Source organism: Botryllus schlosseri, chromosome 3, assembly GCF_051294905.1.
Source record: "Botryllus schlosseri isolate E-star chromosome 3, Bs_hap1, whole genome shotgun sequence".
Classification (NCBI taxonomy): Eukaryota; Metazoa; Chordata; class Ascidiacea; order Stolidobranchia; family Styelidae; genus Botryllus; species Botryllus schlosseri.
In genome coordinates this window covers 15,797,204-15,858,151 of record NC_137238.1, presented here as the reverse complement: position 1 = coordinate 15,858,151, position 60,948 = coordinate 15,797,204, and the positions used below count along the sequence as shown (strand labels likewise).

The 60,948-nt window shown below is 40.3% G+C and overlaps 3 protein-coding genes and 1 long non-coding RNA gene across 4 annotated transcripts; 3 read left to right on the top strand and 1 right to left on the bottom strand.

Moving 5' to 3' along the window:
• The first annotated feature begins 219 nt into the window (after positions 1-219).
• On the top strand, positions 220-13,360 carry LOC145435878 (uncharacterized). Its single transcript, XM_080313140.1, has 2 exons — positions 220-570; positions 10,975-13,360. The coding sequence occupies exons 1-2, from the start codon at positions 253-255 to the stop codon at positions 11,209-11,211; spliced, it is 555 nt and encodes a 184-aa protein (XP_080169266.1). The 5' UTR covers positions 220-252; the 3' UTR covers positions 11,212-13,360.
• A 2,938-nt stretch (positions 13,361-16,298) lies between these two features.
• LOC145435877 (coadhesin-like) lies at positions 16,299-41,202 on the top strand. The gene is made up of 8 exons (XM_080313139.1): positions 16,299-16,482; positions 23,430-23,631; positions 23,697-23,809; positions 34,737-34,910; positions 35,656-35,841; positions 37,396-37,566; positions 39,260-39,390; positions 40,653-41,202. Exons 1-8 carry the CDS (start codon positions 16,428-16,430, stop codon positions 40,731-40,733), a joined length of 1,113 nt encoding a protein of 370 aa, XP_080169265.1. The 5' UTR covers positions 16,299-16,427; the 3' UTR covers positions 40,734-41,202.
• Positions 41,203-43,117: 1,915 nt separating this feature from the next.
• On the top strand, positions 43,118-46,039 carry LOC145435874 (uncharacterized). Its single transcript, XM_080313138.1, has 2 exons — positions 43,118-45,092; positions 45,134-46,039. The coding sequence occupies exons 1-2, from the start codon at positions 43,686-43,688 to the stop codon at positions 45,191-45,193; spliced, it is 1,467 nt and encodes a 488-aa protein (XP_080169264.1). The 5' UTR covers positions 43,118-43,685; the 3' UTR covers positions 45,194-46,039.
• Positions 46,040-46,708: 669 nt separating this feature from the next.
• Positions 46,709-51,625, bottom strand: LOC145435876 (uncharacterized). Its single transcript, XR_013914086.1, has 3 exons — positions 50,600-51,625; positions 49,228-49,388; positions 46,709-47,144 (listed from the first exon to the last, which is right to left on the bottom strand). It is a non-coding gene; the product is annotated as an uncharacterized LOC145435876 (long non-coding RNA).
• Positions 51,626-60,948: the final 9,323 nt, after the last annotated feature.

Sequence of the window (60,948 nt, the reverse complement as noted above, 5' to 3'; positions counted from 1 at the left end):
GGATTATAATCTCCACACTATAGCCAGCAGCATGTTTTCTTATATTCTGTAATGCGTCTCCTTTCCGTAAATCCGTTGCCCGGATTATACGCATGTAAAGAAACGCATCAGCAAGAATATGTCACGGATCAACTCGGATTAAAATTGTTGTCATCCCAACATCCGTGATACAGAATACTACACAGTTAAAAACTCCTGTGGCATATGTCTGACGTTACAAGTACGCGGCCGCACGCGGGCTAAAGAGCGATAATGCGCAAGCACGTTATAGCAGCGACAATACTTTTTATTTTGGTCAAACCATCAACATCATCGGATACGATAAAATTGATGTGCAAACCGAGAAATGGCTGTGAAATGCCAAGATGCGATCAGGCTGTATCACAAAAATTACTGCTAACTGCATTAGCGCTAGGCATTGACTTGGAGGGCTTTATTGAAAGAAATCGCGAGTATTCGATGACTTGCCATCCTAACTCTGTGCTCGATCTTTTCACGGGAATATCCTCAATGAAGGGTAAAACTGGCCCTGAAGGTCCCAAAGGAGAGAATGGTGCCGGAGGTATCCAGGTAAGCTGCATGAGGTTTTTTATCGGAGAGCATTAAGCTCCCCTGCTCGTGTTATTGCCCGTTTTGTTGCTAAATCGACTTATATCAAGTTCAGACTATAGCAGTGTTTCTTGACTTTTGTTTCTGGTGCATACCCCAAATGTGTTTCGTGGTTGCATTAACGCATCAAATGCGAAATTTTAGAACACATCACTTTCTCATCATAGCCCCACACTGCCATCTCGGCCATATTAACGGTGTCCCGTCCAACCTGCGGCGTCGAAAATTTATTCGGCCGTTAACTAGTTAATTAAGCATGCGCAATTCTAATTCATGGATTGTCGCGCAAGCCGGAATGACGAATTAATAGCTAGATACTGAGTGTTGCTTATTATATTGTTCCTTGAGTGTTTCTTCGTACAGTTTGTGCTGACGTAAATTCAACTTCACATTTGTCATGAATTGGTCTACGTTATGTTGCCATTTCGAAATATTCTAAATGTGTAGGTTTTAGTTGCTGACCAAGTTTTTACAGAATTCAATGAAGTCCGCATTATCCGAAGTGCCGATCAGGAATATGTTTATGGATAGGAAAGCACGTGATTTATTTCAGTCCTTGATGTTTTTGCGGCATATGCACCGGCTCATGATATATATACAAACGATATGGACAATGAAGGTACAGATATATTGCAAAGCTTTCGAAGTCTTGCACCCTTCTACCATGCTATGCCGATAATGCTGAGCGCCAAGCGGATAAATCATGGATAGCCTACCTTGTGTAACTAATTTGGTCTTTAGTCTGACCCAGCCGGCATTGAATCCACGGCCTACCTCACATCAAGCTGCCGGACGCTTTGCCATTGCGCTATCTTGTCGGTAGAATAGTAGTCGCATGGGATGCTCACATATGACGACATGATAGGTGGGGAATGTAATAACTTGATGTCGCGTATGATTTCATTAACACGATATTGATTGTATAAAGAACTTGTATTTAGCTCTCAATACAATCGCAATTATTTTCACTTCGAACCATTTCGCCCGAGGTTTCCGACGGTTTGTTAGCGTAGGCGACAACGACTTTACGATACAATTATCGCTCTCACAATGCTCTCACGATTTTGCAATTGCAATTTTACCGTTGTAAAAGTGGGTTTGCAGATTCATAGCTCATTTATTCTGAAAAGGGATTCAGGACAATAAAATTTGCATTGAAACCGAAATTCCTATTCAGAAGTATACTCACCGTAGATGATTTTGCACTACCTGATAAAATTTTACAGTATCGTTCTGATGTTTATCCGAGCCACAGAACAATTGAACAAATGTATCTGGGACTTCAGTAATCAGTAATTAGTAACCAAACAAAGCCGCACAAGAGGATATAAACGCGACTTGATAAGAGACGTCGTCTTCTAAATGCACGCATGATTGGACGAAACAATATGCGTTCAACTTCTACAAATTGAACAGTATTTAGCGCTAAAAGCCACGTCATTCCCAGGCATGACCGTTACTCATCTAATTAGTCTATTACGGCGTTGCTAACGTTGATCGGGTAATGGATCCTGAACTGAAACCATGTTACAATAAAGAAACAATTGCAGCGATGCGAGCACTATATTCGACATCAGAACCTCGTAGTGTTGGATGCACCAAACGCATTACTCATTAGACGCCCACTTTCCTAAATACCTCGTTTTTAATCATCCGTTTCGTGTATTTAATTCTTTTCGGGAGATTAAAATGTGGACAGGGCAATGGCAACATTCTCAAATAACTATTGAAGCCGATTGTTCCGAACAATCGGCCGCCGAAACACAATAACTTTCCCAATGGCCAATTAAGTCGATCCATCGCTCTGAACAATGCCGATTTTCAGACGTTGACAGCTGTTTGAGGGTGGTTCCATTTTGATAACACGATTTTAATTTATATTTGCGGAACCAGTGCGACGCTAGTAATCGATTAAGACTAGTTTTATTTGGGGAAGCGCAGTGTGCTAAGCCACACCGTCACGACACCAATGGTTGCTGGTTCGAGTCTCGGCTCTACCCTGTTTCTATATGTTGGAGGTTTATCTGAACTCCTCATCGCCGGTCCCGCTGCTAACGCAGCACCTTGATAAAATGCCCAGAGAAAGAGTGAGTCGAGCTCCAAAGCAGGCGGCTGAGACCAGAAGTGGACGCAAGAAAATCGTCGACGGATAGAAAGCCATTACGCACAGAGTTGGATGGAAAAAGTACAAATTTCGTTAAAAACGTAAAAAGGAATTTTTACAAGTCTAATAATTTACGGTCCCCGTGGATACATATTGGTTGCTTAAAGTCAGGGCCGTAACAGCACTTCGTCAGCCCCCCCCAAAAAAACTTTGGTCTTGGGCCCCCCATAGGGTTATAGGCCGAGCCCCAAACCCCCTCCGGCGATACCCTGTTTACCGCTATTTATCATATTGTTGGGAGTTTGTTTAGCGAACCAGCTTTTGTCGCCTAAGCGCGCGAAGCGCGCAAAATTTCTAGAATTTATGATTGAATCGGTCAGTATGATCGGGAATTGCATATATATTGTTATCAATTTTTATCTTCTCTCTGCTCACGTAATCAGATTTGCCGGTAGAGCTGAGTGAGGTGTGTTTGAAAAGGTAGGACGACTCAATAATAATTAAATATCTTCGGGCGTATACCCATTGGCAGGAACGAAACAGTACCTCGTCAGGCCCCAAAAAACGTGGGTCTTGGGCTCCCATAGGGTGTAAAACGACCCCCCCATCACGTTGTTCGCGTTTGTCACGAAATAATCTGTACTGTATTGTGAGGCAGCGCGAGGCGCGAAAATTTTCGATTATTTATGATAAAATCGGTCAATCAGATCGGCGATTGCATATATATTATGCTATCAATTTATTGTCCTCTCTACTCACGTGATTAGATTCACCGGTAGAGCCGAGTGAAGTGTCTTGAAAACGGGAGGGCCCCTAAATAATAATTAAACATCTTCGGCGGGTGGACCCGTTGATATGACTTCGTTACATGATGTTATTTCGTGACTTCTAGTCTGCTATAACAAAAAATATAGAATCGCCCAAACGTGAGCTTCTAATTTATGAGACGCACACGATTTCAAATTGGTATCTCTTCACTGGCATAAAATTTTTCCCAGCTGAATGGTATTTGTGAGGTTCAGATTGCAAAGACAGCAACATTCGGCGCCAGTCATTTATGCGCCTATGGACACAGTAGGGCTGTTCAAAAATAACCTTTATTCCTGAATCTTGCTGGTTACGTGATTAAATCGTTAGGTTGCCTTAAAAAACGACACACATCAAATTTGAATTCATGCCAACCAATATTCGCGGATTTCGTACAGTTTGAAAATTTTTAATTTGCCTAAAGATGAAAATTTTTTTTTTTTTCTAATTTTACTTCCAACCTCATGAAATTGTTGCGCTGTCTTCAAAAATGATGGAAAACAAATTTGACTCAATTCCAAGCATTAGAAGCGGAGTTATTCAAGTTTTTTGATGATAATTCTGGGATAATCCACCGATCAAGGATAATCAAAGAATTATCAAAGAAAAACTGAAATAACTCCACTTCTACGGCTTCAAATTGAGTCAAATTTGTCTTGCATCGTTTTTGAAGACAGCGCAACAATTTCATATGGTTGGCAGAAAAATTTGAATTTTTTTTTTTTGCAATTTTAGGCAAATTCAAAATTTTCAAACTGTATGAAATCCGCGAATATTGGTTGGAAAGAATTCAAATTTGGTGTGCGTCGTTTTTTAAGGCAACCTAACGATTTAATCACGTAACCAGCAAGATTCAGGAAAAAAGTTTATTTTTGAACAGCCCTAATGGACAGTTAAACCTATATGTATTTTGTATATATAACGAAGTCTTCGGTCACCATAAGGGCATATACCTTTTCAGCCAAGGTTTTCTCGCTGCCGATCGTTCTGGCACACTTCGCATGTTATATGGCCCAAAACTTGACTGTATGTCTTGGTGGGTCGGGTTTGCGTGCGGCAGTTACGGTGCTGCTTAAAGTAATCGATGGTTCGAATCCTCAGATACATTTTATGTTCCTGACGGGCGTACTTGTCTTGAATTGCCCCTCCCGTAACAGGTTTAGCATTTGCGGGCTGCTCGTCCAAGACTATCTCGAAGGAGATGCGCAAAATATAGTCCAGGAGTCGAGAATGAAAAACCTTCAAGCAGTATTTCCTATTCCAATTAAATGAAAATTGGTATTAAGTCAATAATTCAAAATAATTGAGTCCTGCTATATTAGTACTGCACATTCACTACTTACACGCGATATTCACTAACAGCATGCGTCAAAATCAACTCCCGTATGTAGCCAAGTCATTTGTTTGATCGTTGATGATATGTATTATATGAAATCATACTTGAATAGGCTTTTCGAAGTACAGAACTTCAATGTTGCAGCAAACAATACGTTCATATTGTTAAATTTATTCCACGGGAAGCTTTTCGATGTAACAATGTAGGATCAGTGAAATGTACAATCAGTGATTGCCTGCTTGCTCTCACAAGTGACAACGGCGTATCGTGAATAATCCGAACGTGCACAAAATACAATACATTGATTTAGTCGTCACCGTTTACTTGATGACTTGAAATTGACTCGTAAATTTTGCTCCGAGTCACGAGTCAATCAACATTTTTGAAGCGCCGAGTCAAGTCAAGTCAAGTCATTTTTGCAAAGTGACTCGAGTCAAGTCAAGTCATTCGAAAAAGTTGATTCGAGTCTGACACGAGTCAAGTCATGACTCGAGTCATCCCAACGCTGGTTACAAGGGTATGAGTACACACCTTTTTCGCTAAGAGTGTGCGATTGGGAAACAAGTGGCAAGGAGGAAAATATCTCAAAAACTATTCTGTACTACTTCCGTTAGGTGTCGGTAAAGGAACACATTTAATCATAGTGTCCTATATGGTGTCGACACAAGCAAATCTCACGCCTCAGTGAAATTGTATCACGTCACAATTTCCATTGGGCTACAGGCAATTTGACGGTCATTTTTGACCGGCTTGCCGAGTATTAAATTTGGTAAATAGGGTATCAATCGAAAGCTGACTCTGCACTGATTACGAAAATATAAATTTTATTCCGCTCGTGGCCCTGGAACTCCCACAATCAGCCTCGAATTTTTCATTGTTATGGAGGTTGGCATTGGGACGCAACAATGCTAAACAATGCTGTCTGGCTCTTTTTCACTTGAGCTATTCTCTCGTTTAGCCAGACAGCATTGTTGCGTCCCAATGCCAATCTCCATAACAATGAAAAATTCGAGGCTGATTGTAGGAGTTCCAGGGCCACGAGCGGAATAAAATATATATTTCCGTAATCAGTGCGGAGTCAGCTTTCGATTGATACCTGTTTTACCAAATTTAATGCTCGGCAAGCCGGTCAAAAATGACCGTCAAATTGCCTGTAGCCAAATGGAAATTTTGACGTGATACAATTTCACTGAGGCGTGAGATTTGCTTGTGTCGACACCATATAGGACACTGTGATTTATTGGTGTCGTATTTTGAAGGCTTTCAGAATAGTGTCCTATATGGTGTCGACACAAGCAAATCTCACGGTTCAATGAAATTGTATCACGTCACAATTTCCATTTGGCTACAGGCAATTTGACGGTTATTTTTGACCGGCTTGCCGAGCAATAAATTTAATGAATCGGGTATCAATCGAAAGCTAACTCTGCACTGATTACGAAAATATAAATTTTATTCCACTCATGACCCTGGAACCCCCACAATCAGCCCCAAATTATTCATTGTTGAATAGATTGGCAGTGTGACGCAACAATGCTGTCTGGCGAAACGAGAGAGAGACTCAAGAGCAAGGATGCGGCCGAGCGGCGAGAGTGGGATCAGCTGACGTCGCGGCAATAGCTATGTGCAGTTATGGATAACTAACCTAGCTATACTTAGACGGAAGGATCTCTATAAGTTGAAGGATATTGCAGGAAAATTCGTAGGTCCCAAATACATTCTGTGGACCCAGTTCTACCTTTACAAATCAAGGTGAGGCTGGTAATGTGTGCTCGCTTTTAGCGAAGCGCCTATAGAAAGTATCAACAGCGCCACGCATCTCTGGAGCCCTACGCAACAAGCGGGCTAAGGTAATCGATATCATAATAATCTGACATATTCAATGTAGACTACTTGGACGTAGCCTACATATCTCTATCAGCTGAAGGATATTGCGCGAAAATTGGTAGGGACCAAATGCATTCTGTGGACCCAGTTCTACCTTTACGAATCAAGGAAAGGCTGGTAATGTGTGCTCGCTTTTAGCGAAGCGCCTATAGAAAGTATCAACAGCGCCACGCATCTCTGGGGCCCTACGCAACTAGCGGGCTAAGGCAATCGATATCATAATAATGTGACATATCCAATGTAGACAATTTAGACGTAGCCTAAATATCTCTATCAGTTCAAGGATAATGCGCGAAAATTGATAGGGCCCTGTGTCCATTCTGTGGACCCAGTTCTACCCTTAAAAGTCAAGGAAAGGCTGATAAGGCGTGCTCGCTTGTACCGAAGCAAATAGAAAAAGTATCAACAGCGCAGCGTTTCTCTGCGACGCGATTGCACATAGCTATTGCCGCGACGTCAGCTGATCCCACTCTCGCCGCTCGGCCGCATCCTTGCTCTTGAGTCTCTCTCTCGTTTCGCCAGACAGCATTGTTGCGTCACACTGCCAATCTACTCAACAATGAATAATTTGGGGCTGATTGTGGGGGTTCCAGGGCCATGAGTGGAATAAAATTTATATTTTCGTAATCAGTGCAGAGTTAGCTTTCGATTGATACCCGATTCATTAAATTTATTGCTCGGCAAGCCGGTCAAAAATAACCGTCAAATTGCCTTTAGCCAAATGGAAATTGTGACGTGATACAATTTCATTGAACCGTGAGATTTGCTTGTGTCGACACCATATAGGACACTATGCTTTCAGTACGAAGCACATACGCATGACAGCCACGATAATTCTCAGCATTACTCTTGAAGGCGTGGAAAATGTATCGGATATAGTTGCAAATGAATATCATATTTTGCCCACCGAGAATATGCATGGCCATGATGGACATTCCCGTTCAAAATATGTTGATACATTTACAGGTCAGAACCTGTTCCCAGTCGATCCACGTTGTAGCCTGCAGCGCGTTTCCTTAGATTCACTCATCCGTTGCACTTCCGTAACCCGTTTCCCGGATTAACACGCACGTAAAGAATCGCATCAGCAGTAAATATGTTTCACATCAAATCCGATTAAAACCGTTGTCATCCGAACATCCATGATATAGTGCACACTTGAAAACTGCAATGGCATATGTCTATCGCTACAGGTTCTCGCACGCGGTTGGCAAGCAATAATGCCCAAGCAAGCGATAGGTGTAGGAATACTTCTTATTCTTGTGATACCACCAGCACCATCAGAAACGATAAAATGGACGTGCAAACCGAGAAAAGGCTGTGAAATGCCAAAATGCGATCCGGCTGTTTCACAAAAACTACTGCTGACTGCATTAGCGGCAGGCATTGACTTGGCGGAATTGATTGAGAGAGATCGCGAGTATTCGATGACTTACGATCATACTTCTGTGATCTGTGCTCGACCTTTTCAAGGGAATGTCCTCATTGAATGGTGAAACTGGTCCCAAAGGCTCCAAAGGCGAAGATGGTGCCAGAGGTGTCCGGGTAAGATGAATAAGGGTAACTTTGAAGAGCATGAGGCTTCCATGTTCGTGATAGTGATCGTATTATAATATTAGGAATTATATGGTTGAATGGACTTATATGAGCTTCAGTCTATTATTATTTGGTATGGCGTTATATTATCAGCACCGCTTGTTCCATAATTCTTGGAGCCGTCCGAAGGTAATTTCCGAATTTCTGCTAATAAGAAATCTGTCCGATAAAAAGTAGGAATTGGAGTTTGGCATCGATAGTAAACTGTTGTGGCACTAGAAGGGAAGCTGCTGAGAGAAGACATAATCGAAGAGCAGGGTGGTCAATTATTTTCACCGCGGGCCAGTGAGTAGCAGAAAATATGTCGGTGGCGCGGAGTCAAAAATTTTAACCATATTCTGTGACGTATTATTAATTTTATTTCCTAATTGAAAGCTGTGAATTACATTGGTAATAAATTCTGCTCAATGGCTGTGTTGATATTAGGTAGTGAGAAAGTGACTGATAATTGAAATAAAATAATATTTTTTGGCCGTCATAACTTGAAACAATGTTAAACATCATACTTGTTAAACTTTCTTTAATTCCATATCCAGACATGAAAATGTATTTGGGATACTGCAAAGTCTAGGAAGCTGCCTTCCGAGCAGTGTGCAGCTTGGTGACATATCGCCTTGTTGTTGAGCGAGGTTTGCAGCTCGTCAGAAATTTGCCCTCCCTTGACCTAGTGTCTGTCTTCGTGTTTCTGTCCGACTTACATTATACTCCTCAAACACGGCGACATGCTCGGCACAAACTAAAAGGACTGATCTACCCTTGACTCCAGTAAACAGATCTATAATCAGGGTTTCCACCGACATGGACCCAAAAATAAGGACAGTCGAAAAATTACATTAGCAAGTAAAAGTAGTTTTGTACATACTTCGTATTTATACGAGCCGTGACATATCACATTTCATACTTTTTGCCAGAAACAATCTGCTTCAGTGCTTCATGGTTCTCACGAAAGCTCGGGTCTAGCCTTATCTTTACTCAGGACCGAATCAGCACTTTGTCACCCCGCCCCAAAAAAGTTACTCTTGATCCCCTACCCCCATAGGGTGTTAAACCAAACTTCTTCACCTCGTTGTGATTAGAGGGGTCGAACAAGATGGGAAAAGGCCGTACAATATGTTTAGACAAAATAATTGTTTGAGCATATGGAGCAAGAGCTCCAGTAACAATGCTTGTATTCTTGGTCCTGGCCGAAGAAAACTTATGTGCGATGTTGGAATCGGGGGATATTGCTTTGAACAATTGCGATGTGCTGTGCAATTGTTGGTGAGGAATGATTGTTGGTGTTGGACAGTATGGAATGCTCAGGTACCCTCTGCAGCAGCTGCCCTGTAGTCTGTGGCCGTTGGTGCTGATCGACTTGCGGAAATAATATTCATCGACTGGTTCAAATTAATCATTATGACACACTTCTTGTATTTTGGGGTATCAATATGAGTTGTAATAACGGTCTTTCGTATGGCCTCCGCGTTAATGTCACAATTGCAGATAATGCAATGTGTGAAACACTCGACCTTTACGCTTCGTTTGACACCTTCGAATTCCCTCTCATAATCGTCACGAAAAACGTTTTTACGACTGCTCAATCAGATTCAGCTTTATTAGTAGCTAAAACTATATGCAGTAGTGCAATATAATTTAATTAAAATTGATCAATGATTTATAGCTTTACTACTTTTTAACCAATGTGTCGACTGCACCGCGCCTTTTTTCACTCCACAATAAATATAGAATATGATGCAACACAGATACGGTACCATAGGAAAACGATAGAGGTTCTGTAGTGGTCGAAAATAAGACAAAATAAGGACGCAAGTTAAAAATAAGGACATTTCTTAGAAATAAGGACAGTTGAGTTTTCTGAGACGTGGCCCCTCAAAATAAGGACAAATCTTAGAAATAAGGAGGGTATGGCAACCCTGTCAATAATGCTTCAAACTTTCTTTGCATTTCAGCCTACGGCTTTCTTGGCATGACTGTTCAACTGTGTACATCCTTAATGGGTGATGAAGACACATAGTAATCGCGAGCACCCATTGACTTGTTTTATTATTTAAGGATTTGGAAACCTATTACGTAACAATTTGAAGCACATATCGTTTAATTCGTAATGTGAGAATGGCAACAGAGAACTAAACTATATAGAAAGAGTGACTTATTGTTACTTTAATAGTTAAGGCATACTTTACGGCATTAACTTTATTTTGAATCTGACATACACATGCGAGGTACGTAGGGTGCGTAATGGCGGCATATTAACCGGCTTCAAGGTAAACGAATTTCCGGTTCAGTTTATACAGCATATGGTTTTAGTTAACGCAGCAACATTCCAAAGTAGGCTTTATGTTTTGATTTCCGGGCAACTTTTCGCGGGCCGCAGTTGGCCCAGGTATGTCGAAGAGGGAGTTGATAAGGCATGAAAATAGGTTTTCAAAGTTTGTTATCAGTTATCGATGGCATGAGAGTTATAGGCTACCAAATGTCATTCGGTTCTCTGTAATAATTCCCAAAAGCAGTGATTCTTAATTAAGTTAGTCTCAATCGACCCTGCTTTTCGGGACTATGAATGACTTGTGATTGCCGCATTTAACAGATTTCTATATCCATCTTTCACACCTTTATCCATATTTATGTATTAAAGGGCCCGTTGGGTGAGAAGGGACAGAAGGGTGAGCAAGGATCCGACATTTGGCTGAAGAAAAGTATCAAAGGAGAGCCGGGAAAGAACATATCAGGCCCCAAAGGCCCTAAGGGAAGTCGTGGTGTTGGCGTGATTGGACCTGTTGGGCCTAAGGGAGCTCAGGGGCCACTGGGACCTATTGGACATCCTGGAGCTCCCGGAATGAGCTGGAAACGATTGTCGTGGGGTGGACCATAAATATAGCCTAATAATTAGTCCATGACAAAATTTAGGTATACATATTGAATATTAGCAATTATGCCGCGGGCGGGCAGCTACTCCGGTCGGCGGGCCGGATATCGGAAAATGAAATACTTAGCGGGCCGGATTACAGAATATATACATTAATCGCGATTTATCCACCTATACAAGAAATAAATCGTATTTAGTGTAAAAAAAACAGTATTCAATAAATTTATTACCAGTAGCTGTTGAAGTCAATCAGACATCTGTGGTCGGTCAAAGTTGTCATCGAGTTATTTGAACTCTGGCTACATGTTGGACGTAGAAGTAGAAACCCTTAATGAAGACTGCACTTGACCGTGACCATCAGTTCTATTGGAACGAAGCCTTGTCTCGTTAATGTTCATGGTCGAAAATATTTGTACACCCGAACAGAGCAAGCAGTTTCATGTTCATCTTTCTAAGATTGGCAAACTTGGATTCATTTTGTGTCAATACTTTCAGAATAGAATTTTACTTTCATGGTAAAAACTCTCTGCGGACCGGTCAAAATCCCTCCGCGGGCCGTATGTTGCCCGTCCCTGAATTAGGCCATTCATTTTACACAAAGTAAGAAAAATACACTTGTGTCTCTTTTTCGTGGATATCTGTCATTGCGATGCCTATACAGTCCTTAATCCAGATACACTCCAGATTTTGTTTCAGTGTATGAATCTGAGCCCCGCTTCAACAGAACAACTTTCTACAATCATACATACTTACATTTCACGCGTCAGAGAATGCTTAGTGAATGATACATTGCAAAAATAGGAGGAAGGGGTGGTTAATTTAGGGTTACCATATTTTAGCGGCTCAAATTCTGGACACTCTTTAGCGCCCACTACTGGGTTTAAGGAGGTACGAACAAATTTAAGTTGTCGGTGAATATGACGTCACTACCAATGCCTTGCCTATCGATTGTATGCAAGAGTGGAATTTTGAACATAGTGTCGTGAATTCATTCGGCTATTGCGCAATCTATGATATGAGCTCTGGTGATCGCTCGGACTAGTGTTCTCATTTGGTCTGCGACAGATTTATTCGCGGCCGGAGGATATCGTATGGCGTTTCACTGCATTTTGATCATAACATCCACAAAAGTGCAGGACTTTTCCGTAGCGACACATGTCTAGTATTTGACGATTCACAAACGAGCCAGAATAAAGGCGATCTCAACATTTATCTATTTTTTATCCGCTTATATATACGCATTTGGTTTCATATTGGTTCATACATATACTACTAACAGAATGGATTACCAAGAAAAGATCGACACCTTTGCCCAAACCTACTCACGGCATATTTTGGAAGCTGATTACGTTCAATATCTTCACGATCCCGGGAAAAGAGCAGTAACCTATCCCAGGTTGAGAACCGCTACTAAACCTTCTAAAGCAGTCATTCCCAGCCGCGGCTCTTAGAGCCACATGTGGGAAATATACACACTATCGTCAAACGCATGGATGAATACCCGTCAGACAAGGATATATCTGCAGTTTTGCTGGTGATAGACTTTTATATATCGTCTCTGTGAAGAGTACACCTCGACACAATTTTACTAACATCAAAATAAAGGCTCACGATCACTGGCCATTACTGCGCTACCCGCCTTTAAGCATGGCCATGAAATGGATCGTGATCGTTATCCTTTGCATAATTTGTACGAAGTCGTTATAGTTACTCCGCCTAACTCGGTCACAAGGGAACGGAGCGAGAGTGTCCGAATTAAGCGGAGTCGAAAGTAATTGAATTCTGTTCTAATGCTACCATACATTCACTAATTTCACACAAGACTCGCTAATAGCATGTGTCGACACCATCACGTCGGTCCGGCACCTCACCAGTAACCATAGTTGGTGATTAACAAAGCAGGTAAGCATCTGACTAGTCAAGGATCCCCGTTTCACCACCATGCCAAGAGCTTCACCAACGTTAGAATATAAGCTTAACATCATTGAGAACACTTTGAGAGACTTTTTGGTCATACGCAGGTGCGCAAGGGATGAGTCACAGAAAATGGGAAACGGTAAACGGACTGAAAACCACGCAGTATTAAGAGTCGACCTATTCTGAACAATCCTTATTTTTATTGTGCAGAGACCGGATGACAGATATTTTCTCCATGTACAATAGGGCTGTTCAAAAATAACTTTTTTTTCCCGATTCAAGCCGGTCACCTCTTAAATCGTCAGGTTGCAGTAGAAAACCTTGCTCACCAAATTTCACCCGATTCCAACCAGTAAAGGCCTCCGCAGATCCAATTAAAATTTTTAATTTATTATGGAAAATTAAAAAAAAAAATTTCAAAATTTTTCTGCCACCCCCATGAAATTGTTGAGCTGTCTTCAAAGACGTTGCAAAACAAATTTGAGTCAATTCCGACCAGTAGAAGCGGAGTTATGTGAGTTTTTCGATGATATTTCTCGGATTATCCTTGATTAGTGGATAATCCTCGATTTATCAACGAAAAACTCACATAACTCCGCTTCTACTGGTCGGAATTGACTCAAATTTGTTTTGCAACGTCTTTGAAGACAGCTCAACAATTTCATGGGGTTGGCAGGAAAATTTGGAAATTTTTTTTTTAATTTTCCATAATAAATTAAAAATTTTAATTGGATCTGCGGAGGCCTTTACTGGTTGGAATCGAGTGAAATTTGGTGAGCAAGGTTTTCTACTGCAACCTGACGATTTAAGAGGTGACCGGCTTGAATCGGGAAAAAAAAGTTATTTTTGAACAGCCCTAATGTACAATTTGAAATGCATACGATTTTTTTTCTGGGGAAATAATGTCAAATCTCTGTTACCGAACGCATTTCCCAAGTGCTATCACCATATTGCACCACGAATTCAATTCTTTAATCGGCAGAGCCATACTCGTGTAAAGGTCTCTTCTTGTCGATGTCCGCTGTACATACTATCGACCCGGAGGAGTGCCACTTGTCAGCAATAAGTCCGATAATAATTCGACATGTACGTCGGTAAGAGAATTCAGTCCGAGGAAGACAGATTTGAAACGAATTTGGAAGCAAATATTCCGCATTGCCTGACTTATGAGCGCCGATTTTTAGGGAAAAGACATACATGAGGTCAGTATAAATTGAATTTCTTCGGTTTTCCTGCGATAACAGGAGATTGTCGGATCTCAATCAAACCTTGAATTGAAAGATGTAATACGACGTATGGGGACCTGCCAATAGTGAATTTCGTTCATGGTGTTGTGTTAACAGGACCGAGTTACAAGCGAGAAGAGCGTGTATGAAAGGCAGGTTTCTTGATCTTGGTCATCCCACCCATTAGGGGTGAAAGCATAGTGTCCTAAATGGCGTGGACACAGCGAGATTGAACGGCTGACTGCATTTGATTCACGACATACTTTCCAGTTGTCCAAAGGCAAATTTACGACCATTTTTGACCGGTTTGTCGAGCGCTAAATTTGAATTAATCGGGTATCAATGGAATGCTCCCGTTGTACTGATTACTAAAATATAAATTGTATTCTGCTCATGGATCTGGAACCTCCAAAATCAACCACGATTTTTGCATTGTGATTGAGTTGAACATTGTGACACAATCTGTCTGGCTCTTTCTGAGCTACAGCCTCGTTTTGCCAGACAGTCTTGTTGCGTCAATGTTCTTAATCAAGCTAACCTTCCCAGGACTATCCCTTGTGAGTTGGTAAAATTAAAGCCATCTGAAGTGACAAAACTCCTCCGAAAATATCGGTAGACTGAAGGAGGTGGGATGGTCGGGCTATAAAATAGAATGTGTTGAGAGACAATATAAGAAACTCCTGAAAAATTATCTGGAAGAAAATTCTTTCCGCGATGAGATCGATGGCACTAGCGAAGTGATCTCTTTTCATGATGCTTGGAAGCCGGTTCAGCCTTGTAAAGATTATGAAGCTTTTGTGGAGGACTGGGAACATTCGTTCCCTCAACGGCTGTTGAAGCCGATATTTCCCAGATTCGTTGGGCGAAAAATGAATTCAGGCGACACTTGAGCCTGAGTTTGGAAGCACTGTTACAGTGGCAACAATTTCAGTCTATTCAACAGCTATAACAATTAGATGTTGAGCGTGTTTGTTATGCTTTTTTTTTTTGCTTATTGGCACCGATTCCGAGTGGATACCACACATTTTGTGGTTTCGTTTGATATTAATAACCTATGAAGTTGCTAAAATTTTTCTAAGTATTGTTTGTTGGCACTGATTATAAGTTGCACATTTCGTGGTTTATTTTGATAAACTGAAACAAAAAAGGCGTTTTTATGACTTATTCGAGTCTGAAACTATCTATTTAGAGGACGATGCCAAAACTGCCAAAAATAAAAACTGAAAAATGCCAAAAATAAGCTATTTTTGGCAGTTTTGGTATATGCCAAAAATAACACGGCCTGCATATATCCCTGCAATAACAAACTAGAGTGAAACTAACTCATTATCCATGTATGAGGAGTAAACGATCTCCATTTTGAAACGTGTGTACTCTCCATGAGGCAAACGTATATTTCGTTGAAGCCAATTTTCATCCGCGAACTACTATGCGTCATATCTCTAAATGGCACATGACTATTCTTTCAATTTGACTTCAGACGCCTACGTATGATTTCGCAACCCGCTTCTGCGTGGCAATGACCTTCATTTGTTGAATTTGAAAATGTTGATAATGGTAGTATTGTTCCAGTTCCGATTGATTGTGGGTTATATGTGGATTTATGCTGTGAAATTATGATTGTTAGGGGATTTTGTAGCAGTAATCGGAGCCTCTGTTGGTCGTTGATGATATGTATCATGTATCATCATCATCACGGAAACGTGTGTCTGAATTACAATGCACCATTGACAGTTAGTATTGGCATTATCACTTGGTCGTGTACTGTCCAGTGTCCAATGTCCAAAGATAAGGTCTCATCATTCAGCGGTTGCCGTTGCACCAGATCATAAATGACGCGCGTGGTCGCTCGGCGCTTAACCGCCAGAAAGGAAAGTGATGTGATCGAATGATAATGTTAATATGATAAGATATTTGTAACTCATGAACACAATCGTGTGATTATGTAAGCATCTAGTATAAACTGTATACAAGCCCGAAGGCATTATTACAGGCTGAAGCTGTCGAAGTACAAATACGATTATCATCGTAGTGCCTGTTTAAGCAGAGGATTAGGTAACTAATGCGTTGATATTCAGCATGGATTTGACTTTGACGATTAGCATTCTCGCAGGGCTTCTAATCTATGTTGAAGGTAAGCCTACGACAGATTTTTAATGAGCGATAAGCTATTGTTGCAGGCACGTTCCACTCGATACCGCCTATATATAATTCATGACATTTGGTTTGATTGTTTGATGTTCATGGTGTTTCAACTGCATTGGCCATGTTACACCAGGCCGATACTCCTAATTTTTTTATCCCGTATTTACCGACTTGTAGTAGTTCCCACTTCTAGGCTTTTTATAAAACACAGCTTACGCGGATCACGTCGCGAGGAGGAGCCTAGATAAACCTACAACACCTATGCAGGAATTCTGGAGTCAAACTCGGTCGGACTCTATATCCCGCAACCAATTGGTGTTGCTGCTGTGGATCATACCACTACTCTATCCCGCCACATTACATTTGGTGATAGCACATCAACAAGCCGAATGTAGTTTCAAAATTTGGTTTTAAAAATTTGGTTGGAAAGTGGGTGCTTGTGTAATTAGGGTAGACTACATAATAGTGTGTGAACGACATCGGATTAATCACGTTTTACCATCACATGCCTAGTGTTCATGTATACGTTTGAAACGCACGTGGAACAGTATTTAGCTTCGTCGATGTGCAAAATATAGGCAATAGGGCTCCGCCTGGCGAGAAAATGGATCTAGACTGTGCATTATAGGCGTAGGGAATAGATCAGCACTGTGCAACATTTATAATAGGCGCGTAGGCTGTAAGGCGGTTTGTAAAAAGGGATTCTAGTACATTTCCAAGGCACACCACAAATAGGTATTGGTGATTAAGACACTTACCAATAACAGACTGTATTGGATTAGCCATACACAGATCGTGAATACCTGAAAGAAGATCATGAATACCACGAACCATTTTCAGGTTATCGAATCAATTTTGTCAAATATTCATATAGAAAGGAACATTAAGAACGTTTTAATGACTTCAGTGCTATTTTCATCCTTTTCTTAATCCACCTAAGCTTCGGTCAAACAAACCAGACTATAAACAAAAATAGAAACGATTCAGAATTGACTTTTCTGCGCGGGCGCGCTAATTTTCACTGCACACTTGGCCCGCAGGCCATTGTGGTTGCATATCAACAATTAGAGCCAATTAGAGCCAATATCAACAATCAACAATTAGAGCCTGACCTATATACACTTTTATGCCGATACCAATAACACCAATAACCAATAAAACTAATAACCAGTACATTCACCCATTAGGCGATTACCCCAATATAAATTATTCCTAAAACATGGCATCAGGCATAACTCGCATTTCCAAATCTTCAGATAATTTTTTATAACAGCATTGCAGCCATTGCTATCATTGGACACGAAATAAATCAGACACGTTGCAATAATTCTAATTTTTCAAGGTATTCAAGTAGGTTTTGCCTGCTTTCACTAATAGCTTAAGTGGCTATGATTTGAGCCAACTGCTACTGTTTAGCTGCTTACAGTTTTCAGACAAAGCTAGGCCTAGAATACTTACGGTTTTAATACTTGGAAACTACTATTGTACGTGTACTTGAGCAGAGGTGGTCAAAGTAGTCACCATCGCTACTCAAGTAGAAGTAGAAGTAACGCCGGAATTTCTACTCAAGTAGAAGTAGGAGTGGTGGTTCACAAGTAAGTAAGTAAGTAGGTATTCTACGCTTATTTTTGCCTACAAAACTGAAAACTGTCAAGTAGAAGTAGAAGTAGTCTAAAATCGTAACTACTTGAGACGTAGTGTGAGTAGGAAAAATCTACTTCAAGTACTTTAAAAAGTAGAAGTACTTCGTTACTGACCACCTCTGTACTTGAGTAAAAATTTACGACCTTACTTCTACTTCTGCTTTGGTTCTTACGATGACTGGACTTTCACTACATCTGCTGGTTCTAAGCCAGGGGCGGCCAACCAGTGGCCCGCGAAGTATTTCTCGAAATTAGTTATAATTCCAAAAAAAATATATTACCCAAGTAATTTATTGTGAACTTGCATGACCAACCAAAGTTTGGTTAGCCTGGCCGCGAAAGATGAGATGTTGACGACTAAAATATCTGTTCTGACGCATTTGCGTAGCCAGGGGTCAGCCAGATTTTTCGTGGATCTTTCTATATGACCCTGACCATAGATTAGAATATTTCGTGGCAGATTTATTTGACTTGATATTATTCTTAGCACTATTATCGTCACTCATATTCTTGCTTTTAGTATTGGTGCCCCCTCCAGAAAATTAAAAATTAAAAACACCCTCAATTTATAGAATTGAGTCGAACTATATTCGCAATTATGAGAGAACTTGCCGATCAGCAAGCGACTACGCGTCTGCACTCACAGAAAGATCGTCGGCAATGAAACATTTGCACAAAATGATAGAAGCATGTCCACCGAGATCATCGATATCGATCTGTCCAAGCTCCGAATAATCCTGGCCTTGCCAAATGTGGCCAGAGGTATACAGATGAGACCCTCAATATTTGCAAGTAACATCGTTGCTGACAGAATTCATTCATTACCTATGAAAAATTTGCGCTCGCACTGCTAGGACATCACTGCACACTGGATTCATGACATAATTGTTAGCGATTTCGATGCATTGTAATACGAATCCGGTTCGCTCCTATCGGAAGACTAAAAAAGGTCATCAACATTCAAGCGACCCGCGCAATGGTTCGTAAATCTCATGTGGCGCGTAGTTAGAAAAGGTTGGCCACGCCTGTTCTAAGCTGTAAAATATATACCAATATTCCCGAACTAGCAGTCACTGTCATATCTCTGCTGTCATACACTGACGTCACGCAAATGTCTTAGAATAGTTTCGTTTTTAATGGCCGATACCGATATTTCTTCTAAAGTATGATATCGACTCGATGTTTTCGTCGAACCGGTAACCAGTCGGGCTCTGATACTAACGAATGCAGTTAATCCTGTTGTCATCTGTAGGTGAAAGCGGCTATGGCCTATCTAGCAAAAGCGTTCAGAGTAATCCATTGTAATTCCCACACATGTATGTATAATACCCGAATATACAAGCATTTAAAAGTGCTTCCGTAATGGAAATTGCAAAAGTCGTATTGTTGTGACGTAATCACAAGTTATTACGGTAGGGCAAGTTTTTGTTGCAGTCAATTCTATGGAAAGTTGCATTTATTTTTCACTAATGTTGCAGTAAAACGTTGCATTTATTTTTCACAAAGTCGCACTAAAAACTTGCATTTAATAGGGCTACCATTCGTCCTCTTTTAAGAGGATTTTTCCTCTTTTTTGACTTTTTTGAAAGTGTCCTCGGAGGACGCCCAAATGTCCTCTTTTTTGAGATTTTATCCTCTTTCTTGAGAATTTCGGTTAAATAGCGGGAAACATCAGACTGACCTTTTGTTTCAGTCAACCGACTGATAATGGGAAAGAAAAACTGTATTTTGGGAGATGAGCGAGGAAGTTTTTTTAGTCAATCGACCACGAAGTGTAAAAAATTTACCATTTTTTGAGGATTTTCATCCGGTATCGCATGTTTGAAAGTTTGAAAGTTTTGAAAAAGTGTCCTCATTTCAGATTTCCAAAATATGGTAACCCCACATTTATGGACAAAGCTCAATGAAATTATTAGGGTATGAAACACTCGAATCAATCCGTATACAAGGCATTGTAGCAAATCTCGGTGTTGGTGACTTCAACAAAATCGACAGCCTGAAAAAATTGACGCAGTGAAAATATAATTTACGGCGGTCTAGCCTGAATGTCCTTAAAATCAGAAAGGATCAAGCGATCTATTGAGATAGAGTGGCAAATATTTCCAGTAAAAAGTTAGATGCATAAAAAAATTGAAAAAACTTTCAAATATTTGCATGAAACATTGAAAGAAGTTGCAAAAAGTTTCATGAAAAATCGAAAAAGTTACAAAAAGTTGCATAACAAAAATGGAGAAAGCTGCAAAAAGTTGCAATATAGGAATCCTACAAACAGCTTAAAACACTATACTACATAACTTCTGAGTATTTAGGAAGCTGCTGGAAGCTGTAAAAAAAGTTATTAGTTATTAGTTATGTGATTAGGAAAGTCTCAAATTCTCAAACCCAGACTTTTGAAAACGGTTCAATTACCTATTTTAATCCAACATGGTGTGTCGTGAATATATTGCTAAATGCCCAGCTTAGCGGTTTCGAAACATGCTGAGCATTTGAAAGTCCGATTTGATTAGTATGAAAGTGTAAACTGTAAACTGTATTCTCCGATTTTACGTATGGACTATTCGTTATACATTTATAAATCACGGAAGCCAGAGCCAATAATATTGAAGGTAGTTTGATTAATATATTCCAAGAAAGCGTGCCTCATATTAAATTAGATTGAAATATTTCGCTTTATAGAGTAATGATACTGTTTGGAACGATAATGACTCCGGTGTCTCGAAGTTTCACCCCTCAACTTTTGGGTTGTAGTTTTGCCGTACAATTTAATATGGCAAATGTCATGTCGGTGATCTTGTCAATACCTACTTCGAGTCTGATCACCTCAACCGCAAGCCGCAATTAGCCTTCGGGTCAAATATGTGGCATGTACAATTTTTATCAATTTATCTAAGGTCAATTAAATACCATTACAGGATTCGAATAATATAGTCAATAGTAAATTCGAAATCATTAAGTCCTACTCTAAAATTTGGGAATGATCTTAATATCAGCATCAATGGGGATATGAACAGTATTTGCTGGTATCATCGTACCCACCCATCAATACTAAACGAGCATGCAACTTGACAATCTCAAAAGTTTTACTTACTTTGTTACAAAAGTTTGCTCGAATATTTAGTGACTATCTGCTGTGAGCTTGATCCGCAATCACACAAATCTAGTGCGAAATACACTATGTGTAGGTATTGATATCGCTGTCTGATGTAAAAAATCTAGCAGGCGTACGTGGTCAATCTTGATTTCATATGCTTATTGTATATTAAAAACCAAATCCGTGCGACTGGGGTGTTGATTACTGCTATATAACTTGTTAATGGGGTAATATCGGTATAGAAACCCGTTATATACTGTACTCAATATCAACGTCGCGTCACTCAGACGCCGAATACATTGTCCGGTCTGGCCTTGACCGAACGCGTACGCTTATATTCTCTTGCAAGTCCTCGTCGAAATTGTTGGTAAAGCGACGAAATATATTGATTTTATGGGATTATTATATCATTTGATTGACTCAGTTTATACATTTGGGGTCTGAGGCGAGATAGCCGGTAGTGGTATAATCCACAGCTACTACACCAATTAGTTGCGGGTTCGAGTCCGACCGAGGTCGATTCCAGAATTCCTACTCAAATGTTGGAGGTTTTTCCAGGCTCCTGCTCGCCTTCTCATTCGTTTACGCAGTACCTTATAGAAGCCTAGAAGTGGGCCGTGCTACAAGTCGACAGCTACGGAATAAAAATCAAGAAAATTGGTCTGTTGTAAATGACCACAGCAGTCAGCAAACACCGTGAATACCTCAAAACAATCAAACATTTGGCGTCGTTTAAAACGTGGCATTATGTGCGAATCGTCGCTAGGTATCGTGTACATTAACATAGGGTTACCATATTTTGTGGAGCAAATTCCGGTCACTCATCAGCGCTCACTATCGGATTTTAAAAGGAGGTGTGACACATCGTCTGTCAATATGACGTCACACTGGAAAAGTTTTGTCTATCGACAAGAGGTGGTCACGATCAGGATCAGGAGCCGCTATAATGTTAGGTCGATGCATTCATGCGGTTGTGCGTTGTAACCATAGGACCGAAGCAACATTTTTCCGAGCCCCCCCCCCCCCACCTGTTCAAATAAACACTGATCTTGAGTCCACCATAAGGTCATCGATGCAACTTCAGGGGTACTACTATATTCATCTGGTTTCTATATGCATCTGATCGTTGAATTTTGTGAATTATATCCGTCTATAAAACTCGTTTTTCCATGTATCAGTATAAAATTTTGATCCTCTCTCTGCCCACACGATCATAGTTAGCGGTAGAGCTGGTGGATGGCGATGATGACTTCGAAAATGCGTGGCATGTAATTATACATCGTAAAGTCATGTCATGTTACAGAGATAAGACTATTTACGAGCCTAAATGCTGGTCTGCCTCAGCATATTACACATGGATGGTTTTCAACCTTTTATGGTCGCAGCTCCATTTGTAATTTGAAAATGTTTCGTGACCCGGCTCAAAATTACTGAATTACTGAAAAACGGCCAGTACCTTTGCCCAGGCTTACTCGCGGTCTATTTTGGATGCTGATTGCGTTCAACATCTTCGCGAACCCCAGAATGAATACAAACGACCCTCGGGTTTAGAGCCACTATCGTTGACTAAATCATCTAAATGGCCTTAATCGACACCAGGAACATACAGTTCTCCTATAATTGCGATTACAATTAGACTTATTTCAGTAAAAGATGGTTATTTTTGATAACTTTTAATTTCATATTTTGTGAGAGCGATGTTTAACATATAAAAATTAACAAATGTGCCAGTAAATAGCGCGCAGCGCGAAGAAAGATTTCAAGTGGCATAAATCTGCTCAAAATTCATATCGTTCATGTTGATTTAGAGATAAAATTTGGTCCTATTTCGAACCTTTTAAATTCCGGACATTTATGCATATTTTAGAATTTCCTTCCAGACGCAGTTTGAACAGTGAAGTTCTGGATATGACCGGGAAATTACGGACGTATGGCAACCCTACATTATTATAGGCTATCACTTGACTGAATTATAGGGTTTCAATTAACAATATGACCTCACGTGACGTCATCACGTTCGCGTTCACACAGAACCTTTCATTCAGGTTTGCGTTCACAAGAACCTGAACATTTCAGAGGTTCACACTATCCCTAATAAATAGCTATATCACGCACGGATCTTTGGCAAAAATGTCCGACTCCCAAAATCCATGACAGCCGAAAATCCATAGACGGAAATTAATCGCATAGCGTTTGTTACAGGATGCACTTCCAACGGTTCCGGTCCCAAGAGAACAATTCCCGGCTGGAACGGTGAGATCGTGACGGATGAGCAGGTCATTTATCAGTTGGAGTTATTTGTCGAGTCATGTGAAGCTGTTCATGATATAGTTGAGGATATCAGACGGCGGTTAAGCGATGTCGTCGTTTGGTATAGAAATATTTACACGACGCCTGCCTGTGGGTTCGTTACAAGTTCTTATTCTGTATGATTCCTGACGATTATCGATGCAAACCATTTTTTTACAGAAGCACGACTTGTTGGATAGCTGGAACAGCTGGACTTCCGGTTGGTCTAACGAAACGAACTGAGCTGGTTTCGTGCATCTTACAGTGGCAATATTTACCAGAATATCGAGACCGTAAGAAAGTTTATATCATTGTAACGCCTATACGATATCTAAACAAGTGTCTGATTTGGCTTTTCACGCGTGATTGTGCCTGGTCGAATTTGGGTGCGCCTTTAATTGTCGAATTTATCCTGACGGTATTTGCCGAGTGTGAGTGACAACGGGTCGGAAGGGATTTTCTCCGATACGCTGGAAAAGGCCGAGGAAACGGGTCAATATCATATCCGAAGTTCCTACCCGTATTTCGGCTTCGAGTATTGATTACACGGAGTTGGAAGCAGTACAAACGCTTAAACCAGGGGTATCAAACATACGTCCCGAGTGCTGCGTCCGGCTCGCCAGACGATTTCATCCGACCCGCGAAGTCATTCTGAGTGCATGTAAATGCTTGTACTATCCAGCACATTTGTTGAACGTTGAAATATTTTTGTATGAAATACTCCCATCCCCCCAGGAAAGGTGGAGCATTATGTTCATATGCCACATTATATCCAATGGATATTGGTGTTGTGGTTTCACTCTAGTTACCATTAGGAACCTGTCGCTAACATTGACGATAGATTTCGAGAAGGTGCACACTGAGTTCGGAGTTTCATGTTATGTTTTAATTGTTCACAGAAGCGAAAACGCCAATGGGGAACCGGTATGTGCAGGTTACATGGAGAATATATTATTCATACAAAATATAATTTAAGTATCGGCGGTCGCACTCCTGTATTACTTCCGAATCAAAATGTCTTTGAACATGACCTTCAGAAAAACTAGAATCGTGATTTCATAAATAAGAAAATTCCAACGTCTGCGATTACAGTTAAATCTCTTGTATTCCTCATAACTTGCAGGGCCACGCTGCATCACGACTAAAAACAAACGAGAATAAAAATGACCCAACTAATCATACCCGTTAGAGCCACTGTTTCAGCGCTCCATAACTGTGTTCACTCAACTGAGCTCAATCTGACAATTACTGTATTTTGCCGATTCCATTGTTCGCGAATAAAAGTGTATAGCTAGAATAGAATCCCTCTGATCCGCGATATAATCTAATATAGTATTATGCATATGCTTGATAATAAAGTAGTCAAGTGAAAAGGTCATGACATGAGCTAAAATATTGGAATCATTTGACTGGTCCGGCCCGCGAGCGATCAAAAGGTTCGAATTAGGCCCGCGAGGCAATTTGAGTTCGACACCCCTGGCTTAAACACCAGAGCAGTGGTTCCTAACCTTTTTTTAAATTGGGAAACCCTTACCCTAATCTGCAAGTCCTCCGCGAATCCCTAACTAACGCTAAACCTAGAGCTTAATCTCTCAGTCACAATAGAAACAATCTTCCGCATTACACTTCTAACTGCACATGTTATAGGCACAAGTGGCGAGATAGCGTAGTGGTATAATCCACAGCAGCAACACCAATGGGTTGTGGGTTCGAGTCCGACCGAGGTCGACTCCAGAATTTCTACATAAGTGTTTGAGTTTTACTTAGCTTTCTCCTCGCCACCTCATCCGCGTAGCTGTGCCTTAAACAGCCTTGAAGTACGCCGTGCTACCATGCGGTCGGCAGCTACGGAATCAAAAATAAGGAATGTAGACCATTAACCATTGTAGTCGACAAACACCACAAACAACAATTGGTGCCAAAATGAACTGCGCATCAGCAGCGTATTGAAAGATCTAATACCAAAAGATGGGTTTCACATAAATCGAACATATTATAAGGAATACTTATAGCAAATCAGAAGCGAAATCGCCAATGCGGAACCGTTATGTGCAGGTTACATGGAGAATATATTATTCATACAAAATATAATTCAAGTATCTGCGGTCGCACTCCTGCATTACTTCCGAATCAAAATGTCTGTGAACATGACCTTCAAGAAAGGCTTTTACCTTTCGGATACCAGTTCAAGAATAGAGGTAACCTGGAAGGTGGTTAACAATGAGTGACGCGCAAGACTCTACCGGGAGGTAGGCTACGCTAGTTAAATTCAATGTATACCAAGGAATCGTTTATTTTTGCTAGTTAATAAATCAGGATTTGTACATACTGTCCAGTCAAAATATAACTATGTGACCAGTGAGAACTAAGGTTCAAAAGCAATTTAGGCCAACGTCATGTCCCCATCAGTTGTTAAAACTCATTCTGGCACATGGCTAATATGTTATAATTCGGTTCACGTCAACTTTTCATGTTGAGTGAGGTCAGTGGCGTAGCAGCCACTCGACGGTTACGGCTCTGCGCCAGGGGCAGCAGGCTCCAAGAGAGCGGTAAAATGAGGCTGCACAGTGCACAGTGTACACACCCGGCTTAAAGCAGCGTATAATTGGTAGTCCTACAGCTGGCGACCCGAGAGATCAAATAACTGGTCTCAATCGAAAGCTAGTGTCGCACTGATTCCGAAAACACAATCTAAAATGTGAGCATGGCAATGGAACAACTCCGAATTAGCCGTCAAGACCGATTATTTAGAACAGGGGTGTCAAACAAACAGCCCGCGGGCCGCATCTGGCCCGCCGGACGATTTCATCCGGCCCGCGAAGCAATTTCGAGTATAGATTGAAAATTTCTTATATTTTACAGCACATTGGTAACAAATGTTCAGATTTATTAAAGGAAATATTTGATTTTTTAAGGAAATACTTCCATGTTCATAGTCCCCATTATAACCACCCGATTACGGCGCTAGGGTTTCACTCTAGTTACCACTAATAGCAAGTCGGTGAAATTGATCCCCAATTTCAAGAAGGCAAAATGTGCACACTGAGATCAGTGTTTTACATCAATATGGACCAAAAATTAGTTATTCAAAGAAGCGAAAACCCCAATTTGGAACCGTGTTGTGACCTGCTACTTAAAAAACCCTACGAACAGTGTATTATCTATGTATATATATGGTTTTAAGTTTTGAGGTATTCAAGTGAAAAGCAATAGCACGAAGTAACATTTTAGCATCAGTTGACTGGCACGGCCCGCGAGCGATTTGAAGGCTTGAATCCGGCCCGCGACGCAATTTGAGTTTGGCACCCCTGATTTAGAACAATCGCAGCGCCGCAACATAATGACCATGATAATGGAAATTGCATCGAGTGAATAATATTTTCAGACTTGGACGGCTATTTCGAGTTGGTTCCGTTGTCCAGAACAGCTTTTAAATTGTATTTCCGGAATCAGGGCGGCAACAATAGTTTTCGATTGAGATCAGTATTGTTGAATTGGAGGTAGCTGCGAAAATTGGCAGATTTAAGAGGCTGGTGCGGAGCAGTGAAACCACGTTTGATCGTAATGCAACAGCGTTCAATGCTTTACAGTGGTTAGTCACACCAACTTAATTCGACACCGTATTTATGCTCGTGTCTGAAACTTTGTCTGACGATTGGTGTTTCAATTGCGAACTGTGAGATGAGCTTCTCAAAGTTCAAACTGATAGTCTTATTTACGATCTACCATGAATCATGAACGGCTATATCTTCTATAGCAAGGGACTACGTTCAAAAAATTTATTTTTAGGATATTGTCGCTGATTTCACTTCGGCAAAAGCCCGAATAGTTCAGTTTGGAGATTGCTATTGATTTTTTATTGGCCTAATACAGGGGGCCAACCTTTGCGGCAAAAGGGCCTCAGTGGATTTGCGAATCGTCGCGCGGACCACTAGGATGTCGAATGCTAATGACCTTTCTTTAGTCGTGTGATAGGAGCGAGACAAAATATACGTAACGAGGAAAACAAGACTTATATTAGAAGAGCTTCTTGGAGGTACAGAACTTCAATATACAATTAAATAGTATATTCATATTGAAATGAACCCGAATATTTTCGGCTGACACTCGTCAGGGGTAATCGTCAGCAACTAGTAGAGAATTGGAAAGAACATTGTATATCAACAATCGTATCACAAAATATCACGTCACCAGCATGAAATTTCGAATGAGAGAGCCATTCAAAATCTTCTCGTGGGCGACGGGTTGGCTGCCCCTGACCTAATACATTCTTTCCCCATTTCTTGTGTTTATTGTTTTAGGCCCTATTAACGCTGAGACGGGGAGGCTTCTTTCTCAAGCAGTATAGAACTTCTGAGACGCGGTATATTATTGGTAGATATTTTTATTGAAAAAGATCACTTGAACATGAAACTATGTCGAAATTTGCTGCGGTGTACTTCGATGGGGACGGCATTTTCAACGAAAGCCATGGGTGGCAGCACATGCTGCTACGCCACTGAGTGAAGAATCACATTTATGATGCACGCCCTCCATATCTCAAAATCAACATCTTATTTTTATTACCGGGTTCATATAAATCATCACAAGAATGTGAATTAGGCAAATGTGAAGTTTTTACAAATCCAAAACTGTCTGTAATTTCCTAGTATCAGCCCGCGGAACAATTGCATCTGAGTTAAATTGAATCTGGCTTGCATCGTTTGTCATAAAATGGCGCAATGTTACTCTCTATATGCGCCATTGTGATACAAGCTAGCGAGGTATACCATTTTAAACATGAAACGTTAATAAATCCTGGTTCACGGTCGTAGCAGAAATTATTATTTGTTGATAAATTTGTCGAACGTGAAGTTCTTTTTGCGCATTGCGGGAAGATTCTCTTGATTGAGGTGGCAGTATATCGGTAATTGTTCACTGTGGCAAGTGTGTACTCTGTGTGTGGACTCTGGGTTGTCCCCATGTCTATTCAATTAACTCAATTTTGGTATCGTTACAAATCGTCTGGAGACCGCAGTCCTAGATGCTTTGATCTTGAGCAAATATACCATGCCGGAAAACTGCAGTCAAGTATAACCAGGGTGGTATGCGCAAGCTATACGAAACAAGAAAATGGTGCTCGAGTCCAAACGTTTGGAAATCACTAACCTATACGCTGTAAACCTTCATGCTCAGTTTAGGACGTATACACTGCTGATTTCCCTGAATGGTAATCTGCAATTTGTATCAAAAATAGGATAGCCTTGGGCTTGTTTGTTTGCTCTGTTTTGATATGTACCTGACGGTTTTCAGCGCTAGACACATAAATCTGTGCCAAGACTTAATATAATGTGGGTTGCTTATAATCAAACGCCATCAGGAATCCGCTATCACTGCCGACGATCAGTGTGTTTATTCGATTATTCGTACCGCCAAATCCAAACATTACAATATCGCGCCGTCATGGAAAGACATAAAGAGTAGGCATGCTGGGCCTGGGGAATAAACGAGTAAACCTTGATGCACGATAGCTACAAAATACCTGGAAGTCAGATTAAAATCAATGATAGAGAGTGCAAAAGTCATGACTTCTGGAAGTTATCGCGAGCACCTATCTTTCTACAGAATATTTACGATGATGCAAAATCCACACTACCGTTTGTGTTCGAAATGTGAGCCTCTGCACCTAATTAGGTTATTCTTCAAGCCTATTTTCAAGGGAAATTTGGCATAATATACACTCCATCATTGTGAATACATGGGTGGGATATAAATGTGTTCGGACCCTACGATACATAAGTATCGCGTATCGCAAGTGTCGTAGGCCCCGATGTATATAGTTACCAGTTTCCGTCATTGCATAGGTGCAGATCGGGTTATCGGCAGTTTCAGGTAGCCTACAATGCTTTGCTTTGCTTCGCTTTGCATGTACCAATGTACACTAGGGCTGTTCAAAAATAAATTTTTTTCCGGGATTCCTGCCATTCACTGATTAAATTGTCAGGTTACCCTAAAAAAAACGATGCACACCAAATTTGGTTCCATTCCAACAAGTATAAGACTGTGCAGATCCAATTAAAAATTTCAATTTATTAGGTAAAATTTGAAAGAAAAAAATATTTTTTGTCAACCCCATGAAATTGTTGAGCGGTCTTCAAAGACGATGCAAAACAAATTTGAGTCAATTCCAACTAGTAGAAACGGAGTTATTTGAATTTTTCGTTGATAATTCTCACGAGCCATAGGTTTCCGACCACTGATAAAGAGCATAGACAAATTTCACAATCAGATTAGAATTCCGCGAAACAATAACTTCATATTGTTAATTTATTCGCTAAAAGCTTTTCGACTAACTCTCATCAGTAGCGAACGTTAGTGATGGGGTGAATCAAATTCGAAATGTAAGAACTATTTTGTCTGTATGACGTAATAATAACAAAAACAAACAACTAGTAGACGGGCTGGATACGGTAGTAACGGGACAAAACAAACGTTAACGAGTACATATTCGGTTATAAATAACCGAAAACACAACACATAACATTAATGAAATATTCCAAGAGTGTAGAGGCGTTCCTTCTGGCGACAGAGAATCGGCTTTCGTAGCTTTATGATCGTAGATTCCAGGACTTTTAAATGAAACAGAGAACGGCCACGAGCAAGTATAGAAAATTGACTGTCATTGTAATGATCAGCACATTCTGGATGGGATAAGAGATGCTGTCCAATAGCCGAATTACAAGCAGTAACTTGATCATAATCACGCAGTGTGTCAACAGACTGCGATGAAGGAGTTGGAGAAACATTATTTATTCTAATTTGCCGTGGGACATGCTGGCGAATTCTTTGCTGCAAGCGCTGAGACGTGCGACCTACATACCGACTGTCACATCGGCACGTGTATTCATATATTATGTTGCTTTGATTTGTCGCAGGTAGCACATCCTTTTGCGTTGCAGGCATCAGAGATTTCGTCATGAAGATTATCTGAGGTTCTACTTGTGAAAAACAATGGCTCACTGACGATTTAATTTGTTTTTCAAACCTGTTGGACACTTTCCCAATCCAAGGAAGATGCAAATAAACAGGACATTTTCTAGGTCCAAACGGTTTAACTTTTCTGAAATCTTTGAGTTTACGATCTATGGTCATTTTAATGATATGATCAGGATAACCATTTGACTGAAAGATTGACCGAATGTTCTCCAATTCAGAATCAAGTTTGACTTTACTACAAATCATCAGAGCCCTGTGTACCAGAGTTCTTATCAAATTTACTTTACGTTTTACTGGACAGAAAGAATCCCACGAAATGTATTGCCCACTGAATGTAGGCTTACGGTAAACTGATGTAACAAAATTAGCACCCGTCTTTTCCACTACAACATCAAGGAATGCTACGATCATAAAGCTACGAAAGCCGATTCTCTGTCGCCAGAAGGAACGCCTCTACACTCTTGGAATATTTCATTAATGTTATGTGTTGTGTTTTCGGTTATTTATAACCGAATATGTACTCGTTAACGTTTGTTTTGTACCGTTACTACCGTATCTAGCCCGTCTACTAGTTATTTGTTTTTGTTATTATTACGTCATACAGACAAAATAGTTCTTACATTTCGAATTTGATTCACCCCATCACTAACGTTCGCTACTGATGAGAGTTAGTCGAAAAGCTTTTAGCGAATAAATTAACAATATGAAGTTATTGTTTCGCGTTATTCTGAAGTTCTGTACCACAAATCACTTGTTCAGATTAGAATTCGATTACAAATACAAATACAGCAAATAATATCAGAATCATTACTCTCATTTTATTTTGACTATGAGCTGCGCACAATACCTGACAACGCTATTCAGCGACCAAGAGATAGATATTGGGGCTAGCGAGACACAGACTGTCGTAGGTGGTCAAAGTAGTCAAGAAAGCTACTCAAGTAGAAGTAGAAGTAGCGAAGAAAAAATCTACTCAAGTACGAGTAGAAGTGCTTCTTTCATAAGCAACCTAAAACTACTTGAAGTAGAAGTAGAATTGACTGACTTTAAATCTACTCAAGTAAGTAAGTAGATTTGAAAACGATCGTAATTCGTTCGCATGGATTATCAAGAGTGCAAATGGAGCTATGCGGAAGGTATAGAGAGCTTGATTCATATTGATGCATACCAGGAGCTGTTAATTTTTGACAGACTCAAGCAGTCGTCCATATTATGGGATGTAAATGACACTATTATGACATGGAATGCGATACTAATTCTTTGTTCACTCGAACACCCGTTTTAGAGAATATCATGGTATGGCGCCATTCCCTATATTATAAAGATCGTAAAAATGCCATAGCGTATAGCTTTATTTTCGGAAAATATAAGGCATTACTACAACTCTTGCTTTTATACTTCAACAAGTATGTTTCCAGACCAAAGAACTGAAACTATGATTAGAACTCAACGTATAATACTCGTAATTGTACGAAAAATACAAATACTACTCCTCAAAAGCGGAAAATATATTTCATGTCCAGAACGTTTCAACGGTGGTCTGCTAAAGCAGGTCTAACGTTAAAAAAAAGTCAAAGTCTACTTTTCCAGATTATTGAATAGTATATTCATATTGAAATGAACCCGAATATTTTCGGCTGACACTCGTCAGGGGTAATCGTCAGCAACTAGTAGAGAATTGAAAAGAACAGCGTAGGACACGTTGTTTCGACGCGGCACTCCGATGTAAATTAGTGCCGATTTTACCAGGCGTCGAACCCTGTCTGCTAAGCTGAATCTGCTCTTGGACTCGCTAACCTTGCGTATCAGTCTTGTATTTCAACAGAATTCAGCAATCCAAATCGAATATTAAACAATGTGATCTTCGGAATTGCTTTAAGAATACCAACATGCTAATACAAGAGAGTGAGTTTGCAATAGTGCTCGCTCGTCCGTTGCTCGATGGAATGGAGGAGACGAGACAACGGTAGCGAGGGCAATTTATACTAGCGAAAAAAATACAATTTAAAACAGTAATCAAACAATCAAATCACTAAAATCGTACAAATACAATTAGTAGAAACATGGAATACAAATAAGGACAGTTGAAAGACTAACTGATTCCTCTAAAAACGACCTCAAATAATGGATAGAAAAGAACATGCGCAATCGCAAACACACGTCGTGGACTGCTAGGTATGATGGGTTATCGCTAGATTGCGAAACGATAGTTTCGAACGTTATGGGGGTCCATACGTACTGTGATGAAATATTTGATATAGGCGACAATGTGGTGTGAACGGAACCACGCAGTCCGGTATCTAAATTATATTCAGGGATACTTTCGTTGAAACATATTTGACACACCATATCTAGTGTGCGCGAAGCGCAACAAAAATTCTGGGTATTACATGACTTTTACGAAAATTAAATGTTGCTACTACGTAAAAACAGCCCAGAAATTCCTTAGTCTATCTTTCTTATTGGGGGATTAGACTACTTCTACTTGACAAACTGAAAATAGCGAAAAGTAAGTAAGTCGTTGACAAAATGTTACGAAGTAGAAGTAGAAGTAGCGAAAAAAAATGATCTACTTGAGTAAGTACCAGAAGTAAAGGAAAACTACTTCAGTACTTCGAAAAAATAGAAGTACTTCGTTACTGACCGCCTCTGGACACAGTACCAGTGTTGGGATCAAGTCACTACCTTCGAGTCACAAGTCATCTAGAGTCATTGCACATTTTGACTCGAGTCAAGTCACGTCAATCGATTTTCAAAAGGTGACTCGAGTCAAGTCAAGTCAATCGATTTTTGGAGCTGACTCGAGTCAAGTCAAGTCAAGTAACGATTCAAGTCACAATTCAAGTCATGTTGTCTTTTCTAGGTTTGAGGCATGAATATGTCATTGCCTTTTGTTAGCTGTTTGAAATACAAATTCAGTGGTCATTTATTTTGAATCGAGGAACAATCATAGAGTTTAGTATACATGCGAAAAGGCGCTGTATCGCTCACACATACGTAGAACTGATAAACTATCATAGTAACGGTTTGTATAGCTTAAGTCTATAATCATCAGCAAAATTACAAAATAGAAAACGAAACCTTCTGAAATAGAAACGAATTGACATGATGCAATACACTACACACCCACATATCCATGAGATACAATTCAAGCCGCCTGCGCCAATGGATGACTAGTAGTATAATATAATCGAATTCTATTTAAATCAAACAAGTGGTTTGCTTAAGGTGAGAACATAGCACAATGACCAGTATGTAGAACAGAGATAGATATCTTGTTATTAGAATAATTTACTACTAGTTGACAACGTAAGCTTTAAGCACCGATCACTTCGTTTGCTGTCAATTTATTTTTAGGAGAACAATGGAGGCTCAGTAAAACGCACGATCATTGAATGAATGATTGGTTGTTCTCACATGCTACATCAGCGTTTCGCGAGCAATCCGAACGTATGCAACAGTGATTTTTTTCGACACCGATCACTTGATGACTTGAAATTGACTATTATGATAAAGCTTAATCTTGCGGGGGGCTGAGTCAGTGGTTCTCAAACTGTTTCAAACACGCCCCCTTTATAGGGAAAAATTTCGCGCCCCATTATCGTCATGTCACAGAATGCAACCAAAATGCTTGCAATCCCAACCGGTAGTTTAATGGCATGGAAGGTTATGACTGTAGATGAGGGAATTCTCAAATATGAAATTCCGACTATACACAGAGCAATAATTTAAATTGGAGGAAAAACGCGAAAACAAATTTCAGTTGACCGCAGCTTCGCTCCCCTCTTCAGATGCGTCCACGCCCCAGTTTTATAACCACTATTACCCTAAGTCGTTCAATAAGCGTCTCGGTCTTGGTAGTATCTGGGTGATTGCACGTCAAGGCAATACGATGACCATGTGGGCTGATTCTCCCTCGATAGAATTCTGTTGCCATCGCCAAAGCCGGTTCGGTGCGGAATAGTGATGTTGAGCACTGGATAATAGCTTATTTTGAAGAAGAAAAAAACAGCAGTATTACGGTATTTCGAAACTGAAATCAATTTCAGCAATTCGAAATGCTTTACTTAGCTTTCTTACGAAATCTTAAACAGACCACGGATCGCATAAGGCCCGCGGGCAGCGTGTTGATGACCCTTGCTTGCGTCTCTCACGTAACACGCTGCAGCAAGCTTTCCATCAATTTGGCAATCTTGGCAAAATGCAATTGAATATGTTCTAATTATATTGTATTTGCACTTACAGTAAAAGTCGCGCAATGGGGACAGTGGTCTGAATGTTCCGTCACGTGTGGCGAGGGAACCAGAACAAGAATCTGCCTCCCCATGTTTAATGGTGGACCGGTTCATACTGTCAAATGTGGACTGCGTCAATCATCTATGCCATGTTCTAAAGGAATATGCCCGTTGAAACCTCTATGTAAGCACTCATATATTTCAATATTATACGTATCAATGTATGGACTGGAAATGTGTCTGTTACAACGATTAAATCTTCATTTAAATTGTCCCTTATTCAATCCGGCTGTGTCGTAAATTTAGCATCTTGATTGGAGCAGATGGGTACAGCTATTTGAGAACATCATAGTTATACTGCACGCATTCGGGTTGAGTTGTCAATGATGCTTTTTATGAATTCTTAGAGTTCTTTTAGAGACTATTCAAATTGGCTTCAACACCCTTATCATCGTATAAATGATTTAGAGTATTCTCCTACGTGTTTAGTTATATTGGTGATACCCGAATTCTCAATTCTACATATACTCGACTGGGAATCAAATACCGCAGGAACCTCTCCCGCCCAAATTTTATTGATTGATCTGAAGTCCACATCCGCCGAGAACTCTCAAGTGTTGCTCCAATAACTCAGCTGCATTGTTGTCGGGGTATTGCCAATTATCATCACAGCGATCACGTATGCATTGGAACGTAATCCAACTAAACGATGTATATTTTGCATAAAGCTTGAAATAATATTATGTTGGTAGCGTCTCTTCCCCCGATGGGTACCGTGCAGTGCGCATTACATACATTGGAACGAACCTCACATGCGAACAGATATTGTCAGGCTTCATTATTTGTAGCCTTTATTTAAAATAAAGACTGAATATGGTTGCTACTGGAGTTTATACCTTGCCCTCGTAACTGCAAATGATGAATTTCAGTTTCAGCAATTGGTTATTGGGGTCCCTGGAAGGAAACTGGCGTTTGTAGCAAAACCTGCGGCACTGGGTCACAGAAATGGCGGCGATTATGCATGGTCGATGGGCAGGAAGTGAGCTCGTCTCAATGCGAAGGAGTCACAGGTTTTGATGCCTTCGAAACAACCTGTAACACGCACGAATGTCCGTGTAAGTATAATCCCAGTGGCACACAGTCCCCGTGTACATGTGGATTGATACTGCTGTCATTATAGAGATTTATTCCCGCAGATCGTCGTGAATGTTGGGTTGGCAATGGCACTCTGGTTTTTAAGTTTACAGCCTACGTGCTAATAAAATACTCAATTAAACGCTTGAGAGATGGATGAGTTTTCTAACAAGAATATACCCACTAGGCGTAAACCCTACAGCTGGGACTCTATAGCAGGCTAAGGAGGAGTGTATCCAACCTGCGGTTTGTATACCTCCGGGGCAGACTTGTACAAACTATTCATTTAGTTAGTTGACGATCTATAACTAACGTTTTTTTGAGAAGTTCTAGCTATAGTTGCAGATTTTGAAAATTGAGTAGTTCTAGTTCTAGTGGCGTATATTGAAAAGTTAATTTGTCAAGTTCCGGCTCTAGTTGCAGATTTTGAAAATTCAGTAATTCTAGTTTCACACTTGAAAAACATTAGTTACCGAACAACTAGAAAGCACGTGTTGTTGTTTTGCGTGAATCGAGATGCCGGTGTTCTGTTGAATAATGTTTGTGCACTGTGCACTTGTGCAGCCATTGCTAGCTCAGAGCCATCACCACTACTGATAGTGCCGTCACTTGGACACTTGGAAACCCATACGCCAGAGGTGGGCAATTTTTTTTCTGAGAATGAAAAGCAGGAAATACGTTGGCGGTCAAAAGTTTTCACTATATTTCGCGGAGTAATAATTTTTAAAGATCGCTAGTTCTAGTTCTAGTTCTACTGGCGGGGTTTGAAAAGTAAGTAGTTCTAGTTGTAGTTCCTGTTGCGGATTTTCAAAAGTCAGTAGTTCTAGTTCTAGTAGCAGATTTTGAAAAGTTTTAAAAATTGAGTAGTTCTAGTTCTAGTTGCGCTTTTTGAAAATCCAGTAGGGCCTAGGTCAGGAGCGGGCAACTTTTCTGGTCCGCGGATGCCGGATATGGCAATATGAAGTACTTTGCGGGGTCGGATTACAGAATATATACAATAATCACGTGTTTATCAATCGTATTTAATGTAAACATTCACTTTAAAGTATAGAGACCAAAAACAGTAGGAATTTATCACCAGTAGCTGTTGAAGTCAATCGGACATCTGTGGTCGGTCAAAGTTGTCACCAAGTTCTTTGAACTCTGGCGGCATGTCGTATGTACAAACCCTTAGTATAGAATGCACGTGAAAAACAGTTATATTGGAACGCAGCCTTGTCTCGTTAATTTTCATGATCGAAAATGTATGAAGACCCGAAGAGAGCAAGTAGTTTCATGTTCATCTTTCTCGGGTTGGCAAACTTTGATTGATTCTGTGACGCATAAAATTTGTCAATACTTTCAAACTTGAATTTCACATTAAGGGTTGAAACTCTCAGCAGGCCGTATCCCACTCGAGGGCCGTATGTTGCCCGTCTCTGCTAGATGGTACTAGTCTGCTCCGGGGTTTAGGCTATATTCGAGGAAGACTTCTGTACCAAAACGATCCCCATCAGTGCAATAGGCTATTATCATTGGCGGGAATTTTGTTTCAGCCTCGGGCAGCTTTTGGAGCCCATGGAGAGATGAAAGTGATTGCGGTCCGGAGTGTGGCTTATCCCGAGTTAAGCGACAGCGTAGATCCTGCCTCACCCCGATTGGACTGTCAATTGGGAATTGCCCGGGTGAATCAGTTCGAGCGATAGGTTGTCCTGCAATTCCCTGTCGTAAGTTGATTGATTTACAGCATTCTTAACAGATAGTTCATATTCGGTCGCATTGCCGGAACAAATTCTTCCACATATAACCGTTTCGTTCTAACCATTTGTTTGGGAAGAAAATTTTCCAGTTGAAGAATTCTGGCCAATAATATTCCACTTTATGTTACCTTGCAAAATAATATACGCAATTAAATAAAGCATAATTGCACATTTCATCTCGTACCCCTACTTTGGTGATTCGTACGCCCAAGGGCTCTATGGACCCTTGTTTAAGAACCGCTGGTCTAAATGCTGAACTGAAATTTTCGGCCTTGAGGTTCTTTTTTCTCAATATATCCTCCAACACAAAATCCGACATTGTCCAGCTACCCCGATTACATATGTGGATTTAAACGCTAAGACGATTCATTCACTAAATTGTGATTATTCTCAGTTCAAGTTTGGAATTTTATTCAATCCACGCCTTTCCATCAACTAGTTTCAATTTAAACCGAATCTATACTAATCATGAGTCTCAAGGTTCCGAGTCACAAGTCGATCTCACTTTTATTGTTTTGACTCGAGTCAAGTCGAGTCGAGTCATTTTGAATTCACCCCAAGTCAAGTCCGAGTCCAAGTTAGCTAGTACAGGGTCGAGTCCGAGTCATGGTATTTTCACTCGAGTCCGAATCATTATAGTCACTGTTCGGTTTCAGTTCAATCCGGGTCAACCCACTTTTTCAACTATGCTCGAGTGATATAAGATTACTCGCAGTAATGATACAGTAAGTTCCCTCAGCCTTAACAGCTCCTGGCCTTTTTTTTCAAGTACCTGGACTGATAGACGATATACCAATAATGTGGTAACTTCAGTATTATTCGAAGTTACAATGAAATGTCCGTCTTGCCGTCCTAGTCTCAAGTCATATGACTTGGTTCGAGTCATGCACAATGACTCGAGTACAAGTCGAGTCAATACAAAAATGGACTCGAGTCGAGTCATTTTACGCATTTGAACAAATGACTCGAGTCAAGTCGACTCACCAAAAAAAAGTCGAGTCCAACTCGAGTCAAGTCATGACTAGAGTCATTACAACCCTGTGAGCAATGTTCCCTGTAAGCTGCGCGCCTGCGCGCTCGCACTGCTGACAAAGTCGCCGCGCACAGAAAAATGTGTGGCGCGTACAAAAAAAAAAGAAATTATGACTTTCATTTATTTTACTCGTTACGCACTGTTGACCAAGGGACCGCACAGTGAGTTGGCGTGTGCGCGCAGACTAGGGCAAAATTAGAGGGAACATTGCCTGTGCGTACACTCCTGCACAATCCATTATAAAATCTGTCTACGGCTGTGCAATATGTGTGACTTCCATACAGCGTCGTCTTCCGACTGTAATTTTCAATGATTTCCTAGACACGACATCACGAATATTACATGTTGTAGTTTTTATTGCGGCAATATATTATTAGGCCCATGTGATCGAAGCACACGTATACCCAAAGCTCCATTTTGATACAGTTTCTTATAGTTGTCCAGCAAATATCACATACGGAATATCAATCCTCGTTTATACACCTATATGTGCGAGTTCTACTTGCTTGTGGAGTGACATTTCTTACGTCACCATGGCAGCATTCACAATATGAAATCATTGACGTGATTCATCTATTTCGCTGTCTCTTATGATTATCTGCTGGAATCGTTTGATGTTCACTTCAGCTCAGCAACAATACTGGAGCGGATGGACGCTGGCAGATAATGCTTGCCAATACAACGGTGCAACGCGTGCTTGCACTAGAAAACGGACCAGATATTGCTATCTGATGAACAACATCGGTTCCTTTTCTCTGGTATGTGATATAAATGATAGTCTTCTATATCTTTTTAAAATAAACTTTGCTTCGGTATTGTATAACGTTCAAAATAATATTCGCAATAGAATCGTGGCGACGATTAGCAGTCCCACTATTATTGATTCGAAGCTTGAAAAAGTCGAAGTTCATTTAATGCAGTGCTTCTTAGCCTTGTAGCCAGCACTACTCTGGCGGCGATTCCAATCGTCAAGTGAGCGAAAACACTCAGGTGGGGCAATAGAGGTTTGTTTTGTTTGTTTTATTCACGACATTGGCTCTTATCGCTCATAAGGTTATTTGCGCCCAACACGGTAATTGCATTAACACAATGTCTCTTGCGGTCTTGCTTCCTTTTTCTGGTATTTAGCTACCATCTTTTAAGAGTTCGGCTCTCTCTTCCTCTGGGCTTTTCAAGGCGCTGTATTTACAGTGGGATCGGCGATGAGGAGCCCAGATAAACCTCCGACACATAGAAACATATGTGAGACTCGAACCAGTAACCATTGGCATCGTGACTGCAGTGTTTAACCAACTGCGCCACTCGCTTCCCCAAGGGCAATAGAGGTGATGAAAAAAATTGCCCTGGTATCATAGGTGGTTCAATAGCTCTCATGGGGTTATATAATTATATAGTAAAACAATTGACCTGTACATTCCTGAATTCTTGTTGCAAATTGATTTTGGACGGACTTCATCAAATCTCCAAATTTTTCGAAGTATACCGATTATGTATGCAATATATTTCCACAAATGCAGTGGTGGCTATTACAATGATAAACTCAATATCAATGTATATGATATCTACAAAATCAAATCTTCGGTGGCTATATTTCCTTTCGTACCATAAAAATGGGGTTCTGCCCCTGATCATTTTCGTGATGATTATCTTAATTAATTTGATAACATCATTGCACACGAGAGCAGCGGGGCTTATCGCCTAATCAGGCTTTGAAATTTTTCGACTGTTATGTGGTTTTACTAACTGCTCTTCTTTAAAATAGAATGCCACACGTGAGCGATATCGGTATTATTCTCCGAAATCATACGTAATCTTTTTCTGATATAATTAGACTACGACACCGAGCTGCAATTATTATAAATACTGTTCTTCTTACGTAGGCCACTACCACCTGCAAAAGCGAAAGTAAACCTTTCAGGAGACATAGGTGTGAATGGTTACTGGCTGAATCCCAACATACGCATAAGCAAGGCATCTCGTAGATATGCTAATTGATATCCATTGATGCTGTTTTGTTCAGGTAACACCGCAGACCTCTTGCGACGCGCCTTTGGAGAAACAGGAAGATTGCACTCCGTCCCAATGCCTAAACTCGGGATGAAATATGTACATGACTTCTCATCCCGATAACGATGATTGATTTTCAGTATTATGGATGTTACAGTACGATATATGTACTGATTGCACTTATGAGAAATGTAAATCTGTATTTTTATACTATGTCGTCGGCCCAAGCGAAGTGCTGTGAGTGCAGGGAAGGATCGGGATTATAAGGAATACCAATGTTTCGTTCCATATTTCCAATAAGTTCATCTCGTGCCACCTAATTTTGAACATGAAGAGAACAGTCTGTGAGAACTGCATGAATACTCTAAGCATTGCTCGTAATTTTCACTGGAATGTTTATGATCTTCACTGTTGTGTTAACCATCAGGCTTTACGTCACCAACTACAAAGTATGCTGAAAGGAATAATCCGTGATTAATCTGTACGGCAATTATTTCTATAAATAAATCGAAATCGTCAAGAATTTCATTCACAAAATAAAAATAGACATGGATACTTCAGGATTATAATTTCACGTGAGTCTATATCCGAAGCATTCTATCAGCCGCCAATGCGATAGTGACTTGCGCAAAGTTGACAGTCGGGAAAGGCAATATCTATTTGAATCGAACTCGAATATCCATGTTCGAATCGAAACGAATCGGTATATTTAGTTATATTCAGTAACTGACATTCTAAGTAGCGAACGAAGTGTGTAATTCGCACAAAAATCGAATTTCGTCTCACGCGTACCACCGCTTTGTAGTGGTATAAGGAGATGTTGAATATTATTATTATTATTATCAATTCAAGGCATTTCAGTGACGCATATAGCCTTTTTAGGCCTTCTGCATCACGACATGGATATTGTACAGTTCAGTGTCATAGTCTTTTTTGTATCTTTCAGTATCATTGACATTTGCATCTTCCTTCAAGCGCTTCGCAATCGTTCACTCTTCATTTCACTCTACAATGCATTCAACTTCGGGTCTCGGATGTCGACTTTATTCGGCGTGGCTTACTGTGTTTCTGGGCTTTTTCAGGACACTATTTCTACAGCGGGATCAGCGATGAGTAGCCCAGATTAACCTCTACACATAGAAACTAGCCCGAACAAGGGTTCGAACCAACCACCATTGGTTGAAGATAAGTCATATCATATCACAAAGGAATCTGGAAACTATTAGGATACACGATATGATCTGGATAATCAATATCTTTCAATTTTCCTACTAAATCGAGGCAGCGTTATGGATTTCCGATTGGAAAGCGGTATTTGGTTTTATTGCGTTGATTGATAGTGCTTCGAAACACTTCCGGCTACATGACTGTCTATTACGAATGCGGCAAGTGGTCGTACAGTCACAGCTATTAGCTGGCGTTTTGAAAGGTGAGTCGATACAGTAGCATAATGAATTTTTTGACTTGGCTTGGATTGTTCACACCCAACTATATAGAGCAGGGGTCGCAAACTCAAAACGGGTCACGGGCCACCTTTCAAAATTCGTAGAGGCCGCGGGCCGCATGACTTCAGTGTCGAAATAAAATAGGAAACGCATAGTTTAACAGCCACGTTTTGATAAATCTACGTCAGAACAACGCTGTTCTCTCTAACATGGGCGACGGGAATAGCTACCACAAAAGAAATAATATATTATCGAAGAAATACAAATAGCCTACAACAAAAAAAATCATGATCATCACTTTTCTTCTATTTTGAACTATAAGCTACGCACGACACCTGGCAACACTCTTCAGCAACTAAAACAGATGTGGCCTACCTTTGTGCTATTCACGTCCGCATTTCGATGTTGGCTACGCCCGCATTCTAGTGCATAGTCGTAATGAAATAACTGGAAGCCAAATACTAGCAATGGTGTGAACGTGTTGTTCACGTTCACGTTCACAAACGAACCTTGATAGGTTCTCCACTGTGAACCTTCTTCATATATTACAATTTTCATTTTATTGTAACATTTTTGGTTGAAATTTATTGCATTTCAACTGCGGGCCACTCTATGCACGGCGCTGGCAGCATAAAAAATCAACACTATACGAGCAAGAGCATTAGGGATGTTCAAAATTTGGAAAATGTTTGGAATTCTGCGTGTCCATCGCTTATTCTTTAGATTATTGTTAAAAAACAATAATGGGCTTGAAAGAAGCTCCCAGGAAAGCCGCTAACATTTGTCTAAATGCGTTTGAAAGTCGTTGTTGAAGAGTGGGCGGGCAACCGACAGCAGAGGCGGGCAATCACGAAACCACGGTTCTTGATTGGGTAATCGGCTAAGCTTCACTGATTACTGCAACAGCTGACTCGGATTCGGGAGCTTCGCTTTACTAAATTGAAAGTCTGTTTTGCTGCGGTAGAGTCTGTTAGTAGCGGTTGTGGTTCTGCACAAGCGCGTTGTGTCTTGATGAGTCATTAGTACTACTGTAACACGTGTTCTTTGAATGCTTCACAGTCGATAGCAGTAGTTTATGCTTTGGAGCAACAATAGTGCAGTCATGGCAGAGGCAAAACGGCGAAAGATTGCACACATGCCGCAGCGAAGAACAAGATCCAAATCTGAGCAGTACTTGGTCGGATATACTTGCGATTACATCTGTGGCTCGAGATTACCTACTATACGAGAAGTAATGAGTTACTTGCTGCATCTGAAAGAGCATTGTCCTCAGTCAACCCCTACTCATGAACTATGTACTGTGGTGGTGGATGATGTAATGACAGTGTGGAAAATGGCGAGAATTGCGACAATGCAGAAATCATGTGGTGCGATCACTTCAAAACCTGCACGAAAGATGGCGTGATCTGAAGAAGAATCCGAAACAGGAAAGTGATCCCAAGGGTAAGAGGAGAAAATTCACTGATGATTTGGACAAGCTGTGGGATATTTGAAGTAGAGATGCCATAGCAACAATAAAAAATGACATTTATCTATCACATGAAAGAAAGCTTGAAGACATTGCATTTTATGAAGATCAACGGCAATCTCGCCAGTCAATAATGTTGGGAAGAGACAAAATTCTGGCTAAAGACCTCAAAAAGAAAACAGCAGCCATTGCAGATCAAACTGTTGAAAACGTTTCACACGACTCAAGTTGTGACTATGTTGTTTTAGCATCATCGTCATCTTCAAAAGAGGGTGACAGTTTGAGTTCAAGTTCTGACTATGATGCTGATGTTGGACTTGGCACCTCGACCCAATCCATTAAACTGATGGCACCTAAAAATATTATGAAAAATACGCATGTTTCCCAAGCTCTGGATCGATTGCAAGTAACTGACAACGATGCAACGATGCTGATGGGAGCATTTATTAAGGCTTGTGGAGGAGATATAGCCATGTTCTCCCTGTCAAGATCTTCAACGAAGAGAGCCAGGAAAACAAATCGCCTGGAAATATCTCAGGACATTTTGGAAAAATTTGCCGAAAATAGACCACAGCATGTTGCCATTCATTGGGATGGAAAGCTCACAGAGGATAGATTAGGAAATCGATATGAAGCTTTGTCAATTGTTCTATCTTGTCAACCTCAATACTCGGAAGGAAAACTACTTGGAATTCAGAAGATACAAAATGCGGCAGGTCAGACACAAGCTGAAACTACTTTCGACATAATTAAAAAGTGGGATATACAAGATGCTGTAACAGCTTTGGTTTTTGACACCACAGCAAGCAACAGCGGCTGGAAGAAGGGTGCAGCGAAGATCCTTGAGGACCTTCTAGGAAAGAAGGTTTTTTACCACGCGTGTCGGCACCATGTGTATGAGCTAGTAGTCAAAGACGTCTGGAAATGTTTATTTGGAAAAGCAACAACCGGACCAGAGAACACATGGTTTGCCCACCTTAAGAAGAGCTGGAGCAGTCTTGACAGAAAACAGCAATTCAAGACTCTGACTATTCCTATATGCTTTAAAGAACGAGCAGCAATGACAGTTGAGAACTTCAAGCTACTACTCGCCAGAAAAGATTTCTTCACACGGGATGACTACAAACAATGTGTGACTAATGCTCTTGCTCTTCTCGGTGCAGATGGAGATATACATCATCACAAACCTGGTGCAACACACCATGCAAGGTGGATGGGCACAATTCTGTATGCTCAGAAGATGTTCATGTGGGCTGATCAGTTACATTACAAATCTGAAGAAGTGGAACTGCTGCATCGCTTCAATTTATTTTTAGTTCTCTTCTATATCCCTGCCTGGGTTGCTTCCAGCATCGGTCGTGATGCAGCCGGTAATGACTTGAGATTAATCCAGGACATGTTGAGTTACAAGGAACATGATGAACAAGTTTCCAAAGCTGCTTCACAAAAGCTTTTAAAGCATGACTGGTATATCGTGGAGGAAACCGCTGTATATGCCTTGTTTTCGCCGAGTGAAAGCAATGAAACCCGAGAAAATATGGTAAAGACGCTTCTACAGGTAGAGCGAACTTCAAGTTTCAGGAGAGGCCCGCCCTCGTTGAATGCAACTGTACGCATCAACAAGGACACTACTTTGTCTGATTTTATTGGGCCACAGTCGTGGTACATATTTGATGTTTTCGAATGCTCTGGGGCGTGGCTAGCTCAACCTGTTGATGTTTGGCACTTATCAGATTCCTACACCAGAATGAGCTCCTACATCAGTTCTGTCAAAGTCGTTAATGATGCCGCAGAACGAGGTGTAAAGCTAAGCACAGACTATGCTGCAATCTTGACTGACAATGAACAACAAAGAGACAGTCTGCTTCAAGCTGTGGAACAGCATAGGAAGACAGTTGGAGACAGCAGGAAGTCAACTCTAATCAAAAGCCTGTAATCTGCAACTTGTGCCTGACAATGCAACACTGATCTGCTACGTACTTTTTTAATGTCTTTTGTAGATAGTGCTTTTCGCCTTCATTCAATTGTGAATAAAAAGTGTAATATGCGTTTGTTTATGGGTGAGACGTCGACATGTCATAACAAGTACTACTGAGATGTTGACTCCTGGTGGTAAATTTTTGAGTTTCACTCACTGTCAGTAACTTTTGGAAAGGTAGCAATATGCATGCATCTAGTTTATTCGTATCTCAACTAGCGAGAGCACCTGTGCAATACATAGCACTTTCTGCAGGTAGATATTAACTTAGGCGGTTGCGATGTTGTACTATGGACTCTTGGTGACAACATTAACAAAGGCAATATATCATGTCTGTAATGCCACCAACAGAAACGACTGCACAACAGCACGCAAAAATCGTTACCAGCAGTGTTCACAAAGTCGGTCTTTCAGCCAATCATTAGCTTATTATTACCGGCTTCAACCAATCAGGATTAATGGCTTCTCTTTGCCCGCCCACTTCATCGATTCCCCGCCCACTCGCCGACGGCTACTTTCAAACGCATTTAGACAAATGTTAGCGGCTTTCCTGCGAGCTTCTTTCAAGCCCAATATTGTTTTTTAACAATAATCTACAGAATAAGCGATGGACACGCAGAATTCCAAACATTTTCCAAATTTTGAACAACCCTAAAGAGCATGCACCTTGACAATCTCAAAAATTTTACTTGCTTTGTTACAAAAGTTTGCTCGAATATTTAGTGACTCTCTGCTGTGAGCTTGACCCGCAATCACACAACATCAAGAGCAAAATATACTACATGCAGGTAATCAGCGATTGATGCTTATTCAGTCAATCAATGGAATTGATATCGTTGTCTGATGTAAAAAATCCCAGCAAACACCCGATGTCCAGTTGACTTCCTGCGGAAAAGACGCAGGACGCCCAGTGTTACTTCCCTGGAGTGGATTTGTCGACTACTAGAAGCGTCCTAAACACTTCCTGAGTTGGTCTACTATGGACGTGAAGCGACTCCATATGGACTCATTGGATCTGCTGTGAACGTGACGTGACTCCCTATGGATGCGTCAGACCTACTGTGGACGCGACGTGACTCCCTATGGATATGTCATTTACCACCTGTTCTATTCCTCAGGATTACCATATCAGGACTCCCCTCCTAACCTGGTGCAATTACATGGAATTCAATATCATATAAACTAACGAACTGTTTATATTGGGTTACTGTAAAACGACAATTGCAAAATACAAGTACAACATTAACTAATGAACTATTACTGGTAAACAAAGTTCAGGCTTACGTGAAAAATCGATCAGGAAATCACTACGAATAAATGTGTCAGTGGGATTTTGCATATAACAGCAAGTTCTAAGTCAATTTTATATTACCCTTACAAACATTTCAATTGAAGTGCATCATGAAATTAGAAATAAACGTGTCACATGACTTTGAAAAAGTACAACTGCTAATACAACTAAAACAGGGAAGAGCATGGAGCAATCATAAGTAAAATTTACATTGCATATTATAAAACGATGCATTATTTGCACCGCATCATGCTAAGAGCGCGAGTGCGTATTCGCAATAAACTTGGTTGCAACAACAGTTTTCTTCTTGGTCTTTGTTTTGCCTGAAACATATACAACAATGTCAGCAAATCATTTGTAGAGCCACTCTGCTGATATAGCACATGAAATTTGCGTCAGAGCTGCTTCAATTTCTATTCCCTCATGCATTAATTGTGATCCGCTACTTCTACTTGTGCTGAGTGATAATTTATGACGATACTACAATGTCTACTCGAGTACGGGAGCTTCTGACATTGTGATACAGAGTATGAAACCCGTCAATCAAATTATATTGTGGAAACACCTCAAGTACATACTTCAGTACTTTCCAGAACTTCTACTTTACCTAAAATAGTTTTGATAAGCCATGTATATCGCTGCTTGAGTGCTTGAACCCGAGTAGAAATACATTGCGTTACTCTTACTTGTACTAGACTACTGACGCTACAAATATTTCTAATTGAGTGCTGAACATGATTGCTTTCCTTATCTCTGTTTAAAAGCATACAACTACGACATTCCTCAAGTCTCCATATTTTGACCATGTCGACACTTGGAAGTAGTTTGATGTCTTGTAAATAGCTATTTATACTATTTAGTACGGTACTAACGATGAATACTTTGACCACCTTTATTTGGAACTTATCACCTACTACAACTAGGGCTTGCCACGAATCTGAATAGAGCAACGATAAGTCGAAACAGATGATCTTTTAGGGTACATAAATTGTATTCAACAAGAATTAGAATTCCGATTCTATGTACCACTGCGAGGCCTAAAAACATAGATTCGTCATATCGCAGAACACGGCACATGTAGGACGTAGCTACGCACGATCGTGTGAATGACAAGTGTATTGTCTCAAAGTACCATAAAATAGGAATTATCTTAAATCTAAAAAACATTCTTCGATATGATGTAGAGCCGGTATTCATTTTCTTCGAATTCGCATACGAGATCAACTTTTCCTTGTTCATAATGTTGTCACATCATATAGAGCAGAGGCTTCAAATTCAAATGTGGTCGCAGGTCAATTTCCGGATTTTTGACGACGCAGCAAGATAGGGATATTCAATGTATCATTTCCATGTAGGCCTTATTTGACGGGAGCTTGCAGACAGGCATTCCACAAACATCTCGAGAATGTAATTTACTATTGTATTATTCACGTTTGACACGAAAAAAATCACAGTTTTGAATATTTCAATAAAATTATTTTTGTGCTGGGCATAATTTGTTAAAATAATGAGTTATAGAGATGATGCAATAGAATGCATCATGACATCATCAAACTCTGGGTTATACTATTTCAGTTGGTGGACCTTTGACGTGTCACAGTTGTATTTTAAAATCTACTGAAATTTGATCTGGTATCAGAGCATTTGAGCGGTGTAGCCTAATCCGGGTTTTGATATAGTCGTGATAAGTAGGCTGTTGCTACTGTCATTACCAAAGTCAAATTAATTCAGAATTAGATGTTGGCTTCGATTATAATTGGAACATATCAACAACTTTAGCCATAGTAATAGCATTGTTTCTTAGCCTTAGCGATCGCACACTTCATGCTACTCACAAGATTTCTAGCAGCCCAAAATTTATTTTCAACACAATTTCTGATGGTACCTATATTAAAATCAGATAGTCAATTCACATAAAATTGCGCATAGCACGAGAACCACAGCATATAGGTCTAATTCCACGATGCATATCGTACCACAAAAGGGTCTACGGGCCCTGTTCAAGAACCCCTGGGATAGAATAGAGCACAAAATCTTGTTTTAGAACTTTTTACTTCATTTTGAAGTGAATTTTACAAGCCTAATAAATGGCTAATTGTACAGCAGAAATTCAAGGCGTTGCAACTATTTAAACTCCGGTGCAAACAATATGTACTTTGACCACCAACTATGATTAAACGCTAAGAATGCCTACGCAACACCTCGACCAAATCTACTTTTTCAAACTTATTATTTGTATACTTTACAGAAGTGCATTATCTACTTCCATTTCGAGTAGATCTAACGCAACTTTAAAGTTGTTACCTCTAGGTGTGTATAAATCCATAACATTACATCTACTTCAGTTCAAAAGATGATTACTTTCACAGCCTCTGGTTTCCATGAAGTGTATTCAATGTTTTATACCTTTTGACTTTTTCCTGAGGATGACGCAGCACCGATTTTACAGCAACGCTTGTTCCATGTGGCAGTAGTTCTTCCGAACGTTTTTGGTTCCAGTCATCAAGACATACTTTGTCCAGTGTTCTTGACGTTGTTGAACACTATCAATTGAAGACATTGCCTATCTAAATAATCAAAGATATTATAATGTTTGTAGTGAAGCCATTTGTCAAGAAGCCAAGCCAGGAATCTAGAATATCCTGTAAAAAAAGACAATGAAGTTCAAGCTGGACCATTCGCACATTCTACTCACTACAATGACTAATCAGTAGGGCTGAGCACATTGGTATGGTTACTCAAATCTCGAACGAGTATCAAATCTTATGATTCGAGCCAAGTATGTGACTATTTTCAAGACAGCCTACTGAAATTACACGCTCTGTGCCACTATAACAATGCAGTTTATAATAAAATTATAGTTCCACCCAGCACGTTTTAGCAGCCCGATTGCGAACCACCGTCAATTGTATATTTCCGCATCATCGATGGCACTTTTTTCAGGGTAATAAATTGCTAATTAATGAAATATCATAAATCATCATATATAATTCGTAACTTCAACTTAAATAATTTAACATCTTGATCCATGAACAATGCACCACTGCGGCGCCTTCCTCTGAAGTTTAGAACTACATAACATTGCCTGTTCAATATCTAGTCTCCTGGTAGAAATGAAGTAACTTTGTATACACAAACACAGATATGTCCCATCCATATATAGTAAGAATCCATTGATAATAAGGTTGTGTTTTCTTATCGAGGGCAAGATGACCATGAGCAATCAGCCTTCCTTATGGCCCATCCATAGCCTACTTTTTTGATACTGCTGCAATGTAGGCAATGTTTCCGTGTATATATACTAATATCGAAAGTTATAATCAAGCAATAAAAGTATGCACGGAGGCCGTGCCAACATTGCGGTAACATTGCCAACAACCCGTCTGCACCAGGCCATGAACATGTTAAGTTTATAGAGTTTATAATTGGTTTAGTGTTTGAGTATCCTTTGATTAGAGCGAGGTTAAAGATGGGCTAACAAACTATTATAATGTTGTTCCTAAAATACCCTAAATATAAACCAAAATTGCCAAAAATTCTTACATGTTCACTGAAAGCCTCAATTATTTTATTAACGCTATTATAGATGGTTATGGTTATATACTGTTGTGGACACAAGAATACGAAAATGGATGTTAATGTGATGCTACAATCTTCATGCATCCACAAATTCAGCAATCTCACATTCCATAAAGGAACATTCACATTTCTATAAGCCTATACATAACATTTCAAAATTCAGTATATACCGATATGTTATAAAATACCGGTACATTACTTTATGCGGCATCTGGTTTGCTGATTGGGTCCTGCAGTCCTAGGAAATCCTTGTAAAACTTTTCACAGGATGCACATGAAATGGCAAGTTATTGCTTGTGAGACATTATGGAACAGAGCACAATAAATCAGACTTCTATGATCAATACATTATCATATAGTATCAAATGTAGCCTACTACAAGAATTATCGGCTTGCATGAGTTACCGATTAGCAGCGGGTCGATCAATTCCGTCTGTAGGTGATATTACAGCCGTGTCACTATAATCATATAATCGAATTCATTATATCGCATCAGCAGTTCATGATGATCGAGACTATTGCTGTTTATTAAATATAGCACTCAAATACCAAGCTCCCTGCCCTTCCGGTACTCCATATAGAGACATCTCACAGTCCACGCTGTTAACGTTTCCAATTATGAACTAAACCATTACTGTGATAATTCGTCCCTCCGCCATTGCTACATACGGTGATCAAATTGAATTACACGCGCGGCGCATGCGCGATGCTCGCCGAATAGAAGAAGGCAGGCTTCTGGTTTTATGGTTGGATGAATCTGAAGCAACAGGCGTGTTCGACTCCATTATCGAAATAGCCGAGAGGATTGCTTACTGCGTTGTTCCGTGATTGGAATAGTCATCACAATCCCATCATGACGATTATCAAGTTCTGATATCGGAATATTTCACATGCATTACGAGTATTTGCCCCTGATGTGGGCATTTTCGACCCAGTAATGTCACAATAAAATAAGCCACTGTGTCTCTGTATCGCACATTACATCGAGCCTCTTTAGCACTGTGCGACCGCAATGATCGACAGCCGGGCTTGTGAAGTTCCACGCGATGAGAAAGTCACACCATATCAACATTCACGGCTTCACTCCACTAGATTTCACTTGTATCATGACTGTATACAACACAACTTATTCAGCATTCACTGCAGAATAATGCACATTTGAGTTCATAGAAACGATTTCCCAGTAAGGACATCCAAATCAACTCCTGTGTTGGTGGCATCCAGTCATCACACTATTATGACATCCACTGGAATGGTCATTGGTGACTGGCATAGGAGCACTCCTAAAGTTACTTCCTCTGGGGGTCTCTTGGAGTTACATAATTGGACGTCAATTTGTGACCTACTGAGCAAGTCCTCAGTCACTAAAAGTAGGACGTGGGACGACTGGGCACAATTGTGGACGTACCTGTAAGTCCGTGGGAGATCGGGTGTTTGCTGGGATGTAGCAGGCGTACGAGGTCAATCTTGATTTCATATGTTTATTGTATCATAAAAACCAAATCCATGCGACTGGGGTGTTGGCTACGGCTGTATAACTTGTTAATGGGGTAATATCGGTAGCAAGTTTGAAACCCGTTCTACATTCTGCTCAATATCAGCGTATAGCAATACTCAGACGCCGTATAAATTGTCTGTTTTGGCCTAGGCCGTTAAGCTTATATTCCCTTGCGAGTCCTCGTTGAAATTGATAGCAAAGCGACGGAAGATATTGATTATATGGGATTATTATACCATTTCATTGCCCCAGTTGATACATTTGGCGACTTTTAAAACGTCAATATGTACTTCAGCATTGTGGCATTATGTGGACCGAGTCGTCGCTAGGTATCGTGTACATTAATATAGGCTACCACTTAACTGACTTGTAGGGTTGTTATTATCAATATGCCGTCACGTGACGTCATGAGGTTCACGACAGCGTTCACACAGAACTTTTCAAAAAGTTTCGCGTTCACACGAACCCGAACATTTCAGGGGTTCACACCATTCCTACCAAATACCCACGGTAAACTGCCCATGTCCATTGCCGGTGAACTCCGGACTAATCTATTTACTGATATCGGCTTAATATGCGCACCACAGATTTTCGTTGTCTAGTCGCGCCAACCGCGAAAATTTTTTCATATTCTTGAGTGAATTTCGTCATTAATACAAGTATATTTCCAGATATTATTATCAAATATTTATCCTTTGTCGGGCCATGTGATCAAATTCACCGGTAAAGTTGATGCTGGGGGTGTCTTCGAAAATATAGGGAAGTTATTAATGCTGTGCTGCCCGCGGGTCGCGTGTTGGTGATCCCTGATATAGAGTATGTATTTTTCTTCTATTAATTGGAATGGAGGTCGAAATGGGGATCACTATTTAACAAGTTCTTCATTCGCATCTTCCTAATTTTAGGACTTTTTCATCTCTGCTGTTAAACGGTGATGGTCGTAGTGTAACTCTGGTGCTTGACATAGGCCTATACATTCGCCGATTCGTGCATCCTGTGTTAACGTACTTATACATGATTTCACTGCCAGTAGAATTCACTTTTCCCATCTGGTCCTAGCGCGTAACTTTGAACAGATACGCTTCCACAGTACTTTTTAATCATCTCCGCGTGATAAACTTTAACACATAATAGTCACGGGATACTCTCTTTACCCTTATTATTGTAGGCCCGTGTTGCCCACAGTATCGCACGAAACCCAATTGATGCAAGGTAAGTATCTAAATAAACTAGCATCGAGAATGTACATGTACATTGAGAGAGCGCCAACATGTCTCGATTAGCATAAATTATAGTGTTCCCATTCAAGAATAAATTTTAAAATCAAGGTCCGTTCAGATTACCGATAATTATAATTATAATTTCTCGGTCTGTCTAGCCAAGTATTACTATGAAAAGTTCATACAGTAGCACTCAAAACTCAAGCCTATACATCGTTGCAATGATTGACAATACTCTCCTGAGTTGATTACTGGCACCAGATTTCTCAGGGAATGGTGCGTATCGATCCCCATGCTGGACCCGATTCATTGCTGCAATATGCAGTTATATTAGAATTAGGATTGGAATCATAGGCTTCGAACATGTTGCGTCTAGTTTGCAACCTCTGCTATCTGTTTTGGTCCGTAGACATATATATGAGCATGCGGCATAATAGCGCGCGACACTTGAGCATATGGGTTAGGGTCTGGTTAGTGGGTTAGATTTGGATACGGGTTAGGGTTTGGGTAATGGTTGATTTCGGGGTTGGACGCACAATGATTGGGCGGGTGCTGCTGCATTACTTTTTACCAGACATTATGTACGACCTATGATTATATATAATCAGAAGAATATCGAACCGCTACAACCCTCGAGAGATTCAACCTAATGCGCTGCAATACACCTCTCAAAGCTAATTTCCTTGATTTGGACGCGTCTTCTTACGTGAAGACGCTAACCTCACCTACTTTCGATCTGGCATTATGTAGTCGACATCAGTCGCATTCGAACTTGTGACCCATTGGTGTCGTAGCAGTGAAACGTAGTACTACGCTATATTCGCCATATGCAGTGGTGGCTTTTGGGGTGGGCGAGGTGGGCGGCCGCCCGGGGCCCCCCCTATTTGGATTTTGCGCTTTTTTCAAGGAGACTGACGAATAAACATGGAAATCGGTGCACCAAGCAAAAATATGATTCCGTACAGATGTGTCAATCATCATCAAATCACTGCATTTGTTAGAAAAGTCCCATATCCCGATAATCATCACGTCTCTGCATGCGGTAGAATCACTTGGTTTTGATGTAGTCTATCCTTGCACACATGCAAAATAGGCATGGCCGAATCCAACACCTGGGCAAACCGTTGCGGTGGTGAAAGATAGATAATAATAACCGTTGCGGAAGGGGGGTCTGGGGGGCGGAGCCCCCCAGAAGTTACGGATAGATACTTATAGGGGGGCCCCCCCGGTAAGTCTCGCCCAGGGCCCCCCCGTTCGTAGGGCCACCACTGGCCATATGTAAACCAAACCTTCGTCAATACATGATTTCCGGATCATATAGCCCACCCACATGGCACATCGTGCAGTCTGTCTGTACACACGTCGGAGTATCTTCCTTCCAATTCACGCATACGTAAGATTCTGAGTCAAGAACCAACACATCACTAAGTCTACGATTTATTTTAAAATGAAAGCGAATTCGACAAGGATATTGATAGCTGGTATGACAGCAATTTTGATTTTCAATGTACAAACTTCACATCGAGTCCGTTTTTCATTATTTATCGTTTGCTACAGACTAGAATTATTTTTCGCATGATTTCAAAATTTCCAATTAACCTCTCGCGGCACCCGTGCGAAACATAAATGACCCACTAGTGACTCATGTGTCGCGGCACACCGGTTGAGAACCACTGCATCGAATCAATAAAGATCACCAAATTTCAGATTTCCAAGCTTATCGTAAGGGTTACAATATTGTTCATTGTGGTACATATGGAACCCGATATTGACGGGTTCGAGCTCTGCACAAAATGTATTGCGGGTGTATCAGCGCACTAGGACTCATATTACGAGTACGGCTGGGCAAAATCGAGTACCTGAGTGATTCGATTCTGAATCACGTAGCATCCTTCGAGTCGAGTAATCGAGTATCACTCATTAACACGTCGTAACAGAATGTAATACGTCAAAGTTCAAATATGTATCGTTTATGCCACCACAAAGAATATAATGCCAGTAATCCACCTCATAAAAGATACTTTGGTATTTTTTCGACCATACCGATTCCATTCCCTTTGGTGACAATGTTGTGGTATAATCATGACGTCGGAAACGGGAACTGCTAGTTCCAATAACCTTTTTACCATATGTTTGGCTTTCGTATGCTACGATACCGCCAATCAAGGTTTCAAGGCTTCAACGGTGTAAATTAGTATCGAAACTATAATTCTCGTTGATAAATCAACTTTCAGTGGCGAGAAGAATGTAATTTCCGTACTCGAAAAAATCGTCATTTACTACTCGACTCGAATCATTAAAAGTAATATTCGATTCAGATTCGAGTACTCGAATCATTTTGCCAAGCCCTAATTACGAGTAATCGTGGAACAGTGAAACGTGAATTGTCCGCAGAACTGATTTAGGAACCATGGATCGGTAACGGGCCGTGACTTCTACAAAACTCGCCGGTTTTAGTACTGTGCGTTCAATATGCTGCATCTAAAACACATTATGCATAAATTACGACGCAAAGATAGTTTGCACAATCACAAATGGATAGTTTTTCTCTGTTTACAGAGAAATTATGATTGTAGGTGACATAGTTGTGAAAGATCATCTCGAAATTCTATTGTTTGCTTAAGCCGTATTTACACTTTGGGGAGTTTTCTATTCACGCTGGACGAGGTCACGGGTAGATGCGTGAGAACCTAATTTGCTTCGAAGATAATTCATTCTCGTGGGACCGAGACTCAAGTAAGTAAATCAGCCTGCAAGACGCGACCTTGTCAATGTGATATCATTATCAATAAGTAAAAAGGAATCGTTCGAGCGAACAGGCAGTTTCGTAGATGTGAACCGACAACTCCTAATTCTGACTACATTATTATTATTATTATGTATAAAAACATTTAGTGGTGCCTTTCGCATTGGAGACTTTTTGCACCACGGCTATTTAGACATTTTGATCAATATGATGGCAAGAAAATTCATGAGAACACAAAATATGGAACTAGTTAAATGTGACTACATAATTCATATATTCTCACATGCAAATAACACTGCAGGCCTACTATGATCCACTCGAAATGCCAGGTGACGATGGACGGGGCAGCCCGCGTGCCCTCCCGCTGTGCGCAACATGGAGCGAACAAATCACCTGCTTGAGAACGATCGTGTTTGAAAAATCTCACGATTTGTGAATCGATTTCTTTCGTCGAAAATATCTTCCTCTGTCAGCAATCGACCACCCAATCACTGATTGTGCTGCCACTGTGAATATATAAGGTTGCTACCTCCATATTCAATTCTATCGGAGCGAATGCGGTTTGAATGCACTGGGTTCCTGTCTTCAGAAGAGCAATTTTTCAATCTCTGACGTCGACATGACGGACCAAGAAGATAATGAAGTAATGCGACAGTGAGATGACTTTCGTTGTTGCATAAATGTCTGTTGTGAAGGAGAATGTGTCCCTCGTAGAAACTATTCGGAGAAGAATCCGTGAAAAGCCGGTGTTGAAACTATACCTACAATTTAAAAAAATGGATTGTTCTTATAAAAACAACTAGCTTCATTTTGAGTCAGGTCAGGCGGTACGAACACTACTAATTTTCACTGCAGCTGGTAATCAGGCCATGACGAGTGCAGGGTGAGGGTGATGACGCTTTTTTCTGGTCGCCGGGTAGCTTGTATTTCAACAACTATACCAGATGTCTATGAAGCGCCAGGCTATTCAAAATTTCGACTGACTTAAACTTTTGATCCACGTCCACGGCAACTCTGATTGTGCGGTTTGAAAAATGTTCTCGGATTAAGTCGCAACAGGGATCTACGCAACCATCCACAAAACAATAAATGGTCCGCGATTAAAAATAGTTTAAGAAGACCTGCTCAAGATACTATATCATAGTCTAGTTATAGCAGGAGTCACCAACATGCGGCCCGCGAGGTCATATTTTGCGGCCTGCGACCTGATTTGAACTGTCGGAAGAACGGTTAGTAAAGCATTTTAAAATACTTAAATTGATTTAAGTTTAAACATATTGCCCTTGCTGTTCAAAGAAATCTATTCTCCTATGCCCAATTTCACTATTCCTCACTAGCTGATACGGGTTCGGCGATGGTAATATCATTCCATGGAGGAAAAGTTTGTTGATATGAATGGGTATACGCACCACTACCAAGACGCCTAGAACACGAGTTTAGGTTCCCCAAAAGACCAAGCTTTACGAGGAGATAGTTTTCCAGGAAGTACCGTGTCCCCGATATCGATTCTTGGTCAAGGGATGGCCAATCCGCGGCAGTAGAATGAAAGTTATGCGGCCTTCGACACTTAGTTCGATTAGGATGTGTTGGCGGCCGTCAATATGCAGATTGAATTTACAAATTGACTCCCTAATTATTGAGAGGTTTGAGTTATTCTTGAAATTTTTTTCGCGCTATACGCGATTCAGTGCGAGTTGATTTTCGATTTTAATATAGTAGTGCCCCACTGTCCTTTGTAATCTGAGCCTCACAGTGCGGATACGAACAGCAGAGGTAAATAGTAATTTGTAATCGTGTTCTCCTCATCACGAAGGGCATTTGTTTTATGGTAGGCCAACGTTTGGGCAAATCCGATATCTTTCCACTATACCGACAATCCTGATGGGAGGTCAAGAAATAGCAGCATGCAACGAAGGGGACTAATAACAATTGGCCCACCCAAAGATGCAGCACAGAACTAAATACCTCCCTAGATTTTCGTAGACACCCCGTGCATCAACTCTACCGGTGAATCTGATCACATGGGCTGAGAAAGGATAAATATTTGATAGTAATATGTGAAACTAGACTAATATCAATGACGAAATTCACTCATGTGAAAACATCTTCGCGCTTCGCGCGACAAGGACACGGGTTCTTGTGGGTATTCATAACAATACTACTCACGATATCCGTGCGCATTGTAAGCCAATATGAGTTAATAGATTAGTCCGGAGTTCACGGGCAATGGGCAATTAGACATGGGTAGTTTAACGTGAGTATTTGTTCTCCAGTTAGTTCATTACGACTATGCACTGGAATGCGGCCGTAGGCTACATAAGTATTCAAAATGCGGCCGTGAATAGCAAAAATGTTGGTCACCCCTGCTTTAGTTGTTGAAAAAAATTGTCAGGTATCGTGCGCAGATCATAGGTAAAAATAGAATGAAAGTGATAATCATGATATTTTTTGTTGTAATTGTATTTCTTTGATAAAATATTATTTCACTGTGGTAACTATGCCCGTCGTCCATGTTAGAGAGCACTTGTACTGACGTAGAGTTATCAAAATGTAGTTGTTAAACTGCGTTGCGGATCTTTATCTCGATATTGAAGTCATGCGGCCCGCGGCATCCACGAATTTTGAAAAATGGCCCGCGACCCATTTTGAGTTGGCGACCCCTGAGTTATAGTATATATGAAGATATATAATCAGTGGTGATCAACGTATTATCATTAGGGCAAGTTTTTGCAACTTTGCAACTTTTTTACAGATTCCGGCAGCTTCCTAAATACTCGAAAGTTATGTAGAATGCTATTTTAAGCTGTTTGAAGGAATCTTATAGTGCAACTTTTTGCAACTTTTGTTCATTTTTTCATGCAACTTTTTGCAACTTTTTCGTTTTTTCATGAAAGTTTATTCGATTTTTCATGCAACAAACTTACTGAAAATATTTGGTAGCATATTTAAATAGATCTGTCACTGTTTTTTTGAGAATTTTGGTGAAATACACGGCGAAATTCGACTGAAATACCGTAAATCAGCAATGAAGTAACGCTCTAACGGGTATTTCGGGAGCCGAGCCGGAAAGTTGACCTTTTCGTTTAGTCAACCAATGGAGAATGTGGATGGAAAACTGTATTTTGGGAGCGTAACTGGGAAGTTGACCATTTTTTTAGTCAACCGACCAAAATGTGGTCTTTTGATGCAACTTTTGTGAAAAAATAAATGCAACTTTTTACTGCAAATGATGTGAAAAATAAATGCAACTTTCCACAGATTTAATTGCAACAAAAACTCGCCATAATTATCATCGACCTACTGAATTACTGGTACGAGTAGTGACATGGCAGAGCTTCATTATTAGAAATTAATGTTGTTAGACGAGTCTTTGAATGTGTTCGCTTGTCAATTGTGGTTGACCGTTTTCTTGAAGGGGTCTGGGGGACGACGCAGAATTACAATAAAATGTGTGCTATTGGTATCTAATATTCATGGTGTATCGGTAACTGATTATTTTATGATTCCTGAGCAAGTGATTCGTAGAACGGCCCACTTTCGCCTCAGGGGCTTGCAAGACAGAAGACACTGCTCAAGCTATTAGAATGGCGATATCGTAAGCTTCCGAAAAGTTATTCTGAAGTCTTACTGTGTCAGATTAGAGCCACCTGCAATGCATTGGTGTCCCAAGATAAATGTAATTTGCCAATTTTTATACTGTAAACGCGATACATTCAGTTAGCCACCCCATTATAACAATGAGACATAATGGAAGTGAGTTGAAAAGAACGAATGGTGCGGATCAGACGTGTCGTAATCGTGGTTTGTAATAGTAATTGATTACAGTATTTTCTCAAAACGTATTAGCTCAGCCGTTCGTGATGTAAGTTGTAAATATGAAGAACATGTCATTTTGCGTTGTTTCTAATGGCATCTCCCAATCAGACTTGGGCAGCTAGATCGTTCTCTTGTCTAGTTTGACTAAGTAAAGCGAAATGCGGGTAATCTAGTTTGTGAACTGTTTCAACGTTCTAATGATAATTCTGATGTACTCAATGGTTTTCTTGTATGTGGCTAGATAGCCTAGTGGTATAATCCACAGCTGCAACACCAATGAGATGATGGTTCGAGTCCTACCAAGGTCGACTCCAGAATTCCTACCTAAGTGTTGGAGGTTTATCTAGTCTCTTCCTCGCCATCTCATCCGTGTAAGCGGTGTCTTATGAAAGCCCAGAAGTTGGCCGTGCTACAAGTCGGGAGCTACGGAATAAAAAATGAAAAAAATTGAACTGGTGTAAATGACCATATATGGTAGTAGACAAACACCATGAATGCCACAAACAACTACGACTTGGTTTTCTTGTAAATGTACAGGACAGCTGTATAGGGTGAAGCGAGTCTAAATAGCTGTTCAGACATTTTCCATTCTCCTGCTTGATCTTTGTTGTCTTTACTTCGGGACTTGAGAACTCGGCGATTTTATTTCTAATTTAAATTTCGAAAAACGGTGCAATTCTTCAGTTTTAATTCTAAAATCTAATTCAGAAGTTGAAAATTTTTTATTTATCCAAATCGGCAATATATGTAGTATGTCGATTGCGGGTATGGTTGCATTTAAAACAAAAATCAATTTAAATCAATTTTTTTAAGCCATGACGTCACGAATATTCAATTGTGACGTTATTTTGGATTGACATTGACAATTGAAAATAGAGGGTAAATATTGCTCCTGCAGCGAAATATCCGAGTACTATAGCTGTTGAACCGACGATTTTGAGGGTTCCAACCATCCCATATTGCATACGTCGACTATATCGGGTAGTAATTGTATGTAGGCTCATATAACATGTTTTTTGTAAAGTATTTACCCAATTATGGTATGATTTTGCAACTAAAAAACACTATTTTTTTTTAAAGGCCTTTTTTTGAAACACTGTTTAAAATATGTTTTAAACAAAGTGTTTTAAACAACCATTTGTTTTTATTATTATTATTATTATTATTTATTAATAAAAGCATGTTATGGTGCTTATAACAGCATGGTCTTTTGCACCACGTGACAACATAACTTGCAAATACAGTACATGAAACTCTCAGTCAGAAGT

Bases quoted from the DNA above. Each gene is read 5' to 3' on its own strand.
- LOC145435878 (XM_080313140.1), top strand. From the start codon at position 253: ATGCGCAAGCACGTTATAGCAGCGACAATACTTTTTATTTTGGTCAAA. The intron at 571-10,974 runs GTAAGCTGCATG...TATGTATTAAAG, and splicing joins ATGGTGCCGGAGGTATCCAG to GGCCCGTTGGGTGAGAAGGG.
- LOC145435874 (XM_080313138.1), top strand. From the start codon at position 43,686: ATGTTGGGAAGAGACAAAATTCTGGCTAAAGACCTCAAAAAGAAAACA. The intron at 45,093-45,133 runs GTAAAGACGCTT...TTCAAGTTTCAG, and splicing joins ATGAAACCCGAGAAAATATG to GAGAGGCCCGCCCTCGTTGA.
- LOC145435877 (XM_080313139.1), top strand. From the start codon at position 16,428: ATGGATTTGACTTTGACGATTAGCATTCTCGCAGGGCTTCTAATCTAT. The intron at 23,810-34,736 runs GTAAGAAAGTTT...TTGCACTTACAG, and splicing joins TTTACCAGAATATCGAGACC to TAAAAGTCGCGCAATGGGGA. The intron at 35,842-37,395 runs GTAAGTATAATC...ATTTTGTTTCAG, and splicing joins TAACACGCACGAATGTCCGT to CCTCGGGCAGCTTTTGGAGC.